The sequence below is a fragment of the Notothenia rossii genome (genome assembly GCF_949606895.1).
Source record: "Notothenia rossii genome assembly, chromosome: 8".
Classification (NCBI taxonomy): Eukaryota; Metazoa; Chordata; class Actinopteri; order Perciformes; family Nototheniidae; genus Notothenia; species Notothenia rossii.
The window spans coordinates 44,081,734-44,153,822 of NC_136906.1; positions in this window are offsets into that span (position 1 = coordinate 44,081,734).

A 72,089-nucleotide genomic window follows, 5' to 3' on the forward strand; every position below is an offset into this window, starting at 1 on the left:
AGAGAACCTGGTGTGATACAAGATGCACTTATCCCCCTTTGTGTTTACATCATTTGGGTTGATCCTCGTAATAGCAGGGCACTTACACCCTAAAAAATAGGGGAAATGATTTACGCTCATAGTGACCCATTAAAGCACATGATAAGACGGGATTCCATTACACACACTCACAGCATATATGAGCTCAGTTCCCTGGCTTTCCAGTGCTGTCTGAAAGCAGAGGCAGTAGTAAATGTGACACACTGCTCAAAGTTGTTAAAGAAATTAGTTAATCTCAATGCAGGGGTCACTCAGTCACCTGTAAAGAAGTGAGATGACGCTGAAAACAAAGAGGCCGCCAACAGCTCGGATTAGTGTGTTGGAGGCTTTCATGGTATGGGAGAGAGAGAGAGGGAGCCAGCAATTGATTTTAGAAATCTAAGAAAACCAATCCTAACGTAGACGTGTCAGTTAGAGAATGTGGGTTGGACAGGTGTTTCACTTGGGAAGGGAGTTATGGGTGAGCCGATGTTATTTAGCTTTGGTTATTTTGCTACTACTGTTTATCCCATTCTTGGATCAATTCCGGACTGGAAACAGCCTTCATATTGTATTGTGCTTCAGTTCTACATACTCCGGCCTCTGCAACACACCAACATTTCAGAGACAGATGGTGTCTGTGTATTCAGCAGGATCTCTACGAGAGGGATTTAAGATTAAAGTTGTTATATATATAATATATATAATGGCACTGTTCATTGTTTTACGGAATGTGGTCGACTCCTTTGTCTTTTTCAGTTACTCACTCAGATGTTGATTTTGTTTAATGTGTTTTTTTCTAAGACAATGTTTATTTTGGGTTGTAGGTAGGCTTGGGCGGTATGACGGTATTATGGTATACCAGGGTATTTCGAAATCCCGTCGGTATGATTTTCAATACCGTGACGTCACAGACTGTGCGCCAAATCACAGATGCGTTTCATTCTATTTCACTGACACAGAGTTTTGACAGGGACGACATTGGTTGTAATGCACAGCACGCGCCAACAGAGGGCAGGGGAGGGCAGTCCGCCTTTCCCGCTCTCAGAGCTCAGCACAGAGCTGAGCTGAGCAAGATGGCGGCAGCATTTGCCGGCCCCGAACTCGGACAACTAGTAAAAAAGAAAAATGCCTCTGCGCCTGTTTGGGACTATTTTGGGTTTACTCGTCGCCAGTGACTTCATCCAGCACAACGAGAGACAGAGGCACTTATTTGGGAATGTTTAAGACGGGGTGAGTGAGTGTTGACATTTTTTAATCCTATGCAACTGGTTGATGGTTTTGGAGTCGAGGTCGGACGGTTTTAAAAACGAAAGCATTTACGTGCTAAACATTCACGCGAGTAATCCAATGAATCAAATGGAAATAAGGTTTTTAACACATGCACGGAATAATATTGCCAAACTAGTTAGTGAATATAGCAAACTGTATTCAATAAGTCAAGTATTTACTCCCGGAAAATGTTTATGTATGATGATATATTGTTAACTTAGCTCACAATAGAAACAACGTCGGACATCTACAGACGCGTCCTGTATCCGATCTCAAAATGTGCCATTTGCACAATGTGTCATGTATGCAGCCCTTGTTTCGCACTTCCGCGCACGTCGCGGCACTTTGCGAGCGTCAACCGGCTCGGGCTGCATTTTACACCAAACATATAATATACCGTTCGAAACATCTATTTGCCGCCGAACGCCACCTCGCTCAAGCCGACCCAAGTCATACCGTCATATACCGTATACAGAGGCGCGGGAAGGTATTTTGAGTGGGGGTGCTGAGGTGCTGGACTCCAGTGAACACTATTACGGGCACCATAGAGCATGCACAAAAAAACTCCCCACACGCAAACACACAGTAAACCCGCGACTGTTAAAATGAAGGCTCGATAATCAGCTCACGGCATATAGGCAGGGGTAAAGTGCTATTTTTTACGAGTGGGGAGCGGACCTCACCTAACACAACACATGCACGTAGCCTACCATTCTCTGCGGGTTTTTTGTAGTGACGAATGAAGTTGGATGTTGTGGTGGTCCTGTCACCGATCTTTATGCTGCAGACCCTGCATACCGCTGTTATTTTCTTATTAGCATCATCGACAACATAATTGTTCAAATTCAGGTAAATGTGTTACCAGTTTGTGTTATTTGTTGTGCATGACCGGAAGCCAATAGTGTAACAGGTTAAAGATCAATGATGGGTATACATAAAGCCACGCCTCCAATGGGAGTGTCCGTTGAATGAAATGCCACTGTCTCTGATGTTTCGTTATTCCTCCGCTTATTTGGATGCTAAACAGCAATGAAGTTATGCTTACTCTGCTAACAATAATCCTTGAATCCAAACTTGACTATTTTTGGAGTAAAGCTAGCCGCTGCCATGTTAACTGCCACTCCTGCCTACTAGCGGGTTGTCAGGTTTGCGCGCATGGCGCTATAATCACCCAATCACATTTCGAAAAAACTAAACGTAATATCTCAATAGTCGGACTCGAGTCAAGTCATGTGACTCGAGTCCCCACCTCTGGTCAATTGTACTGTCATTTGACATTACTCTCTCGTTGAGTTACTGTAGCTGGCCCTGAATTTACAGCAGGACCACCAATCAGCTCCTGACTTCACAGTAACTCGCAGAGACAACCAAAGGAGCTTCTTTCATTTAACCCTTCACATTCCAACAGAAACTGAACAGGCAGATTCAAAGGATTTATTTCTTTGGAAATGTTATTTTGAATACAATTAAATCAAGTTATTTTGGTAAAACTAAGGAAAAATATAACTAAACAATTTATTTTTTAAAATGTTTTAAATATGTTTTCAAATATTATTTTTTGGAATATCTTGGGGCCTATGCCCTGACGGCTTGCCACTGGCTGTATGAGACTTAGAAACATCACACAAGCCGAGCATGCACACATACTGCCTTATGCCAGAGCCTCTGGGATCCTCCTTCAGGAAGACTACAGACACACTACAGCGATAACAGGCACAGCCGACTAAAATGCTGCTATCACATGAGACATTGTCATGCTACCTTAAAAAATACCACCACCCAACAAAGCTGAAACCGATGTGGAGCTACCTTTTAAAATGCAATGCCAAGAACAGATGCTAGATGCTGGCTCAATTGGACATGTGTAACCTTCTCTCTTCATATACTGAGTATACTGTCAGTATTGTCCTAAATTGAAGCCATGTTTCTTCTTTATTAAAAAAAAAAAGTGGGGAGTTTTAATCAGGGCTGAATACAACATTTTAATTGTTTTATTATTATGTTTATGGTTGTTATTTGTAGGGCTCTGTCCTAATATTTATTTTTGTTTTAAACTATGTTGAAAGATTAGTTTAATATCATTTTTTTTATTTTGCTATGAAATTCTGAATGAAAGGCTGCGCGCGAGACTGGTTTTTCGCTGGGTTGAGTCGTGTGGGTTTTTGAGTGAGATGTGGCACAGCAGCCTGTCAGTTTACTCTTGCAAGGTTAGTTTGGCTATTATCATTTATATTTATCTGCAACAATGGATATCAAGAAGTGGTTCATGAAAGGAATATGGCAACTCAGCGCCAGATGCAGGCAGGCACATTAGAATAAATCAGTTACGTTACCAACGTAACTGATTTGCCAGGGACAAGGGAGGCTGGCAATCAGTTATATTTTGAAGAGAAATTGACTCAAGCCGGCTCTCTCACAAACTCCGGCTCTGTGCGCAAGCAGACCGCTGCACACAGTAGGCCTATCTGCCTCGCTCAATCTCTCTCTCTCCCTTTCTCTCAATCGCTCAACCTCACTCCACCCTGTGTGCGCTCCTCAAGTTTGCCTGCATGCTTGCCCAAGTTGGCACAGCGTTACAAATGTGCCACATAACCAACCAATGGATGCAGCCTATAATAAGACCGTCAACAGCCTTATGGCAACCTAAAACCCCTCTGTTTCCGTAAAAACAATTCACGAGCGCCTCCCTCACCCCCCCCCCCGTTGACAAATCTCGAGCGTCTAACAGCCCCCTCCTCGTTGACAATTCAGATTTCCCGGGAGATGTAAGTTTCGGGGTGGGCCCGCCCTGGTAAATCAAATGCCCGCCCAGAGACTTATGTCTGCCGCCGGGTTGTTTGTACCATTTTTAGGCGATTTGTAATTTGTTCTAGAAAAACGATGTGTTTTTTAGGATTTCAAGAAGCATAGAACAAACAATGGATGCATTTTATGAACATTTATCCATGCTGAAAGTAGATTTAGATGTGTTAGGAGTGAGATAGAGATTATTATCTAATATATGCATCTGATGAAGCATTGCATGAAGTCTGTTGATGATCAGAGGCTGTTGTTGGGGCTGCATAAAAGTTTTTTTATTTGTGTTTTGTTGACAGACCATGCAGGCCTCAGAGAGTTAAACTTGGGCCTGCGACCATAGTTTTATTGTATTTTGTTTTGAAAATCCACAGCGGAGGTTTGTGTCGTACTACATGCGGTGTATTTTGCATATCTCTCAGGAGCCAACAATCTGTGAGTCTGTTGGCTCGGACATAAACTCGTGTTTAAAATAATACTACATAATAAATGTAGTCTACATTTCATAATAAGAGGTGTAAAACCTGAGAGGATTTTAAATCGCATTTGAACTAAATGCTTATACAATCTGTATTTGTATTGTTGATTTAATGTGTGAACGAGGCGATATAGAGAAGGTTAAGCTGTCATTATTAGGCTGTAATTTGTTATATACTGCTGGATAAGCAGGCCTATTGTTTTTGGATATTTGTGGAGTTAGGTGGTCCATGAGTGTTTTTTATTAGTTAAGTGGTCCTTGGTATGAAAAAGTTTGAGAAACACTGCGCTAGTGGATTGTCAAAAGGGGAGCCTCGTTGCGGGGAAATTATACAGATGGCTAGTCCGCCCCTGAAAATGTCTATGCAAACGTTATTATTAATAATAATAAAAATAAAAAATAATAATAATTTTTTATTTTCCATTTTTATTTTGTAATCATCTCGCGACCCCCACTCGGGGTCTCGCGACCCCCACTTTGGGAACCCCTGCACTAGGAGGAGATTCAGGTGATAAGGTGTGGGGGGGGGGGGGGGGGGGGGGTAGTTACCTTGGTTGCTGATTGGCTAATGGTTACACAAACCAACAAATCGTTATGACATCATGAAGTCGCCAAAATCTGATCAGCTCATTTTCAGACAGGTTTTTATATAAATGGATCAGGAGAAAAAGAGAGAGAATGTTTTTTCCTGGAACTTTCAGAATCTCTTTACACAGAGGAGACACATTTATTTATAATACACATTAAAAAGTGGATTTTGCATAATAGGTGACCTTTAATGTTTATATGGAGACATATAAAAAGCTAATTTTAAATGTTTGATATGCAAGGTTGGTTCCAAGGAGGGACAAGAGAAACAATTACATTTTTGAGAGCAATATATTATTTTAAATTATATTTTGAAACCACTTTTTCTACAACTGTATTTACATGTTGTCTAAGGACAAGTATATTTAACACAACAAGTGTATGTTTTAGCATTGGCATGGATTATTTGAAATTTCATGGGTGGGATAGAAAATGTCCTCCAGTTCTGAAATGACTCATACACTATATGGGTTTCACTTAATATACTTTGATACATGCTTTTATGGTTATTTATTACTTAAACATTTGGTTCATTAAGAATAGCCACAGTACATATCGATAGGAGAGTTAGAAGCAAATCTTCTCTGAGGGTTAACAATCATGCATCCAACAACAACAACCTTTCCTGACAGTCATGTTGGCACATTTAATCACATCACTATATAGATGATTCCTGCTATGTAGCCAAACTATAATAAAGGAGATAAAGATATGATTCATGGAATGGACAAAGTCACTTCAGTCTGTCAGCTTCAACACTCTTCCCCAAGGTAACTGAGGGCGCCTCGTCTCAGGCTTTCTCTCAGGTCTCAAGCCAAAGGAGGCTCTCCCAGACCAGCCACTCTTAGAATACATTTTCATCTTTTTCCTCTTGCTTTCACTTCAGTCTGAAACTGCACCCTTGGCTTTTGTCAAGTCACCTCTTCAAACATTTCTAACATCCTCTTACTGCTTTTTTTTTGTTGATCAAGGTATTTTTATTGGTTTTAAGGACACATTAAAATACAATGATCAGTACAATACAGTATTACATTCCAAATTACACAACCCCCCACCCGGTCCAACAGAGCAAAACGCCTATTATGGTAAGACCTTACCGATTAGTAATGACATCACACTGTAAATGTTTATAGTAATTATCATGTTTTTTTAAATAACTTGCAAAATCCTATGGAAGCCTGTTTGCGCTACAGGAAAAAAAAAAATCCTGTTAGTCAATATATATATATATTTTAATGTATTCACTTTAAGAGAAGGGGATCTCAGAAACGAGTCTCGCAAGTTTGGCTCGAGGTAACATTAACAAAAGCTAACTGTTGTTAGACTATGTTCCCACATTACATTTGTGCCAACGCCTATAGTTGTAGTTTCTAAGATATTAGAAAGTTGGTGTTCTGGAAGGGGTTTAGCATAGGATCAATTCCCTTGGGATGCTCTCAAGAACTGTAATTGTGTGTGTGTGTGTGTGTGTGTGTGTGTGTGTGTGTGTGTGTGTGTGTGTGTGTGTGTGTGTGTGTGTGTGTGTGTGTGTGTGTGTGTGTGTGTGTGTGTGTGTGTGTGTGTGTGTGTGTGTGTGTGTGTGTGTGTGTGTGTGTAACCCTGCTTCAAAGGTCCATCATACAAGATTTAGGGGATCTATTGGCAGCGGCTGATAATAACATCCATCATTATGGTTTACTAATTGTTATCTTTTTGTCCTCTAGGTTACACAGACCACTATTGCGGTAAGCATGTTGTAACTTCCGGTTGTTGTTGTTGTCATCTCTGGGTATCCCGTGTGCCTGTTCTGTTGCTGATAGCTTATTATCTTAAACTTAATCGATCGTTTTAAAACTCTTGATCACGGCAACTGCCTGATGTTGTAATCACACATTACTACAGCTTAAGCACTCACAACTCTCCTTCTCTTAGCGACTGTAACTCCACAGTTGCCTACACTCTTTTCGGGTTTGCTAACGGTAGCTACTCTAGCTTGATAGCGAGCCATGGCTCTTTCCCCACCCTCAGGTGCTATTTCCTGCTCTAACTGTCTCATGTTTGGTTACTTCCCTACCTCCTTTACTGGTACCGATACATGTGTTAAATGTAGTATAGTTGTTAGGTTGGAGGCGGGAATCATAGCCATAGAAGCCCGGCTCCGCATCTTAGAAAGTAACTCAGCTACATTAAAGCCCATGTTAGCCGGTGCGTACCGGCAAAAGGTAGCTCCTCTTAGCCGTCCCCCGGCCACTCCCGAGCAGCAGGGAGATTGTGTGACTGTTCAGAAGGGGCATAACGCGAAACCCGCAGGTCCCCACCAACCCGTTCACGTATCTAACAGATATTCCCCACTCAGCGAGACATCCGCTGAAAAGCCAACTCTGGTTATTGGTAGCTCTATTATGAGACACGTGAATTTAGAGACCGAAGCCTCCACAGTCACATGCATTCCGGGGGCCAGAGCGGGCGACGTTGAGGCGCATCTTAAACTGCTGGCTAAAAATAAACCTAAATACAGTAGGATTGTTATTCACGTCGGTGGTAATGATGTTTGTTTACGCCAATCAGAATGCACCAAACTTAATGTGGCGTCGGTGTGTAGTTATGCTAAAACAATGTCGGACACCGTAATCTTCTCTGGTCCCTCCCCAATCTGATCAATGATGACATGTATAGCCGCATGTCATCATTTCAGCGCTGGTTGTGTTGGTGGTGCCCACTAAACAATGTGGGCTTCGTAAATAATTGGACAGCCTTCTGGGGAAAACCTGGTCTGATTAAGAGAGACGGCATTCAACCTACTTTGGAAGGTGCAAATCTCATTTCGGCAAACATTTCAGGGCTTTGTGGACTTAATCCATGACAAACGGGAGTTGAGACCAGGAGGCGGAGTCGCAGTCTTACACGCTTCTCTGCGCTCTCTCCTAGGCAGTCACCCATAGGAATCCCGAACCCAATAAAATACCCAATATTAACGGTGTGTGTGTCTGCCCAAGGACAATTTAAGGTAAAACCTAATAGAGGTGTCATACATAATAACCTAATAAAAGTACATGTAACAACTACTACAGTGCAACAAAACAGGAAGATTACATGTGGTCTCTTAAACTTAAGATCTCTAGCATCTAAAGCAATATTGGTAAATTATTTAATATCAGATTATAATATTGATATATGCTGTCTCACTGAAACTTGGTTGAGACATGAAGAATATGTCAGCAAAAATGAGGCCACTCCACCCAGCCATATCAATACTCACATTGCCTGAGGCACGGGCCGAGGAGGTGGAGTTGCAGCAATCTTTGACTCAAGTTTACTTATCAATACTAAACAAAAATTAAATTATACCTCCTTTGAAAGCCTCGTTTTTAGTCTTATGCATCCGAACTAAAAAACTTTGCAGCCAATCGTATTTGTTACAGTGTACCGAGCACCAGGTCCTTATTCAGAATTCTTATCAGAATTCTCTGAGTTTTTATCAGCTTTGGTACTTAAAACAGATAAAGTAATTATCGTAGGTGACTTTAATATTCATGTTGACGATGATAAAAATAGCCTTACTGTTTCATTTAACTCTATATTAGATTCTGTTTGTTTCTGTCAGATTGTAAATAAACCAACCCACTGCTATAATCACACTCTCGACCTTGTTCTGACTTATGGTATTGAAATTGAGCAACTATTAGTCGAACCGCATAATCCTGCTTTATCCGACCATTTCTTAGTAACTTTTGAAGTACTGTAACTAGACTATAAAGCATTAGTCAAAAGCTCCTGCAGCAGAAACCTATCTGTTAGTGCTATAGCCACATTTAAGAAAGAGATTCCACCAATACTTAACTTGATAGCATGTCTGCATGTAAGAAAGGAAACTTATACAAAATGTACACCACCCCAAATTGATCATGTTGTTGATAGTGCTACAGAAGCGCTGCGAATACAATTAGACTCTGTTGCTCCTTTGAAAAAGAAGAAAATAAAACAACATAGATTAGCTCCATGGCATAATGCCGAAACCCGCAAAATAAAGCAAAAGTCGAGACAACTTGAAACGATATGGCGTTCCACTAAACTTGAAGAATCTCGTTTAATTTGACATATTACTCTCAATGAATATAAGAAAGCACTGTGTAAAGCGAGAGCAGCCTACTACTCTTCATTAGTAGATGAGAATAAGAATAATGCAAGATTTCTTTTTGGCACTGTAGCCAGGCTGACAGAGAGCCACAGCTCGATTGAGCCTTCTATTCCCATAGCACTCAGTAGTAATGATTTTATGTGCTTTTTTAACGATAAAATTGATGCTCTTAGAAACAAAATTAATGACCTCTTGCCTTTGAGCAGTATAGTGTTATCAACAGCTCCCGGAATCCTAAGCTCTAATATTACACTAGATAGTAAACTAGAATGCTTTTCAGCCATAAACCTTGAACAATTAAATTCAATGATTCTCTCTTCTAAACCATCAACGTGTATCTTAGACCCAATTCCAACTAAGCTGTTAAAATAAGTTTTTCCATTAATTAGCACTTCTTTATTAAATATTATGAATATTTATTTATTATCAGGCTATGTTCCACAATCATTCAAAGTGGCTCAAAACGTTGCAGAGAAACTAGTCCATGCATTTGTTTCTTCGAGGCTGGATTATTGTAACTCCTTATTATCAGGTTGTACCAAGAAGTCAGTCAAGTCGCTTCAGCTGATTCAAAATGCTGCAGCTTGTGTTCTAACCAGAGTTAGGAAAAGGGACCACATTACTCCTATTCTGGCTGCCTTACACTGGCTCCCTATAGAACACAGGATAGAATTTAAATTTCTTCTTCTCGCCTACAAAGCCCTTCATGGGCAGGCGCCATCTTACCTTAAATAACTCATTATACCCTACTGTCCTACTAGGGCATTGCGTTCCAAGAAAGCAGGGTTGTTGGTTGTTCCTAGAGTCTCTAAAAGTACAATGGGAGCCAGAGCCTTTTCTTATCAAGCTCCACTTTTGTGGAATCAGCTTCCAGTTTGTGTTCGGGCGGCAGACACCCTTTCATTTTAAGAGTGCGCTTAAGACCTTCCTTTTTGATAAAGCTTATAGTTAGGGCTGATTAGATTCAGCCCCTAGTTTTGCTGATATAGGCTTAGTTTGTTGTGGGACATCTTACTTCTTCCTTCTCTCTGTCTATACCTGTGAACTCTCATGTTCCGGATAACCCAGCTTCCCCAAATTTCTTTCTTTTTGGTGTCTATATACGCCGGGATCCGGAGTCATGGATGATCCTGCGGTCCTGTGTCATGGATCACGAGTCCTGGATCTTGAGTCGTGGCTGTGGTCCTGGATCATAAGTCCTGGATGGATATCCTCTTGGATTCATCTTCCTATTATATAGGAATATTATATATTATGTTATGCATTTCCAAACATTTGGACTTCCTATGTTGCAAATGTATTATCTTTTCAATTTACACACGGCATCTATTGCACGTCTGTCCGTCCTGCGAGAGGGATCCCTCCTCTGTTGCTCTCCCAGAGGTTTCTCCCATTTTTCCCTTTAAACTGTGGGGTTTTCGCCGGAAGTTTTTCATTGTACGATGTGAGGGTCTAAGGAGGGTGTCGTATTGTCATCCTGATATTCTGTACAAACTGTGAAGTCCACTGAGACAAATGTAAAATGTGTGATATTGGGCTATATAAATAAACATTGATTGATTGATTGATTGACTGCCACGTCTACAGTAGCGCAGAATGGACAGAGAAAACCTACATCCCCATTGTTAGACGTACTAAATCCTGCACACTGCTCCTTCAAACTGACAATGTGAACATATGTCGCCATTTTGTAATTTCTGTTATTTTCAGTTGAGAATGATTCAAAGTAATCTTAAAAAAATAAACGTACTTTTAGTTTTTACTATTTATAAGTATGATGTTTAAATATGAAATGCTATATTCATTAGTTGTACTGTAATTCTACAAATATTTGTATATTTTAAGTTCAGAACTTTATTTAAGGTATTTGAATGTAACATTTTAAGACAATGGATTTTGAAAAGAGAGTAAAATCTTTATTAGAGCCAATAGAATCGAGGGGAAGTTCCTAAAAATCCATCTAAACATTACACATTGGTGAATGAGTGACGAGCAGCAAGAATGCCCAAAGCCGGAAGCTTAGTTGGAGCTCAATAGTAGCTTGATATGAAATCTCCGTTTTTGAAATAAATGTTATGATGGACTATCAGTAATCATTTCAAAGTGACACAGACATATGGATTAACCTTCAGCAGCGTTTTCATCGTTTTGATGCAATTTAACACAACCTTTGATGACAAAACAGCAAAGGTAAGACGTTTTTGCCCTTTTTGCTCAGTAAAGCTAAGTTGTGTGTTGTCTGGATTTGCTTTAGCTGCGGTGAGTTTTGTTCTGTGGAATCTCAGCTTTCATATGATATCTTGTCTCTGCAGATCCGATAAGTAATACAATATTTCTACCGTGAGTTCTGTGCTAAGTGCGTTAGCATTTTTTCGCTCAGGGCTAATTCAGAGGCTTGATATTACCCTTGTGTTTCGTTTAGCTAAAAAGTGTTAATATTGTCTGGTAGCTGTGTTTCTTCCCGTTAAGTGGGTATGACACATTCATAGTTTGTTAAATGATAAGAAGCCCTCAGACGCTGTTTCTTGCAAGATGTTGCATTTTACCCCGGTACTGGGGGCATGGGGCTTAACTGGTGTGTGCCACTGTTATCTTACACTGTTGGAACCATTTATGACCTTGCAGCTGCCTCCTGTTGAGACTGGAGGAGCCAAGACTTCATACATTTCTTTACCCACAGAAAATAAGATATTAACACTTTTATTTTTTTGTTACAAAGAGTAACATCCGACTATCGCAAAGAGAAAACCTGCATGCTCAGGTCCGACTGCTGTCTAATCCCATCTGGTGCTAAACCGATGTACGACTATTTTATGGGACTACATAAGCATGATGTGATTTTCTTATCCATTGAGCAGCATTCTAACTCTGCTCCTTCTTGCAAGAATAAATTGAAACTTGATTATTGATTCCCAAGCCGCTGTCGAGTGATATTTTTCTAACATTTGGACACGACTGTTTGGATCAAAAATATGCCCCTTTACTAAACAGTCCTTATTCCCTTAAAATCCTAATACAGACATCAACACTAACGTTATATCATACAAGAAGAATGCTAAAGAGGATTGCCACCTAATTTCAGACATACATCTTCTTTTGAATGTGCCTCCGATAACACAACAGACAGCTTGTGTGTGAGCTAAAGGGCCGCTCCTCTGCTGAGTGATCATCATACATGTAAATATATATATTTTTAAAGACCATACATTACTTATCTGTCAGAGTGATGTCCACTGTGATGATGGATTTTCTGTATGTTTTTAGCTCCACCTGTACAATAGAATGTAGTCCAACCCTACACCTGTTAGTGTGTGAGACCAGAACTTTCCATAAGCCTCAAAATCAGCCAACTACTCAGTGAAGTCCTGGGAGGAAGATAGAGAACATGTCTGTATCAGTCCTGCCCAAACATGCTCGCACAATAACAAATATTAGCAAAATGATTGATGACTTAACCTTTCATAATGCAGGACAAGGGACATCCTTACTAGACTTCTTCAGACAAATGTGAGTGGCATAATGAAGGATCAGATAAATTAATTATCTTAATTTGACATTGAACACTCACTAAAACAGGCAATGATGTCAAATACCAGGCAAATATCAATAACATAAGGCTATAGGTAATATAGGGTAAAATGCACTTTCATTATGTGACAGGTCCTACAGCGCCTTTGCCTTATTTGAGCTGCTGAACAAGTTAAAATGCAGTAGCACTTCATAAAAGATTTGTTTTGGTTTCATGTGGCTGGACCTTTTGTCCACAGCTATGAAAGAATGTGATTTGTGATTTGTCTGTGCCATCCAAGGCTAACACAAGTCCTTCAGCTGTGCAGGCTCATGAAAACACACAGGGTAGTCCTGCTGAAGTTGTGAAACCATCAGCAACAAAAGCACCGTGGGACTTTTATTTTGGATGTGCCTGGAAAAACGTGAAAAGCACACTGAGAAGCCCAACCTCCACACTGCCTCTTTTAAGCCCCATTTTAATAGAGACTGTGCCAAAGTTGGAATGAAAAGCTCAATTTGCTTCTTCCTCTGAACAGCAAAGTACCTAGAAACCCCTCCAGGGTCTCCTCTCAATCCCAGCACTCTGTTTTATGAAAAGGCAATATGTTCTGAATGCTGTGTAGATCTGTTTGACTCAGCATATAACATTTGTATTATTTAGACAGCAAGCGTATTATCTATGTATCTATGCACTATAGAATATAGACAGCTACACAGGGGTTCTGGAAACGGCCTGCTTCTCCAGGTAAACTCAGCCTTGATAATAAAACCATTATCCTTGGATGATAAGTAAAGCATGGGGCAGTAGCTTGTATTCAAGTAGTTTGCCTACTCCTAGCATAAATGAATGAAAAAATCATGAAATGTGACTTTCTTTTCTTGTCAGATCAAAACTACACTGGAAAGTGAAATGATTCTGGAATGAGCTGATTCCAATCATATTTTGTACAGATACGTCTCTGTCGGTCTCTCGCACCATAGAGGTACATTTGTCTCAATATTATTTGTTTGAACAGATAGACAATCCATGTGTAAATGTGTATTCTGTTAATACAAAACCAGTCCAGAAATGCAAAAATATTTTGTAAACATGAAACAAATCTTCAAATATACACACAAACTCTACAAATAAAATAAATATGTGAATACATGAAATGGATTAATAAGGAAGCGAAAGAAAAGCATTTGGCTTTAAACTTTGGAATTCTTTACAAAAAGATTTAGGCATTTATCTAGGGAACTGTGCACATTTGTTGTCATGTTACCATACATTCAGGAGAAACCCATCCTTTCTATTTGGCTGTGATGGAGAGAAGCACATGGTAAATTGGTAAATGTGTTTTTTCGCAATTAACCATGTTTGGCTTGTCAAAGTTAATGTTCAACATGTCAGGTCCAATTACTGATCTCTAAATATTTATCATACATGTTGGTTATTTAGCAAGGTGTAACACCATGTGAATCATTTAGCTAAAGATTCCCATGAATGGCTAAGATAGATAGTTTTGTGTGGCTGGGGGGTAAAGTGAGCCAGTGTTTGAACTTAACCCCCCCATGAGGCCCTGAAGTTAAGTCTCTGTTGTATGACGTATCTATCAAACAAACACATTAGCCTACATTGTTCTAATAAATCGTGTTTCAGAAACAAATACAGCATATGTTTTCCAAGTACAAAAGCTTTTTTTCTACGAGTAAAAAAAAGAAACTTCACGTTACTTACGGCAGGAATATTCCGCCGTGGTTGTGTTAAGGATATTCTCACAGTTATTCTCCAAGTAGCAGAGAGCGCTACTGAGTCCATTTAAACGGAGGGGAGTTGAGCAGACCATGGAATTAGTTTGTACTCGTAGTACGTTTTTTACCAATGCTGTATTTGTTTCTGTGTTTGTACTCGTAGAAAATATTTTTGTGTACTTGTAAAACCTATGCTGAATTTCTCTAATGATTTATTAGAAAAATGTAATGTTTCTTTGATAGATTTAATTTTGTATTTACAAAACTTAATGCATTCGTTTGTAGATGGTGTTTTGTATTTGCAAACCTCACTGTTTTTAGTGAATCATAAGGAATTTGTAAAACTTGTTTAGTTTGTTTGTGGAGCTATGGCAGGAAATTAGCTTCCATAGATTTTGACTTTATTACCACACAAACACAAGCCACAGCTTTGTTATCATTGCAGTTTACAGGGTTCCTGCAGGTTTCTCCAACTCAAATGTAAGACTTTTTAAGGACCTTTTTAAGACCACTTTGAATATAATTTAAGACCTATTTCACGGCAAGAAAGTATGAAGGAAAATTGCTATGAAAGAAGAAATACGTCCCATAGTTACTTGCAAAGTAAATGTATTCATGTTCAACATAAGAACAATGACTGAAAATAACATAACAGTATAGAACTGTGTTAGCGTGTTAGACAAAAAGTGTGTGTGTGTGTGTGTGTGTGTGTGTGTGTGTGTGTGTGTGTGTGTGTGTGTGTGTGTGTGTGTGTGTGTGTGTGTGTGTGTGTGTGTGTGTGTGTGTGTGTTAGGGCTGTGCAATTAATCATATTTTAATCATAATTATATGTTTTGTAGCTTGTGGAAGTTCGCTCCTAAATATTTGTTGATCTTGTTTATTGGTATTTATTATTTTGATATTATTTATTTAAATGTATCATTTATTTAATTTATTTTTGGATTGCTTTTTCAGTTGAATTATACTTTCAGGGTAATCAACAGTTAAAAAGATTAATAGATGGATGTTTTCAAAGTCAATGAATAATCGTATTTAATAATCGTGATATCAATTATTGACCAAAATAATCGTGATTATGATTTTTGCCATAATCGAGCAGTACTAGTGTATGTGTGCATGTGTGTGTGTGAGAGAGAGTGACAAGAGCGGCTACATTCTTTCATCGTTGCTGTTGTATGATTGGTGTTTAACTACAGTATTTAGTGTCTACAGCACCTCCGCTTTTAGGGTTGACGTAGACCCAAACGTCGCCCCGTAGGTCCCCCGGTGTTGTTGCGGGAGCTGCTGCACTAGCTAACGCTGCACTAGCTAACGCTACATTAGCAAAACAGATGCTAATTTATTTTTCAAAAGGTGCAGCGGGCTTCAAACACGTTCCCCTCCACTGGTTTCAACCAAGCACTAAATTAGATGTTTTCCAACCAAATACGGTTGAACTTACACTTCCCCATAGGCAGGGTTGGGTTGTAACGGAATACATGTAACGGCGTTACGTAATCAGAATATGAAAATCAAGTAACTGTATTCAGCTCGTGTTATATTTAAAAACGAGTAATCTGATTACAGTTACTTTCGTAAACCTGAAGTGAATACATTTTGGATTACTTATTGGAATTATTGGTGGAAAGATTTCCTCACAACATTTAATATTCAATATTAAAGGTATAGCTGAATCATCACAGCGCACAAACACTTTTACTGCCACAGATGGACCTAAAAAAGGGAGCGTTTGAAAAAAAAAGGGGCTGTTCCGCTCAGTGAAACAATAACAACAAAACATGGTGGAACAAAAGTCTGCGTTTAAGTCGTGTGTGAGCGGTTAAAACACATCAGCCTGCGGTCGCTCTTAGCCTTTCTAATGATTCTGAAGGTAAACACAGCGAAGGCGGTGCGTGAAAGGCACTGCGCGCTCCTCTTCTCAGAGGCTGAGTTAACCCACCCGCTGCCTCCTGGTGCTGCAGAGATTTCATGAAGTGAAGGAGGTTTTCCTTCTATAAAACAGCTGTGGGCAGCAGATAGGGTACTGTCAGTGTCACGGACATGAATTCATAGATCAAGGTAGACTGGTGCACAGAGTCTCCTGTTTTGCCGATCCGGTGCTTAAACAAATATAGCTCTACACCCCTGGCCGACGTGTCCTTAAAATGAAGTCCGAGTTCGACATTTTAATTCATTTCCTGCCAACACTGGCAGGACAGAAGGCAACACGCCCGTTCTAAGCCGTGTCCCTCACTCCTAACATCCCAAGTTGCATCCCCAAAAAGTTTATTATGTTGTTGCATCGTTTCAGATGTTATGTTTCAGTTGTGCTCTTGATAAGCCATTAAAACAGTAAAAACACGTTCAGTTTCCTTTTGCTTTTTGTGTCTCCGGTACACCAAAACATACCCATCTGTGATGGAAAAATAAAGTAATCCAAAAGTAATCTAAAAGTAATCTGATAACGTTAGTTTTTTAAGACGCGTAACTGTAACTGTATTCGGATTACTGTATTCAGTAATCAGTAACTGATTACATTTACAAAGTAGCCCTCCCAACCTTCCCCCAGGCCATATTTATTTGTAAGTAGATTCGAAGAGACATTTCTGACTGCCGCTAGCTGAAGCTTGGTTGGTTGCTAGGTTACTAGCTGGGTGTTCTCCAATAAGGGGCCGGGGGAAACAAAGTTAGTGATTACTGGTTCCATGTTGATTTATTTCAATACAAATTGTTGGAGGGAACTGAAAGGCTCTTACCATACTGGTTACTTTGCAGCCCGGATATTTCTCCTGAAACACATTTAGACGCGATCGCTACAAAGAAGTACCTTTCAAATCCAATCATTTTTAAGACCTTCTAAATCATATTTAATACCTTTCAATTTTTTTGGGTCATATTTAAGACCTTTTTAAGGCCTTAAATTCAGATTATCAAATGTAAGACTTTTTAAGACCCTGCGGGAACCCTGAGTTTAGTTGTGTTTATATCTTATAAAATATATATATTTATATATATACATGTATATGTGCAGGTCTCCCTTGAAAAAGAGATCTATGATCTCAATGGGACCAATCTGGTTAAATAAAGGTTTGAAATGAAAATGAAATGATATCCTACATTCGATTTTTAAGCATATAATGCTTCACCGAGCAAAGAAGGATAAATCGTTATCCACTGGTGATATCCGTAATGAGCTACCTCCGTGCATTACCACAGCATCTGGCTTTATATCGGACAGGGCTACTATGCTAAATTGCTTTAATGAGCATTTTGTGTCCTGTGGTTCTCTATTTGATTCTGTCACTAACTCTGCTTCTGTGAACACTACAGTCTGTGACTCTGAAAAACGTGTGTTGGAAAACCCTTTTAGTTTTACTCCTTTTACTGTTGATGTTGTTCGTGAAGCTCTAACCAAGTTAGATCCTAAGAAACCGGCTGGCCCGGACAACGTAGAACCTTTCTTTTTAAAGATAGCTGCAGATTTTATTGCTCCAGAGCAGAAACACAATTCCAAAATTGTGGAAGTCAGCGTATGTCCTGCCTTTGCTAAAAGGAGGGGAGGCCACCTTATTAAATAACTATTAGGCCAATCTCTAAGTTGTCAGTTCTGGCTAAGGTTCTTGAACGCTTAGTGAGTGAACAGGTAAAGGTGTTTTTATGTACAAATGACATCCTCTCTAAACATCAGTCAGGCTTCAGAAAGCAACACAGCACCATCACTGCCACAATGAAAGTGGTGAATGATGTGGCAAGTATTTTAGATAATAAGCAGAGTTGTGCAGCTCTATTTATTGACCTTTCCAAAGTGTTTGACACCGTCAATCCTCGCATTTTAAAGCAGAGGCCAGTATAGGCATGTCCAGCCATGCAGTAGGGTGGTTTGTGAACTACCTCTCTGAAAGGTCCCAATGTGTTCATTTTGATGGGCTGTCTTCTGAGTGGTTGAACATTGCAAATGGTGTTCCCCAAGGTTCGGTTTTAGGTCCACTTTTATTCTCCATCTACATCAACAGTTTAGGTGAAAATGTCGATGAAGCTACTTTACATTTTTATGCGGATGGTACCGTGATGTACTGTGCAGGTCTCTCCATTAAGGAGGCTGGTGTTAAATTATAGGCTTTTTTTTTAACATTATTCAGACTCAGCTCTCTGAACTAAAGCTTCTTTTAAATGTTGAGAAAACCAAGGTAATGCTCTTTTCTAAAGCTAAAAAGACACCAGAGCCTGTTTTAGATATTGTAACTACGCAAGGAATAAAACTTGAAGTGGTTACCTCTTACAAATACCTTGGTATTTGGCTTAATGATTGTCTCACTTTTAAACTTCATGTCAATAACCTGCTTAAAAAGCTGAGGGTTAGGCTAGGTTTCTTCTACAGGAACAAGTCCTGTTTCTCGCTTAAGGCCAGGAAAAGGCTAGCTGTGACCTTTTTACCTGTGCTGGACTATGGTGATTTGATGTATATGAATGCACCTGCCAATTGCCTGGTCAAGTTAGATGCTGCGTATCACAGTGCACTAAGATTTGTGACAAACTGTAAAGCATTAACACATCACTACCCTGTATGCAAGGGCTGGTTTGCTTTCACTAACTGTACGGAGGCTCAGTCACTGGTACATTTTTATATACAAAGCCATGTAAGGGAAACCTCCATCTTATATGCTCCCTGATCTCACGGAAGATTGTAAGTGGCTACTGCCTGAGATCGAATGCTGTGGTTTTATTAAATGTGCCAACTGCTAGGAATGTCTTAGGGAAGACAGCTTTTAGATGCGCAGCTCCACTGTCATGGAATAGTCTGCAAATTAAATGGAAACTGAACAATCTGGTGCCACTAAATGTTTTTAAAGCTCGGTTGGATGCTACTCAATCGGAAGCTATTGGTACCTGTTTATGTGGATAATTATGTAAATGATGCTGTAAGATGTCCTTTTGTTGTTCTATTTATGTTTTTATGTTTCATGTGGAACTACTTGAGCAGGTCTCCCTTGAAAAAGAGATCAATGATCTCAATGGGATTCATCTGTATAAATAAAGGTTTGAAATGAAGGGGGCTTGGTGTTTACAAATAAATACAGCTAATTGTAATTCTCCCCAGATATATTGAGGCTGAACCTTAACTTTCAGCTTGGGGGCCCCCTAGTGGCCGTGGGATCCCTATGCATCCACATAGTCCGCCTATAGGAATAAACGGTCCTGGGTCGATGTCTCTTATTTGCTCCTCGATCCTCGCTCTCACCGGAAGTTGTTTTTTGTGCGCCATCTTAAAGAGCGTTCAATGGCGCTAATTTGTATCGGAGGATCGAGGAGCGATAACCAAGACCAGATCATCCTTCAGGGAAATTGTCAGCCCCTCGCCCCGCCCCCTTACTGTGTATCGCTTACTGATTGGACGATCCAGCGCATCCACTGATCACTTCTTAACATGAGAGCAGTTTAACAGCAGAGTGAAGACACATTCAATTCAAGGGAATCACTCTTCAGTTTATGGAGTTTTTGTTTAATTAATTTATTTAATTAAATTGTCTCCATGGAGAAAGGCCAGAACTGTGAGAACAGAAAAAAGAGGGTGTCGAAAAGCTGAACGCAGGTAGCGAAAAACCAATCGCCAGGTTCATTTTGAAATCTATAAAGAGAGACTTGACTTATGTCATTTGGAATTGAAAAATGCACGACAGTCTTTCTTCTCTGATATCATTGCCAAAAACAAAAACAACGCACATGCCTTGTTTGCTACCGTCCACAGACTAAACCACCCAGTGTCAGTAGCCTCTGAGCTTCTATCCACCAGGGCCTCCAATGAATTTGCCTTCTTCATTGACATAATTCAGAAAATTAGACAAGCAACAGAGGCACTGACACAGCACAACAGTTAAGTCAGGCAACTGCCTTACTTCTATACAAATCTAATCATTAACAGACCTACATTTAAAAAGGGAAAAAAAAATTGAAATTGGCTTGAATAATGAATACTGGTTGGTTTTATATACATAATTCATAACGTAATAGATACGATTATAATAGCATTCAAATGGTACATTAATTTACTGTACTTGCCTGTCTTTGTATCTTGGATCCACAAGAGTGGCGATGCTGTACAGTGGCTTCTCCTCTACCTCAGCAAAGCGGGTCTCCACTGCCTCTAGGAGCGTGCTCTTCATTGTTCTGACCCCCTGGTCAGTGGTATTCTCCCGAGAGAGTACACGTTTGAGGGCTGTTATTGCAGGGATGACATCAGCTGCAGATGCAGTGGGATTGCTCACATCCCTGGTGAGTTCCTCAAATGGAGCTAACACCTCAGCTGTCTTCTCCATCAGGGTCTACTGGTTGGCTGTCAGTGTGGCTGGCAGGCTGTAGTCAGCTGCATACACAGAGAGAGCCCGCTTTTGCTCCAGGATGCTCTGCAGCATTTAGAGGCTGCTGTTCCATCTCACTTGCACGTCCTGCTGTAGACGCTTGACGTCCATCTTCAGATCCTTCTGGATATCTTCCAGCCGGGAATAGGCCAATGGGGAATGTTTGAAATGGCCAACAATTTTCCTCGCAGTGGCCAGTGCGTATATGACGCTGCGCTGAGACAGCAGACCCTCATGCACAGCAAGTTGGAGCCTGTGTGCAACACATCCCACACTCGTTATTCATCCATGGCTTTCACCATATTTCGCGCGTTGTTCTGCAAAATGACATGGACCCGAGGCTTATCTATTCCCCAACTGTTAAGCATCCCCTCGATGGCCTCTCTCACACGATCTGCTGTGTGAGATCCGCGAAAGTTCTGAGCGTGCAAGGTCGCATGTCGTAAATTAAACTGCGAGTCGATCCACTGTGCAGTGAAGCTAAGGAGTGACATTGGACACACAGAAGAACTCCATATGTCTGTGGTAAACCCGAAAGCAGGCACGTCTGTTAACAGGGCTTGCAGGTGGCCACGAAGCTTGTTATGAAGGGCAGGCAGAGCTTTCTCTGTAAAGAAATGACAAGAAAGCAACTCGTAACGTGGCTCCAAGTGCTCCATGAGACGGCGAAACCCCACATTCTCCACCACAGATAACGGCCGGTCATCCAACGCGATGAATTCAGCTATGTTGGCTGTTATTTGTTTGGCCTTGTCACTGTTTTGGGACAGTTTTTCTTTCCTTTTCAAAGTCTCAGAAAGTGTCGGTTGTTTTAGTGCCTTTGCCCGAGTGGTCGATGTGTACTCCTCGTGTTCCTCTTGGTGTTTGTTTCTCAGGTGGCGTATAAGATTCGTCGTGTTGAACGAGGCTCAGTTCTTTCCACCACGCGGAACCTCCGCCTCGCAAACATTGCATCTGGCTGTTACACTGCCTTCGCTTTCAATTTTAAAATAGTTCCAAACTCCTGACATTTTCTGTGTCCCGAGTCACCAGCTGAACGTAGCCTTTCGTTAGCTTACTGCTACTATTAGACACTGCGCCCTGCCCACTCGGTTGCCAGATTTGAGAGAAATAAGCAACCAGGTATATGAAAACAAGCCCAAAAGAAGCAACACATACATGATGTTGTGTAATTTTAAACCAAAACTAAGGCCTCAGGATGACTTTAAGATGTGAACATGGTCATTTTTGTTTTGTAACATTAAATAAAATTATAAAAATATTTTATAAAAAAACATTATTTTTTCCCGATCCCCGATCTCCTCGCTCCCGATTCCGATCGATTCCGATCTTTGGAAAATCACGTGATCGGCCCCGTTCCCCGATCACGTGATCGGATCGGGACATCCCTATCTTTAAGTTAACAAAAATTACCCTATTCACCTGAGGTGTCTCGCCTGAAATTAAAATAATATTTTTCAATATGTATGATGAAGTTGAATTTTTATCTTACAGTTTGTATGTGGGTCTTTTTATGATGATGTGGATCTTTCGGATCAAATTGACTATGGTGTCTTACACTTTTTACTGAAAGGGTATTATGTAGTGCTGGATTCACAGCAGTCTGGATCCGGTTTGGATTCGGTCTCACCCCGCCTTGGTCTTGGTCTTGACTCGTCCTCGACCTCTTAGAGTCTTGGTACACTCCGGTCTTGGTCATGACTTGGTCTCGGTTAAGGTGGTCTTTACTACAACACTAATCTTTATGTCATCAAAGGTACGAAGTTTAATATGATGTACAATAGAACACCTGCCTGGCAGAGGTGTATGAAAGTGGGTGAATTGTACTTGAACAAAAGGTGTCAGGTTTGCCCTGCTGTGGAGGATGATGAAGGCTGTAAACCGGAGTGTGTTGCTGGAGGGCAGGAGTGTTTACAGAGTGTCGTCAGAGGGACTTTCACTGTGTGCTGTTAGTTTTGGATGCACTGTGCTGTCCACATCACTGCTGAGGGAGTGCCAGCATGTGTGACAGGGTCCTGAACTTCAAACTAAGCACATACCCAGTTCCAGGAGTCGCTCAGTCATTCATTTATGAACCCAAGAGCTGCTGGAGGACAGGCACTTGATAAATAAACTGCAATATAATCACTCAGTTATAGCGTATTGTAACTTAGTTGTAACTTAGTTGTTGTTACAATGATTAGTGGTGCTGCTCACTGTGTTTTGAGCATGATACTATGTTGTACCACAAACAAAGTCAAGGGATGTAGACCTTTAGCTTTATGTTCTATCTCACACAGGCTCCGCCCTCTGCTGGACTCTATGGATATGAGTCTCATCAATGATACGCAAGCGTTCACACACTGAAGTTGTATAAACGTAGCCGGCCGATCAGGGCGAGCCTACCTGAATGCGCGCGCAGGCTAACAGTATATAAGGCGTATACGCCTCCTGACTGTCATCATTTTCTTTTCAGCGAGCGAGACAACACCTGACCAGAAAAGCATTCGAAAAAACAAATACAAAGTATCACACCTCCAGGCAAGCAAATGGAGTCGCCCCTGCAGGAAAGCCGTGCCTGTCCCTCATGCCCGGCTTAATAGTGGGCGTCGATCCCCAACAGCCCTGTTTCGAGTGCCTGGGACCAGACCACACCAAAAACGAGCTTGAGGTGGTGGACGTGGGAGACCAGGATATGGCCGAGGCGATGCCACAAACGTTCGCCATCCCAGCTGTGCGAGTTATGGCTCCATTTGCTGAGGAGGACGAAGATGACTTCGTCCCCCCACCACTGCCGCCGAAGCCGGCCGCCTCCGCCAGGGGTTTTACGGTCTGGCCCGCCCGGCGCAACCGGCTTTATTGCTGGTCCTACAGCACTTCAAACCCTTACTACAGGGAAAACATGTGCTGGGAAGGAGTGACAACCGCACCACAGTGGCTTACATCAACAGGCAGGGCGGAGTCAGCTCCGCCGCCTTGCAGCGGAGAACCTGTGTTGTGCGCCTCAGAGAATGTTTGTATCTCTAAAGGCCCCCCACCGCTTTATTGGTGCACCAAGTTGCTTGTTGATCTGGGGTGACCGGAGCGGGCGACACTCATACCGAACCCCTCCTTTGTGCCCAAGAACCTAAGGAGTGCGTTCAGGTCGAGGGCTATTCAGTTAGACGGCTTTAGTCTTCCACCGCATAGTGGGGCCAGGGAGGCTAAATTGCACCTCCACTGCCCATGCGTGTGTTAGCATGTTATGTAGGGCGCACGGCTGCCCTTAGATGCACTGAACAGCTGTTTGTGTGCTTAGGGGATGGTGTGGCTGGTAAAGCTCTGTCCAAAAAATGGCGGCATCTTGGTCTACGCCAGGCCCCCTTCATGAGGTTTTATCTCTTGGACATGTCTGGCTCCTTTTCATCGTCTGTGCTTGCTGGGGCAACACAGGACTGGTGAAGGGAGGGAGGCTGTGGGTCAATAAGCTGTATCTGACACCCCTGGACATAATGCACTTATGTTTTCCCATGATCCTTAGGATCATACAGGGCTGGAGGACTTCCCCACTAGGGTCCATCCACACTCTACACGAGGTAAGCCTGTGTGAGTGTGGGGGACATACTACACTTACGTTCTCCTCAGGCTTAGGGACCTGGGAAACGTAGTATGCAGTGTATAGTCACTTGCGCTGGCACCTGCAGGGTGGAGCTAGAATATAATAGAATATAATAGTTTAATGTCATTATACATGAGATACATGGAATAAGGGATAAAGGAATAAAGAATAAAGTGCAGTAATTATATCCAGGAGTATAAAAATAAAATCTGTAATGTAATAAATAATAATAATAATAGTGTGTATTTATAATAATAATAATAGTAATGATATATATATGTATATGTACAGAGTCACATTGATTCACATGTCAGGTGTTAAGAGCAATGATGGCTCTTGGGAAAAAACTGTCTTTGAGTCTGTTTGTTTTTGGATGTCTATGGGCTTATTCAGACCAATTAAGCTCTACCCAGCCAAGCAAGCTGCGGCTCCGACTTCTCCACGGTCACAACGGGATGATAGGAAGTTGGGGTGCGGTGGCTGTTAACCAAAGGCCGGTCAGGGGCAGTGTGGTGGGTCGATGTTGTAGGACGACAGGGCGTTTATCCACTCTATGTACCCATAGAGGCCAGTAGAGGGCGGAGCCTGTGTGAGATAGAACGGTGGGTTACGTATTGTAACCCTAGTTCTATAAGCACAGGCGGGGCCCTCTACCTAGGGGCCCTGTCTTTCCTATGCCGCTCGCTGAAGAGGGTGTAGGATGAAAGTCAGGAGGCGTAGCCGCCTTATACTGTGAGCCTGCATGCACATTCAGGTAGGCTCGCCCTGATTGGCCATCTTCGTTTATACAACTTCAGTGTGTGAACGCTCGCGTACCATTGATGAGAGTAGTACCTATAGAGTCCAGTAGAGGGCTCCGCCTGTGCTTACAATACGTAACCCACCGTTATCCAGTAATGTGAAAGAAGTCTTGGGATAAACAAGATAAATAGTTCTTCTGTAGCAGCTGTGGGCAGCCGCCTGTTAAATGAAACAGCAGCATTTCAGTGGTTTTGGTGACCAGGAAATGCGACACAGCTGCTCCAACATTCCTCTGACTCATTGCCAACACATGCAGTCAGCAGACCGGAAAAAAGGGGATGTTTTCAATATACCCAAAACAAGCATATGGTAAATGGACTGTACTTATATAGCGCTTTATCCAGTCTTTAAGACCCCTCAAAGCGCTTTACATACTACATGTCATTCACCCATTCGAACCCATTCATACAGAGCAGTGTACCTTACTCTAGGACCTAACATTCACACACCGTTGGCCATGCCATCGGGAGCAACTCAGGGTTAAGTATCTTGCCCAAGGATACATCGACATGTTGACTGCATGGGCTGGGATCGAACCCACAACCTTCTGGTTGAAAGACGACCACACTACCTCACAGCCACAGTCGCATATTTAATAAGTTATGGACATACTTTTCAACGCCAACAAATCCACCATCAACAACAACTAATTAACAATTAAAATATGGCCACCATGTCTAAAAGCTGTTAAATTCATTCACCAATAATTTGGTTCCGAAAAAGACTTTCTGCCACAGGAAAACAACACCAGAAAAACAGAGTGGGGATTTGTTTATTCCTTTCAGCTGAGGTTGAACTAAACAGCACATTAGCTTCAGTCCCCTGAGGCTTCTGGTTTGACCCCCTTTTCTCAAGGTAAGAATCTTTTAGCTTTTCACGTAGTTCAGGTGTGTCTGAAATCACCTCATGGAACAGTATCAGCATTTGACATAGTTCAGGTGTGTCTGAAATCACCTCATGGAACAGTATCAGCATTAAATGCAAACACTCTCTGTCCCAGCATGCTGACCGAGATGTTGCCAACAGGAAATGAGTGTGCACAGAGGAAACAGTGACGCTGTCAAAGTGCTCCTCTGGGAACAGAAGCTGTGGAAAGCAGCAACTCTCACAGTGTATACACACACTTCGAACAGAACAGCGGCACGTTCAACTTTGGCTTTCCCTTCAGTGACTCATTGATGGATTTTATTTATAGATATAGAAGGCAAAATACAATCTGCACTTGTTTCCAACATCATACAATAATAAAACATACTAACTGTGTATGTGTGTGTGTGTGTGTGTGTGTGTGTGTGTGTGTGTGTGTGTGTGTGTGTGTGTGTGTGTGTGTGTGTGTGTGTTGACCATTCTCCAATCCTCAATCTACTGCTTGTGAGAGCTACAACCCAGCTTCCGGTTAAGGGCGTGCTGGCATGCATTTGTAACTGGCCTCGCTATGCAGGGCGCGATGACAGATAATATTCCTGCAAAACAGTTGATGAACAACCAAATTCTTAGCTGCTCGTTTGGTGGGTCTTGCCAGAATGTATTATTCATTTGGCACACAGACAATTGTTTATGCCCTTTTCTGTCTTCGATATAAAACACATGTGTATATATATTTATGTCTTCAATATATTTGAAATAAACACCATGACTTAAAATAAGAATTTCTCTATTCAGATATTGATTTTGTAATCAAACCCTTTTAAATACCTTCCCAGGCAAAGCATCAGAATCTATCTAATCTGTGCTAGCATTAGCATCCAACAAGCATTTATGTATTAACTCTGACCATAGAACACATACATATAATACAAAACACACACAAAATACTTAGGATATAAACCCAGAAAATATGTAAGTACAAAATGTACAGGAGCTGTAAACAATTACATTTAGGGGCCGGCCCCACGAGGACGCATACGGTAAAACGCATACGAAAACGCAATCGCAAAAAAGTCTTCTGTTCACACACCTGTGATGCAAATTAGTCGCTTTTCGGCGCCTCCTGCTTTTTTAACGCTGATTTGGGTGACTTGTGTAATTCGTGGAGAACCAAAGACTGTTCGTTTGGGGGTGGGGGGGGGGGGGGGGGGGTGGGGTGGCGGTCCGACTGACGGACAACTTCTCACTTCAAAAGAGAAGAAGAAATCTAGACCGCAAAATAATTGAACAAGCGAGTGCCGGTTTTTCCTGGCCAAGGACAGGTTCCTTGAACACAACACGAGCGTAACGTGTCTTCACGTGGTATATGTCTCGTCTGAAAGGAGTGTAGACTAGAGCGGTGGTTTTCAAACGTTTTTCAATAAGGCACCCCCTTCGGAAAAAATTCAACCAAGTACCCCCTGATCAGTGCAGAAACTATTTGTTAGGGGGAAAATGCCTATATAAAGAGGTACAGTACAGCGCTGCACCATCAGTGTCCAGAGGCGGTGCTTTAGCACTGAATATATCCATCGCGCGCATGCACCGTACGAGTACCAATAACAACAAAGTCACCTGTGACCCACGTGATACCGGCTATATCAGCTGGTGTCATTAGAGGATCTGTTCCTTTCATCTTCTCGCGCGAGAGTACAGTGGCTACATTCTTGTAGCCTACAGTGTTCAGTTGAAACGTTTGATTTAAGGTTTTCTCTGCATCCACCTGGCTGCGCGCAGCTTCGCGACTGATCCAGTCGGAGCCGCGGGGTTACCCGTCCTCCAGGAGCTGTGGCCGGCTGCGCAGAAAACTTCAACGGACAGGTTGGTGTCGGCTTGGTCGGGGACGGCAGTGTTTCCACTCGCTCTCCCAGCCAAGTTGTCTTGATTCTGTCTTGATTGCTACCTGGCTTGAACTTTCTGGTGACGGCAGTCTTTCCGCTCCCTCTCCCAGGAGTTGCCTTTGTTGCACTCTCTGCACTTTTCTGATAGCGTCGTGTCCTCTTGTTTAGCTAGTTAGCAGTAGCGCGGCTCAGCCTAACTGACCTCTGCTAGTAGCTTTGCGCTTTCGTTTACTCAGCTAGGTGAAGGCAGTGCTCTCGCTCCCCGCTCCCTCTGCTGGTAGCTCCGTGCTTCGTTTACTCAGCTAGGTGAAGGCCGTGTTCTCGCACCCCACTCCCGGATACGCTGAATCCGGCTACCTACATGATGGCTCATCCATGTAGCGCCTGTATGGCTTCTCTCGAGCCCGAGGATGGCCACGACCGCTGCCCCTCTTGCCTTGGCTCAGAGCGGCCAGAGTCGCAGAGGTGGAGCGTCTGGCTGCTGCTGCCCCTCCTTCGGTTGCCCTGCAGGGCTCTCTGCAGGGCGTGGAGGACGCCTCCATGGCGGCCATTATTCGTGCAGCCCTGGCACACTTGCAGCTTCCGGTTCCGCAGGCCGACGCGGCTCAGGCTAGCACCTTCTTCGGGCATAGCCCTGCCCCTGTCCCCCTCACCGTTCTTCCTTCAGAGGAGTACCTGAGGAAGCTCCATGCATGCTGGAGGGACACCAAGGCCCTCTCCCGCTTTAGCTCTGATGCCCGGACCCTGGCTGCCATGCAGAAACCGGCGAGGGTTGGGCTGCGTCGCATGCCACCCTTCGAGCCTGCCATCGCCTCCCTGATTCTGGCTCCTGATGAGGCTCTAAGGCCTGGCCTCAGTGCAGGGTCACTGACGAACTGCTCTGTAATTCCTACGACGCAGCGGCACGCATGGGTCGTATCGGGAACTCTCTCTCCCATCTAATGCTGGCCGCCTCCACCTCTCTGCAGCAGGCTCCGGCTGAGCCTTCTTTGCTGGGCCTCAGTGATGCATCACTGCAGGCCTTTGCGCTAATGACTAGGGAATTGGGACGAGTTATGTCCCTCCTGGTGCAGACTCAACGCCAGGTTTGGCTTGCTCAGTCACCACTAACGGAGACATGTAGGAGTGTCCTCTGCGGCGTGCCAGTCGAACCAGGGGAGCTGTTTGGAGCAGCTGCCCTGGCGGCACTAGAGCGTGCTGCCCAAGCTAAGCAGACCTCGGGCCTACTCCCAGCAGGCCCAGGGGCCCCTCTAGAAGCCACACTCTGCCACTGGCTTACAGTGGTGGTCTTTGGAGGTCCCAGCGGTCCACTCAACCGCCTCCCAATAACTTTCCTGCCGGCCCTCCAGGCAGCCCCGTGCCCCAGAGCCTTACCGCCGCCCCCCACCAAGAGTCAAAATGTGTGAGTAATTTTTTGGAGAACCGGAGAAAAGCGGTGAAAATTTGAAAATGTATCCCAAAATAGTGCCTCACAACGCGGGTAGAGTCTCCTGTTAACTCCCCTTGCATTCCTCCAGAGTCACATTTGGAGTGAGAACAAGGAGAAAGGGGGGGAAATGAACAAAAAGTATCTGAAAATAGTGCATCATAGATGTTGCAGAGCGGAAGACTCAGGCTGTGGAGCTTGACTCTGGCCAATCACATGTGTTGATGCATCTTATGATGGCCAATTTGGCTGCTCCAAGAGCCCCAAAAGACGGAGTAATGATGCAGCATGTCTCCATAACTTGGGCACTTAGGTTATGTCACACCTCCAGGAGAGAGACCGCGAAAACCACCTCAGACAGACTACAGACCTCCAGCATGTGTCCCTGAAATAGAGACTCTGTTTATTTCACGCTTCCAGAAAATACGACGGGTAAATCCCCTCTCTTTCCCGGCTCACAGAGCCCCGAAGGACGGACTAGAGACCTCCAGCATGTGTCCCTGAAATGGGGACTCAGGTTATTTCACACCTCCAGGACAGAGACCGGGGAAATCACCTCTCTGTGGCCCCTCCAAGACCCCCAAAGGACGGACTTATGACCTCCAGCATGTGTCCCTGACATTGGCACCTCCATAACCTTGCACACCGTGAGTCCCTGGGCCCCGGGACTTAAGCACTCCCCCACGGACGAAACCCAGATGATTACACCCTACAGAACCTCATGCCCCTGGTAACCCTGAAAGGGGGGTGGATTTTGCGGTGCTTTACCGTCCGCCCATTGGCATCCATATACGGCCTTATTCACGGCACCACCACCCCTTCTGTGGAGGATATTCTCATGCTCCTGGTAACCCTTTAAATAGTCTGATACTACCAGGGCTCATCACTGCACTTTACAAGCCAGAAATATGTCGGGAAAAGTGTTTTACACGTCTGGAAGAGAGTTTTAGCCTGTCATTTTGCACGATATAATTTAACATTGAACCTCTCCTGGAAATGCACAGAATATAACCCAGGAACAAGTGTTTGAAAGGCGGGGAAAAGTTGTGTAAATAGTCTGATACTGCCAGGGCGCATCACCGCATTTTACAAGCCAGGGAAGGTGTCTGAATCGTGGGTAAATGAGTGTTAAAAGTGCATTAAACTGTTTTAATTCAACAGCAGGCGCTTCACAGCACTTTACAAGTCAGGAAAAGTGATTGAATCATGGGTATACATGTTTTCAATAGTCTGATACTACCAGGGCTCATCACTGCACTTTACAAGCCAGAAATAATGTTTAAATGGTCGGGAAAAGTGTTTTTAAACGTCTGGAAGAGAGTTTTAGCCTGTCATTTTGCACGATATCATTTAACATTGAACCTCTCCTGGAAATGCACAGAATATGTGCATTTTCAGGAGAGGGTCAATGTTAAATGATATTGTGCAAAATGACAGGCTATAACCCAGGAACAAGTGTTTGAAAGGCGGGGAAAAGTTGTGTAAGTAGTCTGATACTGCCAGGGCGCATCACCGTATTTTACAAGCCAGGGAAGGTGTCTGAATCCTGGGTAAATGAGTGTTAAAAGTGCATTAAACTGTTTTAATTCAACAGCCGGTGCTTCACAGCACTTTACAAGTCAGGAAAAGTGATTGGATCATGGGTATACATGTTTTAAATAGTCTGATACCTCCAGGGTACATCACCGCATTTTACAAGCCAGGGAAGGTGTCTGAATCATGGGTAAACATTGTTTAAATAGTCTGAAACCTGGCACTGTATCTGCCCCTGGGAACCTTCAAGGTTATGCTAATGTTTTATTATTTATTAATTATCACACAATTTTTACCAAAACAGTATACACAATACACATAATAAATATAATAAAAACATGATTAGTGGGGGCCATTTTAGCCGTCTAACTTGTAAGGTGCACCGGGGAAAAAAGGTTGAGTCCACGGCCCCTGTCCCCTCATCAGGAGTGAAAACCGGCCCTGAAGAAGAGGTATCGCTGCTGTCCGCCCCTGAGCCGTCTTCGGAGGTATCTGACAGCGGTAGACCTCCTTCTGATGATGCTGCTGCAGCTTCTGCCGCCCTGAACATGGAGCGGATCTTCAATCCTTCCTTTATTCGAGGCGTATTAACGTAGAACCGGTCTGCAGTGCTTACGTCGTGACACATAAACCTGGCGAGAATCAACCTGCTTTCTGGATCTTGGTGATTCTTGATATTGTCAGCCAGGTCAGTGCGCAGGATTGTGAATTGTCAGCCCAACCCCTCTTCAAGTGAGCGTTCAGGTTCTTGGAGGCGTGCTTCCCCGTTGTGAAAAGGAAGAATTCATTCTGAGGACCCGACAAGCCCTCTTTTATCCCCATCCACCGCAGGACCCAGCTAAACTCCTTTACTGTAAATACCAGCTGTGCTTCGCCACATGTCTTGGCAGTCTTGTGATCCTGCACGTGGATAATGTAGCCCTCAGCAGTGCCCCTTCTGTCCGCCTCAAAGACCTCAGTGTTGGTCATGTTTGCGTACACACCCGGACGGTGGCCATACAGGAGGCTCCAATGGAGGGTTAGATAGCCATATAGCAGGTACTGGGTGATTGAGGTCGGATTGCCAGCCATCAGGTCAAGGAGATCAGGGATGCGCTTCTCAGCAGCCGCCATGGCGGCGAGAAGCTCCGCCTGGCTCGGCAGACGATCCAGCTTGTTCCTCTTTACCTTAAACTGGTGGACAGTGACAGACTTTTTGAAGTCGTTCATGTTGGCTGTCACCTCTCTGATGATGTGGGTCATATCAGACTGGGTGAGCCTGCACCCCCGGAGCTTTGACTCAGACAAGTACATCAGGAAATGGTTCACATTCTTCAGGAACAACAGCAATGTTGTGACTGCTGTTAGAAATTAAAATCAATGTTTTAATGGGGAAATGTAGTTTAAACATGCCGTCAGTTTTAGTGCTCTTTTATACTGAAAAACCAGAAATTCTTGTGCACAAGCAGTTAAGCTTTTATTCTGAAAATCCTTCATCTACGGTTAGCATTTAGCATGTGGCTAATATACGATTTCCTAAAGAGGTGAATTTAGTAGCGAAATGATATGGAGTGGTGCAAACCGAAGCCTACTGATTTAACACTACAACTATAGATGTCGAGATACTACCATGCTGAATATTAAATGAAGGTACAGTTTATTTGAATACATTATTGTTTACAGACGAAGGTAGCATGTGACAACATCCGGAATGACCGGAAACCAAACGAGCCGAGAAGTATTTTTTAGAGTATTGATTACAGCGTTTAGAATGTGTTAAATGAAAAGTGATGAAATACAATATGAGGAGAAACGGCGTGTTAAGCATATGAATGTGAAAAGTACCAATCCTCTGTTTAAATGCAATAACGGACATTGGAGACGAGGCGAGCCGGCTGGCGGGGAGGAGCCAGCAGAGGATATATAACAGCACCGGAGGAGAGATCCAGTCTCTTCTCTTCCCTATCGAGGAGCGGATCACAGCTGTTTGTCTGACTGAACAATATCATGCTTGTGACCAACCCGCGCCTTTTTTAATTAAAGTACCCAATTGAACTTTCACAGAGACTCCATTTAGTCTCCTTTTAAAGCTTCTCTCCTGGACGGGAGAATAACGAACACAGTTAACAATCTGGTGAATTCCCTGACGTGATCCCGCTGACCGAGGAGAGAAAACCAACCGGCTGTTTCCTGGAGACGCTTGCAGCCATTCGACACACAAGAGCTCAAATCAATCGGTACGGAGATGCCTGTTATGACAAAGATTCTTCACTAGTTAAACTAGGCAAAGTTAGATTTGTGTGTTTGACGGCAGCCGGCTGATCCTGAAAATAGCTGTGCATTTTAATGTTAAAACAACCCAAATTGATAAAATAATCACTCTAAAACCACGAGGCGTTGTTTTGTCACAAGCAGGGTGAGTTCACACTTTCTTTTGTTCCATTAACCCTGCATGCTATTAACCACGTGTGGGTGTTGAATTTTAAATATATAGTGTCTGGACATTGTACTTCGGATAGGTGCCTTGCTGCTTTCACATAGGTGTCTCTTGTTACGTTAGTAGTTATTTAGCCTATGACGTAAGGGTATATAGCCCATTTGACGATTTTTGTTAAGATCTGGAGACATAGCGAATCGGTTAAGGGCCGAGTAAGTGAAAACCAGCGGGGCATAGTGAATCAACTCAGGGTTACGACCGAAGTCAGTGCTTTAAAGAAAGTCCTTTTCAAGAAAGGCTTGGTTAAGGTCTAAGCCTTTATCAGTGGTTAAAACTGTTCTGTTTTTAAACAAGATATTGCAGGTGGGTTACGGTAATCGGAATTACAACAGCAGTGCAGAAATAAGACGACGGTCTATTATCAGTGGCTGATAGGTCTCCATATTGGTCCCGGTTTGGCGTGTCCAAATAGCAACAGTTAACCATAGTCGACTATAAAGTCAAATATTACATGAACAGGTTTATAGCTAGTGCGTAAAGGTTCCTAACTTTAAGTGATGATATCAATAAGATAAAGCCCATAGTCGACTATAAAGTCAAATATTACGTGAACAGGTTTATAGCTAGTGCGTAAGGGTCCCTAACTTTAAGTGATGATATCAATAAGATAAAGCCCATTTTTTCATAGTAAACTAGATAGAAATGTTGTTATTTTAAACTAAGCATTGTTTTGGCTTGGATTTCAGGGTTTATAATACCACACCAGTGGTTTACTTTGTTACGGTTCGTTTAAAGATCACCTCGCCATTGTTTAAACTCCCACCTGAGAGCCGCATGGACAAATCTCTTTGTCTACAGGTCAGAGTGCGAAATAATCGGGTGCCATCTTGTTTACACCCCACATGTGGAAAAACAAAGACAGGGCAATCGCCATTTCGTGAAATGCAAATTCAATTTGCTCCTTTTGCTTTGAATTTGCATTTACACAGAGCATCCACCAATTAGAAGTAGCAGACTAGAACATTTAGCAGACTATTTTTGTAATTATGAGAAGGATACAGATTACAAGTGATGTTGTTCCCCCACACAGAAAACTATTGTGTCCACACAACTAGTGAGGTCAAGAAGACGGGCTTCCACCCAAAATATGCAAGGGGCGGCGATACACCTGACAGAAGCTGACAGAAACTCGATTCTGCTGTGGTGAAGTCTGGCTACAAAGGGAGGTGTCCGATAGGGTCGCTTGTCTCAAACCAGTGAAGAAGTCAACAAGAACCCAGCAGAACTAGAGAGTGACTGTTAGTGGGAGAACTGTGACGGAGCGAAAGAGACTGGCCCAACATTTTCCAGCCAGTACATAGATAGACCCCGTCAGAAGACCGGGGCTGTGTTTAAAGGGGAACTTCATTTATTCTTAGCCAGAAGTGCAGTTTTTAATCAAACAATTATGTGATTTATGGAGTCAGATTACATTTTTCTCATAAACACAATTTTATAATCGGTCTGAAGTATCTGTTTTAAGGCATGAGCCGCAGATTAAATAACATAACACTGATTGAGAGCTTGGATGAAGAAGTTGTAGGGTTTTTACAACAGTTTCAAGAATCAGTCTTTATTTATTTATTCTTGAGTAACTTTACTGATTTATAGTGTAGTGCGTAAGGCAATATCTCATTTGAGTGAGGGGCACCAGCCCTTCATGCAGGTCACCCTCTGTGTGAATAGTTCATATTTTCCCTCCAGTTTGGAGAATGATTATTTTATCATATGTTAGTTCAGCAGTGTCAACCAATCCTCTAATCCTAGAGTTATTGAGACGCATTAGCGACACCAGGGGTATTGTTTTTCGCAGCAACGATGATGCATAATACCATGACAAAAGCCATTATTGAAACAAGTAAACTATTAGAAGTCCTAATGGGAAATGTTTTGTGAATATGCATTTATGCCATCAGAAAGCCATACATCATATGATATTTTTGTACGCCTTGTGGGTACACGGAGAATTTATATTTATTTAATGCAACGTTATGGGTTTTACATGTCCTGTTCATAATAGGGTAATCATTGCAATATTAATTGAGCATTTTATGCTCAAAGGAGGGAGTGTCATGATTATACAGATATGTTGATTTCAGTGACGTAGTTAATAAATAATAACATGTAGTTGACAATAGGTCTCATAACAACAAGAGGTATGCCGAAGCTTGGGCCTTCTCCAAGGAGGGAGTGGTCCAGTTTTAGATATTAGACAAATAGAAGTGGATGAATATGTCAGAACTCTGAGTAATATTATGCAAGTTTTGTCTACACAGCAGGCTAGGAAAACTACAGAGATACCAGACGAGACACCAGAAGAGACTCCTGTTCGGCCAGGTGATTGGGTGAGGGTGAAAGTTCACAAAAGACAGTGAGCTGATCCCCGGTGGACGGAAGCGTGAAAAGTTGTAACAAACTTCACACGCGCTCCGGTTTAAAGGTAAAGAAAAAGGAGCAAATTGACACCACCTCACACATTGTCACCCTTCACTTCCAGAACATTATTGGGAGTTAGGACTGATTTGGCAGAGCTGGAACAAAACAATAAATAGAAATAAGATAAAGATAGAAACAGCTCAAAAGACAAATTGTCTATAGATTTTTATAGATTGTACATTAATGTGAAAACCTATTATTTTTTTGTTTTACATCTGAAAAAGAGTCCAATTTTTTGTATGTTATTTTTGGACTCATTATTTAAATTCTGTAACGGACACAACTAGGGATAAAATAGAGATGATGAGAACAAAGCCAAACCAATTGTGGGGTCCCCTAGGGATAAGAGTCAGAATAGCATTGTTGATTGTGCTCATTACACTTGGCACCTTGTTGGTTGGATGGGGAGTACAATATCAAGTAAAACATGGAACCATTAGTTCACTCATAGAGAATGCCCACATCACTAACAAGACTCCAGCTGAGTTTCACAGACTTTCACTTATCCTCAGAGCCAAAAGATCAGCTGAGCAACAAGAGGAGGAGTTAGAAATACTCGTTCCCAAACAAGAGGCGGTTATAATCAAGATGATTCACCCCCCTATATGCAGTTCTTGTATCAAATGATGAGATGGGTTTAAGTCATCGGGATATGTAAGTGATGGGGATTTACAGATTAGGGGAATCTCTAAATACACTGGATCCATGTTTTAGTCTGTACCAGAAACACCCCCTGTTAAGTTTATGAACAACCGACCGGTGACCTGAGTAGAATTATTGAAAATGATTACAGTTGAAACAGGCTACTAACCCAAAAGTACAGCTTTGTACGTACAAACTCTATGAACAAAATTTCCTAGCAGACAGTGGCGACATTGCAGATATGTCCAGTCACCAAAGTTACTTATGTTCTAAATAACAGTGAGATTTAAAGTGATGGAGAAAATATGGAGACGTTCCTTTATAGTGTGTGAAATATGTGGTGCTTGAAGCATCTAGGTATTTAAATGTATGGAAGAAAGTGGTTTCCTGAAAGAGTTAATTGGAGTAAACATGTTACAGTGGGTGAAAACACTGTTTAGGGATATGGTACAATTATTAGAAAACATTAACTGGGCTTAGATGACATTTAACATCAAAGAAAGATAGTATGGTTCGGAAAATAGAGTGGGAAAGATTGGATTTATTTTACCTCAGTGTGTTAACTATAGATAATGCGTCCCGAGATCTCTCTCTCTCTATCTCCGCCTGTCAGAACGCTACGACCCCAACTTCCAAGCAGACAAAAGACCTCACCACGGAAGACTCCTCCTCCTCCATCGAACAGACAGAGAAGCAGAGCTGAACCAACAATGACAAGACTTTATCCAGAACCATCTCCACCTGAGGAATCCAGAACTACAGGTGACATAAAAGGCACACTCTCATCGGTCCCCCACAGGACATGAAGTTCCAAGCTGAGCCACAAGATTTGGACACAAGAGCAGAGTGTGGGACATGAGAGCAGAATATGCCCTCCATGCAACAAAGTAGAGACTGTAAAGGAGGAGATGAAAAGCAAAGCAGATGGGACACTGAAAAGAGTTACAGCGGAAGGATCCAAGCGCAGATGGACTGAGGAGAAGGTGAACGGAGGAGAAGACAGGCCGGAGGAGTTGGCATGGTCCGGCAGAACGTGAGGGGGTCGTGGCTTGACAACCAGAGGGGGAGAGAAGGAAAACGGGAGTGAGTGAGTTTACACATAAACACACTTATTCACCAACGAGAAATACGTAAAGAAAAAGGTTTATTAGCCATGAATTAATCAATTGGTGAATTTATAAAGAAAGAAAGAGGAAACTATTAAATAACCCTAAAAACACACTGAGGGTAGAACATATTATTCAATCTTTTCATCATATGAACAAATTATTCTTTAAGAGTTTTTTTATTCATGTGTGAATTTGGGTAAGATTTAATTTGTTACAGTATAGACCTACAGTTTAAAGGGATGGTTTTAGTAACCACTCTATAAAAGTAGACAAATCTTTATTTGTATGGAAAATGTTAAAGGTAGAGCTAGTACCAAGCCAAAGATAGTATTCCAATCTAGAGTATTGATATCTCCATTGTAGCATGGTTATTACCTCAGGAGGGAAGATTAAGGTGGAAATAACAGTTGTTTTTTGTCCAAGATGTAGAGTTTTAAAAAGACAAAAGAGAGATTGCACATTTTAATTTAAAAAAAACTAATATAATTGGGAGTAATACATGGGGGGCCTTGGATCACTCATTGTGATGGTGCATATTTTACAACAAATATCGTTCAGGGAGTAGGGGTCGCTCGATCCACCCTGCAGATGTTTTAAATCTTACTTGCAGCTTCAGAGGGAGCGCACGGCACCAGAGTATGAGTTTTAAAAGACAAGCGCCACCAGCTCCTAAAGGTCATCCATTCAATCAGTGATGACCTGACTTTTAGAGATGTTATTTAAAGGAGAAAAGTATCTGCCATAGGTGTAAATTCCTGAATTGAACTCCAAACCATTAATGAAATGACTTCTGTTTTAAAGTTCTTGTTAAAGGAGGGAGTAATTATGACATGCTCTAGCACCCAAGGTTCCACACACTGTTAAAGGGGTTAGCATAGCTATTTAAGTAGACAATAATTGAAAATAAATTAGTATAATGAGTTATTGATATTCCACTGGTTCTCACATCATTTCAGGGACTTTATCACTGCATTAGAACAGACCACCCAAAGGTAATGAGAAGGAACTTTTAAGTGATGAAACTCTACAACTGTTGTAACTGACCAAAATCTTCTCCCAGAAATGACTGTCTAGAATGCCACACCCCAGAGTAGAACGTACCGATTGATCACGACGGCCCCTTCTAGGGAACATATTACTTTCATACCTTAAATGGTATGAAAGGAGGGAGGGTAAATTTCTCATGAGGAGATAATTACAAATGCTAGCAGAACAAGACGACCAACCCCCGTATACAGATGTTGATGACAATGATGAGTTAGTTTAAATGATATGGATGTTCGGAGATGAGATTGATCAATGAATGTCCAGCTGATGTGATTCTTTACATTATGAAATCATGTGAAGAAGTGAGCAAAATAAAATGTTAAAATGGAGTGAATCCATTTCAATTTACTTTACACTATTCCAAGATAGTTTATTGTTATTTTTCAATTTACTTTGCCAATCCAAGATATTTTATTTTATTCTTTATTACTTTATACTATTCTAATATGGTGGATCTCATGTTGTAAAAATCATTGCTATTCTAAAATGGTTTGTTTCTTTTCACTTTGTAAAAACAAGTGCCTTAACACTGAGCGTGGTATGAGAATGGTTTCTGTGAAAGGAGGGACGAAGAAATGTTCTGATACCAAGCCATTGCTGCTATTTTGAAGAATGATATTGAATGTAAACACTAGAAGTTATGCACAAGGGAAAACTTTTATGTTTGAACACAGACAAGAATTTATTTTGTATTTTTGTAAAGCCGGCTGTAAAACCATTCCATTTGATTGTATGTTTGTGAATATGAGATATGTAATATGCAAAGTTCAGATGAAGAACTCATTGATTTCAGTATTATACACACCTTTTAGGTGTGTAAGGAGGGACTGTTAGAAATTAAAATCAATGTTTTAATGGGGAAATGTAGTTTAAACATGCCGTCAGTTTTAATGCTCTTTTATACTGAAAAACCAGAAATTCTTGTGCACAAGCAGTTAAGCTTTTATTCTGAAAATCCTTCATCTACGGTTAGCATTTAGCATGTGGCTAATATACGATTTCCTAAAGAGGTGAATTTAGTAGCGAAGTGATATGGAGTGGTGCAAACCGAAGCCTACTGATTTAACACTACAACTATAGATGTCGAGATACTACCATGCTGAATATTAAATGAAGGTACAGTTTATTTGAATACATTTTTGTTTACAGGCGAGAGTAGCATGTGACAACATCCGGAATGACCGGAAATCAAACGAGCCGAGAAGTATTTTTTAGAGTATTGATTACAGCGTTTAGAATGTGTTAAATGAAAAGTGATGAAAGAGAATATGAGGAGAAAAGGCGTGTTAAGCATATATTGAATGTGAAAAGAACCTATCCTCTGTTTAAATGCAATAACGGACATTGGAGACGAGGTGAGCCGGCTGGCGGGGAGGAGCCAGCAGAGGATATATAACAGCACCGGAGGAGAGATCCATTCTCTTCTCTTCCCTATCGAGGAGCGGATCACAGCTGTTTGTCTGACTGAACAATATCATGCTTGTGACCAACCCGCGCCTTTTTTAATTAAAGTACCCAATTGAACTTTCACAGAGACTCCATTTAGTCTCCTTTTAAAGCTTCTCTCCTGGTCGGGAGAATAACGAACACAGTTAACACTGCCCGGCCCGACTTTGAAATATACTCGCTCCAGCCACGGACCCTCTTTGTGTCTTTTAGAAACAGCCAGTCTGACAGCCGGTTAACACCATGGGCCATGAATACGAGGAAGTTCTTTATCCGATTGACCTTGGACAGACAATTTTCTCTCCGTTTTACTCTCGGTGCGACACCCTCACAATGACCTCTGTATGTCTGAATGTACGTCTCCATGCTTTTAGGCAACGTGATTTCACGCATGGTATTCCCCCGTCCCTTCCCAGTGGACCAGTGATTTGGGGGAGAGGGCCAGTCCTTAACCAGATTAGCTTTCAGCTTATTGTAGACAGACGCACGGGTCTTCTGGCATACAGGGGTCCCACTACCGGAGGCTTCTGCGGACCGCATGACAGTCTTGGCCAGGGTCTTGAGAGGGGTCTCATTACCGGAGGCTTCTGGGGACCGCATCACAGTCTTCACCAGGGTCTTGAGAGGGGTATTGCTGCCGGAGGCTGCTGTGTTCATGCCGGGGGTACTTGAGCTTGCCAGGCCCTTAAATCGTATACATTCTTCCTATTCCTCAAGCACAGCAGCAGTGGCACTCTGCTTCCTGGGTTTTAGCCCCTTTTTCAGCCTGGAGCGCAGGGTCTTCCCTTCATCAATGAGGGCATCCTTCTGAGCCCTCAATGCCACATTTTCCAGCCTCACCTGCCTGCAGTCCTCTTCGTCACACTCGGTATGTGGGGAGAAGGGTGGAGGGTGCACCGGGTATTCCTCCTCATTGTCTATATCCAGTGATGTAGCGATTCCAATGATGGGATTAGTCTCTCGGAGGTCATAGAGCAACTGCAGGGCCACAATATGCTTCAGCCTTGCCATGACCCGATGTGCCTCATCTCGGGAGAACTCAGGGTGGTCATGAGTTACATGAGTTACATTAAGAATGATGCCTCTTTCCTCCAGGTTCCGCACTGCATGTTTGTGCTTAAGGTGCTTGTTCAAAGACAGATAGCAGAGTATGCACACCGGGCATTCGGACAACATCCTTACTAAAACAGACACAATGAATTGTATTTAAATTATTTTCTGTTTCTCCGTTTATATGCGTTAGCGTAACCAGTGATTTCAACGATGGGTCCGATGCTTCAATTCATGGTGCCCCGACCATGAGAGGGTTTGGGGTGCCCCGGACCAGGCAGTACCCCAGCAGGAAACACGTTTTATGGTCAAAGGAGGAAAGAGTGATATAACCGGGGTAAAGCAGAGAAAGTGTCCGACAATAGTGACTTGTGAGGCGGCCAGAGAGTCTGTCCTCTCTCGGTCCTATCCTCCAGGTAATGTATTTCAATTCATCCATAGAAAAGGGGTGAAAGTGAGAAAATGTATCCGAAAATAGTGTCTCATAATGCGGGTAGAGTCCCCTCAAACTCCCCTTGCATTCCTCCACACTCAGAAAAAGTCTGAGTTCACTTTTTGGAGATCCATAGAAAAGGGGTGAAAGTGAGAAAATGTATCCGAAAATAGTGTCTCATAATGCAGGTAGAGTCCCCTCAAACTCCCCTTACATTCATCCAGAGACCAGTTTGCAAACTTAAAATTTGGTAAGAACCAGGCTGGGGGGTCTCCAGGCAACAAATGCATCTGAGCCAGAGTGCACATGGAGCGGATACATTCCTCCATGAAGGAGTCCTCCCCCCCCAGTAGTCTGAAAATGATGAATGATTTTTTTTGACGGAGTAGGGGAGGCTTGGATTACCCTCTCCGTTGTAAGTTGCAACGGGGGAGTGGAAAAGTGTCCGGGGCTTCGGCCCAAAGCGCCGAAGGGTTGAGCTTTGTTGAGCCCCTCCTCCGTTGGCACTAAGAAAAAAATTCAATTTTTAAAAAAAAACTTCATTTTTGATTATTTTAAGATATAATTGACCGTTTTCTTTCATTTTTTCTTCTTTCCATGGGTGGGGGCGCATGGCAGGCCGCCTATGAGCTCCCAAATTCGGCCTGGAACTTCCAGGATTTGTGGGATAAGCCACCCAAAAAGGTCACTTTTATAGCCCAAACATATATAATACAAATGCATTTAAATAGTAAAAGGTACAATTGTGCTCTGAATTACCTGGGATTTGATTTATATAGCCCCATGAGAGTGAATACAAATCATTTTCATGGAAAAAAGTGTTAAAACGCCTGATTAAAGCATATGCAGGACCCCAGTGAGCTCCAGACTATGTGCATTGTGTTAGGGAACCATATTAATGATAAAATAAATCATTTAAATGCAAAAATAATGATTACAAATCATTTTTAGGGGGACACATGTGGAGAGGAGCCTGAACATGACTCTGCAGCACCCCGGAGAAGCGGGCTGTGGGACCCCAAAGAGCGCACCCAGAGGACAGGCTGCATCACCTCACTTTATAACCCAGGAAAGGAGCTGGAATCCTGGGTACATGAGTGTTAAAAGTGCATGAAACTGTTTTAATCCAACAGCGGAAGTCTGTCCATTTCGTTAACATTTGACTGACGAAATGGACGGAAATCTGTCCGTTTCATTAACATTTGACTCACGAAATTGACAAGGAGGTAAAAACAGCAGAGTCGCTGCTGTTAGGGTCTCAGACTCACAGGCACACACACGTGCAGAGATCCAGGGTGATGCACATGGCTTTTCTACCCAGCAATAAGTCTCTGAAACCTGGGGAAAGTGCTGTGAATAAAGGCGTGGAGCACAGCCAGAGAGGAGCGGGCTGCGAGACCCCGCAGAGCGCACCCAGAGAGCTCCTCGCAGCACATGACTCTTGCACCCAGACTGCACCCAGAGAACAGGCTGCTTCACAGCACTTTACAAGCCAAGAAAAGTGATTGAATCCCGGGTATACATGTTTTAAATAGTATGATACCTCCAGGGCGCATCACCGCATTTTACAAGCCACGGAAGGTGCCTGAATCCTGGGTAAACATTGTTTAATTGTTTAAGTATTTTTAAATGTGTGGAACATGTGTTTTGTCACTTTCTAAACTCTCCCGTCATTGACCGGAGAAATTGGGTTGATGTTGTATTCAATCTGACCGTTAATATTCCAGTGAGACGAAGTACGTACAATGACCGGAGTGATCCCATGTTAATTTTGTCCCAAAACCGGAGCATTCCCTCACCCTATTTAGGGGCAATGGATGTCCACTCTCGGGAGACGACCGACAGTGGTGCGGTTAGCCAAAGGGACAGAACAAATTTTACCCAGGGAAAAGTGGTGAAAATGAGAAAATGTATCCAAAAATAGTGCCTCATAATGCGGGCATGTGGACAGTAGCCAGAGACTCACAGGCACACACACATGCAGAGATCCAGGGGGCGGAGCAAATGGCTTTTTTTACCAAGCAATAAGTCTCTGAGAGGCGGGGAGACTCCACGGATGGCGCACACCCAGAGCAGTTTGAAACCATTTGAAATTACTCTCAGACATTACCTGGAAGAATGCTTGCATGTGGAGAGTAGCCAGAGAGGAGCAGGCTGCCCCAGAGGAAAGGCTGCGTCACCTCACGTTGTAACCCAGGAAAGGAGCAGGAATCCTGGCTAAGTGAGTGTTAAAAGCGCATTAAACTGTTTTAATCCAACAGCCGCTGATGCGCACGGAAGTCTGTCCATTTCGTTAACATTCTGATAGCCAAATGGACGGAAATCCGTCCGTTTCGTTAACATTTGAATAGCCAAATGGACAAGCAGGTAAAAACGGCAGAGTTGCTGCTCTCAGGGCCCCAGGCTCACAGGCAAACACACATGCAGAGGTCCAGGAGCAGGAATCCTGGGTACGTGAGTGTTAAACGTGCATTAAACTGTTTTAATCCGATAGCCGCAGGTGCTGACGGAAAGCAGGCAGAACAAATTGATTATTTAACCCAGGAATAAATGTTTGCAAGGCGGGGAAAGTGTTCCTGCAGCCCCTCCATAACGGTGATAATGATTAGAAATGATTTCCAGGGCAGAAAGGGGTTTTTAAATGTGGAAACAAATATTTTAAACTGTTTAAAAAGCACAAAGTGATTTGAGTGCAGTTCTCATGTGAACCCACAGGAGGGCGCATCATCCCAGGGAGCACAGTGCAGTAACAGAAAAAAATACAACAAAAACAGGGCAAATCAATGGATTTAAAGTGCAGGGAAGCTCCGCACCACACACAGGTACATTCCTAAATCCCCACCATGGTGACCACGGTGATTTAAACTAGTTTCTGCGGGGAAAAGAGTGCTAAAAATCTGATTAAAGCCTGCTAACAGTGTGGTAAAAGTCTGATTGTTTCAGAGACCCATAGTAATGCAGGGTCGGGCCGGGTCAGTACTTGGATGGGAGACCGCCTGGGAATACCCGGTGCTGTAAGCTTTTTTTAAATACAGGTACATCCATGGTGATAAGATAAGATTTATACCCTAAAATAGCATGCTAAGCGTGGATGTATTAGTTTCAAAGCATGCACACTCTGCTCATGTCAGACTTCCATGAAATAGACCGGGAAAAGCACCTCTCTGTGGCTGCTCACAGACCCCCGAAGTAGCTCCAGCTCGGCTTCCTAATACGGGCAAACAGGTTTTTTCACACATCCAGGAGAGGGACCGGGAAAAGCACCTCTCTTTGGCACCTCACAGAGCCCCAAAGGACGGCCTAATGACCTCCAGCCTCTCTCCCTCACAAGGAGCTCAGGTTATTTCATACCTCCAGGAGAGGGACCGGGAAAAGCAACTCTCTTTGGCACATCACAGAGCCCCAAAGGACGGCCTAATGACCTCCAGCCTCTCTCCCTCAAATGGAGCTCAGGTTATTTTATACCTCCAGGACAGGGGCCGGGAAAACCACCTCTCTGTAGCCCCTCACAGAGCCCCAAAGGACGGACTAAGGACCTCCGGCAACAGTGGCACTTCCATAACCTCGTGCACCGTGAGTCCCCGGGCCCCCGGACTTAAGCACTCCCCCACGGACTAAACCCAGATGATCACACCCTACAGAACCTCATGCCCGTGGTAACCCTAAAGGGGGTGGATTTTGCGGTGCTTTACCGTCCGCACATCGGCATCCATATTCTGCCATATTCACGGCACCACTACCGCCCCCCCCCCCCCTGTGGAGGATATTGTCAGGCTCCTGGTAACCCTTTAAATAGTCTGATACCTCAAGGGCTCATCACCGCACTTTACAAGCCAGAAATAATGTTTAAATGGTCGGGGAAAGTGTTTTTAAACGTCTGGAAGAGAGTTGTAGCCTGTCATTTTGCACGATATAATTTAACATGTAAACCTCTCCTGGAAATGCACAGAATATGTGTTATTATTATTATTATTATTATTATTATATTGTTTAAATAGTCTGATACCTGGCAATGTATTTGCCCCTGGGAACCTTCAAGGTTATACTAATGTTTTATTATTTATTTAATTATCACACGATTTTTACAAAAACAGTATACAAAATATACATAATAAACATAATAAACATAATAAAAACATGATTAGCAGGGGCCTGGGGGCCATATTAGCCATCTAACTTGTACGGTGCACCGGGGAAAAAAGGTTGAGTCCACGGCCCCTGTCCCCTCATCAGGATAATCAACCGGCCCTGAAGAAGAGGTATCGTTGCTCTCCGCCCCTGAGCCCTCTTCGGAGGTAGCTGACGGTGGTAGACCTCCTTCTGATGATGCTGCTGCAGCTGCTGCCGCCCTGAACATGGAGCGGATCTTCAATCCCTACTTTATTCCAGGCGTATTCACGTAGAACCGGTCTGCAGTGCTTACGTCGTGACACATAAACCTAACGAGAATCGACCTGCTTTCTGGATCTTGGTGATGCTTGATATTGTCAGCCAGGGCAAGATGGTGAAGGTGACGGCTGTTTCTAGCCCAGCATCAGCCCAAGCCCTCTTCAAGTGAGCGTTCAGGTTCTTGGAGGCGTGCTTCCCCGTTGTGAAAAGGAAGAATTCACTCTGAGGACCCGACAAGCCCTCTTTTATCCCCATCCACCGCATGACCCAGCTAAACTCCTTTACTGTAAGCACTAGCTGTGCTTCGCCAAATGTCTTGGCAGTCTTGTGATCCTGCACGTGGATGATGTAGCCCTCAGCAGTGCCCCTTCTGTCCGCCACAAAGACCTCCATGTTGGTCATGTTTGCGTACACACCCGGACGGTGGCCATACAGGAGGCTCCAATGGAGGGTTAGATAGCCATATAGCAGGTACTGGGTGATTGAGGTCGGATTGCTAGCCATCAGGTCAAGGAGATCAGGGATGCGCTTCTCAGCGGCCGCCATGGCGGCGAGAAGCTCCGCCTGGCTCGGCAGACGATCCAGCTTGTTTCTCTTCACCTTAAACTGGTGGACAGTGACAGACTTTTTAAAATCGTTCATGTTGGCTGTCAACTCTCTGATGATGTGGGTCATATCAGACTGGGTGAGCCTGCACCCCCGGAGCTTTGACGCAGACAAATACCTCAGGAAATGGTTCACAGTCTTCAGGAACAACAGCGATGTTGTGACTGCCCGGCCCGACTTTGAAATATACTCGCTCCAGCCACGAACGCTCTGTGTGTCTTTTAGAAACAGCCAGTCTGACAGCCGGTCAACACCATGGGCCATGAATACTAGGAAGTTCTTTATCCGGCTGACATTGGACATACAATTCTCTTTCCGTTTTACTGTCGGTGCGACACCCTCACAATGACCTCTGTATGTCTGAATGTACGTCTCCATGCTTTTAGGCAACGTGATTTCACGCATGGTATTCCCCCGTCCCTTCCCAGTGGACCAGTGATTTCGGGGAGAGGGCCAGTCCTTAGCCAGATTAGCTTTCAGCTTATTGGAGACAGACGCACAGGTCTTCTGGCATACAGGGGTCTCACTACCAGAGGCTTCTGCGGACCGCATGACAGTCTTCACCGGGGTCTCACTACCGGAGGCTTCTGGGGACCGCATCACAGACTTGAGAGGGGTCTCACTACCGGAGGCTTCTACGGACCGCATGACAGTCTTCAACGGGGTCTTGCTTCCGGAGGCTTCTGGGGACCGCATCTCAGACTTGAGAAGGGTGTCAATACCGGAGACTTCTACGGACCGCATGACAGTCTTCACCGGGGTCTTGCTTCCGGAGGCTTCTGGGGACCGCATCACAGACTTGAGAGGGGTCTCACTCGCGGAGGCTTCTATGGACCGCATGACAGTCTTCACCTGGGTCTCACTACCGGAAGCTTCTGGGGACCGCATCACAGACTTGAGAGGGGTCTCACTACCGGAGGCTTCTACGGACCGCATGACAGTCTTCACCGGGGTCTTGCTTCCGGAGGCTTCTGGGGACCGCATCACAGACTTGAGAGGGGTCTCACTACCGGAGGCTTCTACGGACCGCATGACAGTCTTCACTGGGGTCTCACTACCGGAGGCTTCTCGGGACCGCATCACAGTCTTCACCGGGGTCTTGAGAGGGGTATTGCTGCCGGAGGCTACTGTGTTCATGCCGGGGGTACTTGAGATTGCAAGGCCCTTAAATCGTATACATTATTCGTCTTCCTCAAGCAGAGCAGCAGTGGCACTCTGCTTCCTGGGTTTTAGACCCTGTTTCAGCCTGGAGCGCAAGGTCATCACCTCATCAATGAGGGCATCCTTCTGAGCCCTCAATGCCACATTTTCCAGCCTCACCTGCCTGCAGTCCTCTCCGTCACACTCGGTATTTGGGGAGAAGGGTGGAGGGTGCACCGGGTATTCCTCCTCATTGTCTATATCCAATGATGTAGCCATTCCAATGATGGGATTAGTCTCTCGGAGGTCATGGAGCAACTGCATGGCCACACTATGCTTCAGCCTTGCCATGACCTGATTTGCCTCATCTCGAGAGAACTCAGGGTGGTCACGAGTTACATGACGGTGTAGTCTCTTCCCAGCATACGAACACTCTGTGATGGGACAGGGTTTGGTCCGAACATTTATTCTGCCACTGGCTATTTTAAGAATAATGCCTCTTTCCTCCAGGTTCCGCACTGCATGTTTGTGCTTAAGGTGCTTATTCAAAGCCAGATAGCAGAGTCTGCACACCGGGCATTTGGACAACATCCTTCCTAAAACACACAGAATGCATTTTATTTTAATGGTTTTCGGTTTCTCCATTTATATGCGTTAGCTAACCGGTTATTGCAACCATGGGTCCGATGCTTCAATGCAGGGAACACGGACCAAGGGGAGGACTTGGGTTACCACCTAGTTAAAATGGTCCCACCTCTGCACCAACGCGGGGATGGTGATGGGTCCGATACATTGATTGTTTTTTGTTTCTTGGTTCTGCCACGAGCTCACAAGACAGTTTTGGGTACGAAAACGTGGGGATAACAGTACCTCCGGGCGCTCCATCCCGCTCCGGCCTTCACCAAAGCGGGGGGAGGAGGCATTGAACCCCTCCCCGGAGGAGGCAGGGGAGTCAGGTACCCGGAGGCGCACGGTGGAAGGCCAGGTCGAGGCCGCCACACCGAACTGGAGTCAGGGTTCTGAGTTTTTCGAGCCAAGTGCCGGTGAAACGCAATACGGAGCACCCGGCAGGAGCCTCCAACAGACCCCCCCGCGCGGTTCCCTCGTCCCTCGGAAGAGGCGGAGAGGTGGGTGTTTTTCATCTGCTGGCGGACTGCCGGGGAGAACGTGCTGCTCTGGAGCCAGGCTCAGAGTTAGTGGCAGTGAGAGCCCGTGCACCTGCCTTTTACAGCAGGCACGCGCTGGTATCGGGGTGGGGAGAGAAGGTAGAAGCAGAGGCTGCAGAAATAGCCAGAGCCTTCCCCTCTAACACACCCCTCATTCGGTCCATAAGCACTGGGCAGAGTCCCCTGTCAACTCTCCTTATATTCCTCAGGAGACCAGTTGGGACATGGCAGCATCCCACTTCTCCTGGTACACCATATCGTTAAATGAGCTCAGTAACGTACTGCACAACATCACATGGGTAAATGAGCTACGTAATGCCCTGCAAAATCACATTTGGTTTATTTCCAAAAAGCCTGGAAAAAACACATATATCCGTCATGTCCTGTAAAATATCATTCTTTGTTTATTTCCATCCTTCAGGCAAAAACACATATCTTTGTCCGCTCCAGGAGCACAGTCGAACCTGCAGTTTGGAGGAACCGACCGCCAAGCACCGGAACCTGGACCCAGGGAGGAGGCCCTCCGATGGCGGGTCAAATTTGCTGATACCGCAGCTGGCTGGACACTAGCCGTAGATGAACACCCGGGCGGGACCAGGCATGTCCCTCTTTGCAGACAAGCATATATGCGCTCCGGCATTCGCCGCATATCTTTGTCCGGTCCAGGAGCAGAGTCGAACCCGCAGTTTGGATGAACCGACCGCCAAGCACCGGAACCTGGACTCGGGGAGGAGGCCCTCCGATGGCGGTTCAAATTTGCTGATACCGCAGCTGGCTGGACACTAGCTGTAGAGGAACACCCTGTCGGGACCAGGCATTTCCCTCTTTGCAGACAAGTATATATGTGGTTGTTACGCAGGATCAAACAGGTAGCCTGTGATGAAGTAGGGTCGACCCTATATTAATTGAAGCCACCGAGCCGTGGTCCCCGAGGGAGCCGGTGCCCGGAGCAAGGCCAATTGCTGAATGCCGCAGCCGACTAAGGCCACTATGCAACAGTGGAGGATTAGAGAAACAGGTGTTTAGCTTGCACTCCGCGGCGCAGTGGGGAGGTGGAACTTCCACCCCGCTGCGGAACCCGTGGTGGGACCCCTGAGTCAGATGGTTCGTCTTGGAAACGCTTCATATCGGTCGGCCCGGGAGGTAAGAGACACGCAGGGTAACGGACACGCAGCACACGCAGCACACGGAGGAGGCAGGGGAGTCAGGTACCCAGAGGCGCACGGCCGCCACAGCGCACTGGAGTCAGGGATCGAATTTTTCGAGCCAGGTCCCGGTGAAATGCAGGACTCCAGCAGGAGCCTCCAGCAGACCCCCCCGACGGTTCCCTCGTCCCTCTCGGCCATCAGAGTCGAACCTGCAGTTCGGAGGAACCGACCGCCAGAGCACCGGCACGAGGCCGGGCCGGCGGAGGCCCTCCGATGGCGGGTCGCGTTTGCCATTCGATCAGTGAAATCCATAAAAAAGGGGTGAAAATGAAAAACTGTATCCGAAAATAGTGCCTCATAATGCTAGTAGATTCCCCTGCCAACTCCCCTTGCATTCCTCCAGGCTCAGAAAAAGTCTAAGTGAACTTTTTGGAGAACCATAAAAAATGGCTAAAAGTGTTCAAATGTATCCGAAAAATAGTGCCTCATAAGGCAGGTAGAGTTCCATCAAACTCCCCTTGCCTTCCTCCTGAGGTCATTTAAAAAACTTAAAGTTTGTTAAGAACCATGCTGGGGGGTCTCCGAGGCAACAAATGTATCCGAGCCAAAGTGCACAGAGAGCGGATGAATTCCTCCATGATGTTACACAGCCGTTTTTTTTCTGAGTCCTCTCAAAAACTGGGTTTCCGATTTCGTGAGGACAGTAGTCTGAAAATGATGAATGAATTTTTTTGACAGAGAAGGGGAGGCTCAGATTCTCCTCTCCGTTGTAAGTTGCAACGGGGGGGTGGAAAAGTCTCCGGGGCTTCGGCCCGAAGCGCCGAAGGGTTGAATTTTTTGGAGCCCCTTCTCCGTTGGCACTCTGAAAAAATTCAACATTTTCAAAAAACTTCATTTTTGATTATTTTAAGATATAATTGACCGTTTTCCTCATTTGTTTTTCTTTCCACGGGTGGGGGCGTATGGCAGGCCGCCTATGAGCTCCCAAATTCGGATTGGAACCTCCAGGATTTGTGGGATAAGGTCCATAAACTGACAAAGTCATCCAAAAATTTCACTTTTATAGCCCAAAGATATATAGTACAAATAAATTAAAATAGTTAAAGGTACAATTGTGCTCTGCATTACCCGGAATTTGATTTATATAGCCCCATAAAAGTGTTTAAAAATCATTTTCTTGGGGAAAAAGTGTTAAAACATCTGATTAAAGCATATGCAGGACCCCAATGAGGTCCAGACTATGTGCATTGGACGGAAAATCCGCCCGTTTCGTTAACAAACTGATAGGCAAATAGCCAAGCAGGTAAAAACAGCCGAGTTGCTGCTCCAGACTATGTGCATTGTGTTAAGGAACCATGTGGATGATAGCATCCATCATTTAAATGCAAAGACAACGATTACAAATCATTTTTAGGGGGAAAACGGTGGATCTGTCCGTTTCGTTAACAAACTGATAGGCAAATGGACAAGCCTGATTAAAGCTTGTGCAGGACCCCAGTGAGCTCCAGACTATGTGCATTGTGTTAATGAACCATGTGGATGATAGCATCCATCATTTAAATGCAAAGATACTGATTAAAAATCATTTTCAGGGGGAAAACTGTGGATCTGTCCATTTTGTTAACAATCTGATAGCGAAATGGACAAGCATGATTAAAGCATATGCAGGACCCCAGTGAGAGCTCCAGACTATGTGCATTGTGTTAGGGAACCCTATGAATGGTGTACATGAGTGTATACATGTGTTAAATAGTAGGATACCTCCAGGGCGCATCACCACATTTTTCAAGCCAGGGAAGGTGCATGGATCCTGGGTAAACATTGATTAAGTGTTTTTAAATGTGTGGAACAGTGTTTTGTCACTTTCAAAACTCTCCTGTCATTGACCGGAGAAATTGGGTCGATGTTGTATTCAATCTGGCCATTACTATTCCAGTGAGACGAAGTACGTACATTGACCGGAGTGATCCCATGTTAATTTTGTCCAAAAACCGGAGCATTCCGTAGCCCAGGGATACGAATTGCAGTTCCGACGCCGGCCCCTAGCCTTCGGCCGGATCAAGATAACGGTTGTCAGCGACCCGGCGAAGGCCTTAGCTCTGGCCCAAGAGCTGTCCGTCCTCTTGGCCAAGGGCGCAATCGAGCCAGTAGACCCCCTGCTTCAGTCCGGGGGGTTCTACTCGGCGTACTTTCTGGTGAGCAAGAAAGTCGGCGGATTTCGTCCAGTACTGGACCTCAGAGGAATCAACAGATTCCTGAAGGTGCTGCCCTTCCACATGCTGACCACAGCAGACACCCTCCGTGTTGTCACACAGGGGGAGTGGTTCACAGACGTCAACTTGAGGGACGCCTACTTCCACGTGCCGATTGCGTCCCACCACCAGAAGTTCCTGAGGTTTGCCTTTCAGGACAAGCATTATCAGTTCCGGGTACTTCCCTTCGGTCTCTCCCTCTCTCCAAGGGTGTTTACCAGGGTCGTGGCGGCAGCTCTCGCACCCCTGCAGGCACAGGGCATGAAGGTCCTGCCGTACCTAGACGACTGGCTGGTCTGTCACTTTAGATGCATGTCTCTCAGGGTTGGGTGCGGTGTGGCAGGGCAGGACTGTTCAGGGTCTGTGGTCCGCCCCGGAAGGTGCATATCACATCAACGTGCTAGAGCTTGCGCTCAGGCACTTTTTACCCCAACTCACGGACAGGCATGTGCTTGTTCATACGGACAACATGTCCGCGGTTTCCCAGATCAACCAACAGGGGGGCACCAGGTCTGCACAGCTGCTCCGGGTTTCACAGAGCCTCTTGTCTTGGGCGTCTCCCGGCTTGGCCAGCCTGCGAGCAGTCTTTCGACCAGGAGACCGAAATCAGGTGGCAGATTTCCTCTCTCGGTTTTTCTTTTCTCTCGGAAGATTTTCCTTCCGCTTCAGAGGGTCCTTACTCAGGGGCACAGGCTCCTCCTGGTCGCCCACCGCTGGCCGGGGAGAGTTTGGTTCCCGCTACTGCGCAGTCTCTACTGTGGCCCACCATGGCGCCTCCCCGACAGGAAGGACCTTCTGTCACAGCTCAAGGGTCAGATCTGGCATCCCGACCCTCACCGCCTTCAGCTCTGGGCTTGGCCTCTGCGGGGCCCAACCCACTGTTGAGCTTTTTTATGGCTGTCAGGGAAACTATCCTGAATGCCAGAGCACCATCCACTCGAGCACAGTACGAGTGCAAATGGAAGCTCTTCTCCCTCGGGGAAGCAAGTTGGGGAGTTGCATGCCCTCTCCGTGAGTGATACATGCCTGAGGTGGAACTCCTATGGCTCGGGTGTTGCCCTCCGGACAAATGTGGCGTTCCTGCCCAAGGTGCTTCCACTTGCCCACTCCAATCGGCCCATCCAGCTGGCACGCTTTAACGTTCCACAGGAGAGCCGCACGCCCGAGTTGCTGTGCCCTGTGCGTGCCCTAAGAGCGTATGTCGATGCTACGGCCTGTATACGGCAATCAGAGCAGCTCTTTGTTTGCCATGGCGGCACTAGGAAGCTATATTGATTGTAAGATAGCACAACTAAACATAGTGCAGACAGACCACTGAAGCCTCCTTTCCACATGAACTTCAACCTCTCTGTGAAGGTCAGGTTTAATGCAGTATGCTGCTTTGTTGCTTCTGTACTTTGTGCTCTTTCATTCCAGTAAAACTCCTCAAAAACCATTAGAAACCAGTATTTGACCAATAAACAAAACAATTGACAAAACTTTGAACTATGAAATATATTAAACTCTGGTGAGCTTCAGCGGGGTAATGCCATAGGAGCTCCCTCACAAATACCCAGGGGTTAAATTGGGTTAGGGAATGTTCCGGTATTTGGACAAAATTAACATGGGATCACTCCGGTCAATGTACGTACTTCGTCTCACTGGAATATTAATGGCCAGATTGAATACAACATCGACCCAAATTCTCCGGTCAATGACAGGAGAGTTTTGAAAGTGACAAAACACTGTTCCACACATTTAAAAACACTTAATCAATGTTTACCCAGGATCCATGCACCTTTCCTGGCTTGTAAAATGTGGTGATGCGCCCTGGAGGTAGCGGGCAGGCTCTGTGCGTGGTGCTGAACCCCAGCCTGTCTATGTGGAATACAAAAACAAACAAAGACAAACACCTTTAAGGTCACCAGGGTCGTGAGGTTCTGGTTCTGGCGGTGTGCATGGAGGGGTTTGACCTGGCTCCCTGACACAATGCACATAGTCTGGAGCAGCGGAGCAGCGGCTGGGCCGTGTTCCCCCTTCTGTCCATTTGCCTATCAGTTTGTTAACGAAGTGGACAGAGGCTGTTTTTTGCCCCTAAAAGTGACTTTTAATGGTGGGTTTTGCATTTAAATGATGGGTCTTATCATTCTCCAGGGTCCCCGACACAATGCACATGGTCTGGAGCTCGCTGGGGTCCCGCAAATGCTTTAATCACACTTTTGTCCATTTGCCTATCAGTTTGTTAACGAAGTGGACAGAGGCTGTTTTTTGCCCCTAAAAGTGACTTTTAATGGTGGGTTTTGCATTTAAATGATGGGTCTTATCATTCTCCAGGGTCCCCGACACAATGCACATGGTCTGGAGCTCGCTGGGGTCCCGCAAATGCTTTAATCACACTTTTGTCCATTTGCCTATCAGTTTGTTAACGAAGTGGACAGAGGCTGTTTTTTACCCCTAAAAGTGACTTTTAATGGTGTTTTTTGCATTTAAATGATGGGTCTTATCATTGTGGAGGGTCCCCGACACAATGCACATGGTCTGGAGCTTGCTGGGGTCCCGCAAATGCTTTAACCACACTTTTGTTCATTTGCCTATCAGTTTGTTAACGAAGTGGACAGAGGCTGTTTTTTGCCCCTAAAAGTGACTTTTAATGGTGTTTTTTGCATTTAAATGATGGGTCTTATCATTCTCCAGGGTCCCCGACACAATGCACATAGTCTGGAGCTCGCTGGGGTCCCGCAAATGCTGTAATCACACTTTTGTCCATTTGCCTATCAGTTTGTTAACGAAGTGGACAGAGGCAGTTTTTTGCCCCTAAAAGTGACTTTTAATGGTGGTTTTTGCATTTAAATGATGGGTCTTATCATTGTGGAGGGTTCCCGACACAATGCACATAGTCTGGAGCTCGCTGGGGTCCCGCATATGCTTTAATCACACTTTTGTCCATTTGCCTATCAGTTTGTTAACGAAGTGGACAGAGGCTGTTTCTCGCCCCTAAAAGTGACTTTTAATGGTGGCTTTTGCATTTAAATGATGGGTCTTATCATTGTGGAGGGTCCCCGACACAATGCAACTAGTCTGGAGCTCGCTGGGGTCCCGCAAATGCTTTAATCACACTTTTGTCCATTCGCCTATCAGTTTGTTAACGAAGTGGACAGAGGCTGTTTTTTGCCCCTAAAAGTGACTTTTAATGGTGGGTTTTTGCATTTAAATGATGGGTCTTATCATTGTGGAGGGTCCCCGACACAATGCACATAGTCTGGAGCAGCGGCTGGGCCGTGTTCCCCCTTCTGTCCATTTGCCTATCAGTTTGTTAACGAAGTGGACAGAGGCTGTTTTTTGCCCCTAAAAGTGACTTTTAATGGTGGGTTTTGCATTTAAATGATGGGTCTTATCATTCTCCAGGGTCCCCGACACAATGCACATGGTCTGGAGCTCGCTGGGGTCCCGCAAATGCTTTAATCACACTTTTGTCCATTTGCCTATCAGTTTGTTAACAAAGTGGACAGAGGCTGTTTTTTTACCCCTAAAAGTGACTTTTAATGGTGGTTTTTGCATTTAAATGATGGGTCTTATCATTGTCCAGGGTCCCCGACACAATGCAACTAGTCTGGAGCTCGCTGGGGTCCCGCATATGCTTTAATCACACTTTTGTCCATTTGCCTATCAGTTTGTTAACGAAGTGGACAGAGGCTGTTTTTTGCCCCTAAAAGTGACTTTTAATGGTGGTTTTTGCATTTAAAGGATGGGTCTTATCATTGTGGAGGGTCCCCGACACAATGCACATAGTCTGGAGCTCGCGGGGGTCCCGCATATGCTTTAATCACACTTTTGTCCATTTGCCTATCAGTTTGTTAACGAAGTGGACAGAGGCTGTTTCTCGCCCCTAAAAGTGACTTTTAATGGTGGCTTTTGCATTTAAATGATGGGTCTTATCATTGTGGAGGGTCCCCGACACAATGCAACTAGTCTGGAGCTCGCTGGGGTCCCGCAAATGCTTTAATCACACTTTTGTCCATTTGCCTATCAGTTTGTTAACGAAGTGGACAGAGGCTGTTTTTTGCTCCTAAAAGTGACTTTTAATGGTGGGTTTTTGCATTTAAATGATGGGTCTTATCATTGTGGAGGGTCCCCGACACAATGCACATAGTCTGGAGCAGCGGAGCAGCGGCTGGGCCGTGTTCCCCCTTCTGTCCATTTGCCTATCAGTTTGTTAACGAAGTGGACAGAGGCTGTTTTTTGCCCCTAAAAGTGACTTTTAATGGTGGTTTTTGCATTTAAATGATGGGTCTTATCATTCTCCAGGGTCCCCGACACAATGCACATGGTCTGGAGCTCGCTGGGGTCCCGCAAATGCTTTAATCACACTTTTGTCCATTTGCCTATCAGTTTGTTAACGAAGTGGACAGAGGCTGTTTTTTGCCCCTAAAAGTGACTTTTAATGGTGGTTTTTGCATTTAAATGATGGGTCTTATCATTCTCCAGGGTCCCCGACACAATGCACATGGTCTGGAGCTCGCTGGGGTCCCGCAAATGCTTTAATCACACTTTTGTCCATTTGCCTATCAGTTTGTTAACGAAGTGGACAGAGGCTGTTTTTTGCCCCTAAAAGTGACTTTTAATGGTGGGTTTTGCATTTAAATGATGGGTCTTATCATTGTGGAGGGTCCCCGACACAATGCAACTAGTCTGGAGCTCGCTGGGGTCCCGCAAATGCTTTAATCACACTTTTGTCCATTTGCCTATCAGTTTGTTAACGAAGTGGACAGAGGCTGTTTTTTGCCCCTAAAAGTGACTTTTAATGGTGGGTTTTGCATTTAAATGATGGGTCTTATCATTCTCCAGGGTCCCCGACACAATGCACATGGTCTGGAGCTCGCTGGGGTCCCGCAAATGCTTTAATCACACTTTTGTCCATTTGCCTATCAGTTTGTTAACAAAATGGACAGAGGCTGTTTTTTTACCCCTAAAAGTGACTTTTAATGGTGGTTTTTGCATTTAAATGATGGGTCTTATCATTGTCCAGGGTCCCCGACACAATGCAAGTAGTCTGGAGCTCGCTGGGGTCCCGCATATGCTTTAATCACACTTTTGTCCATTTGCCTATCAGTTTGTTAACGAAGTGGACAGAGGCTGTTTTTTGCCCCTAAAAGTGACTTTTAATGGTGGTTTTTGCATTTAAAGGATGTGTCTTATCATTGTGGAGGGTCCCCGACACAATGCACATAGTCTGGAGCTCGCGGGGGTCCCGCATATGCTTTAATCACACTTTTGTCCATTTGCCTATCAGTTTGTTAACGAAGTGGACAGAGGCTGTTTCTCGCCCCTAAAAGTGACTTTTAATGGTGGCTTTTGCATTTAAATGATGGGTCTTATCATTGTGGAGGGTCCCCGACACAATGCAACTAGTCTGGAGCTCGCTGGGGTCCCGCAAATGCTTTAATCACACTTTTGTCCATTTGCCTATCAGTTTGTTAACGAAGTGGACAGAGGCTGTTTTTTGCTCCTAAAAGTGACTTTTAATGGTGGGTTTTGCATTTAAATGATGGGTCTTATCATTGTGGAGGGTCCCCGACACAATGCAACTAGTCTGGAGCTCGCTGGGGTCCCGCAAATGCTTTAATCACACTTTTGTCCATTTGCCTATCAGTTTGTTAACGAAGTGGACAGAGGCTGTTTTTTGCCCCTAAAAGTGACTTTTAATGGTGTGTTTTGCATTTAAATGATGGGTCTTATCATTGTGGAGGGTCCCCGACACAATGCACATGGTCTGGAGCTCGCTGGGGTCCCACAAATGCTTTAATCAGGCGTTTTAACACTTTTCCCCACGAAAATGATTTTTAATCATTTTTTGGGGGCTATATAAATCAAATTCCGGTTAATGCAGAGCACAATCGTACCTTTTACTATTTTAATGTATTTGCATGATATATCTTTGGGCTATAAAAGCGACATATTTGGATGACTTTGTCAGTTTATGGAGCTTATCCTACAAATCCCGGATGATCCGGGCCAAATTTGGGAGCTCATAGGCAGCCTGCCATAGACCCCCACCCGTGGAAAGAAAAAAAAATGAAAGAAAACGGTCAATTATATGTTAAAATAATCAAAGAATTAACTTTTAAAATTACAACAGAGAAGGGGCTCAGAGAAGGGGAGAAGGGGCTCAAGTGTTCGGCGCTTCGGGACGAAGCCCCGAACACTTTTCCCCTCCCCCGTTGCAAGGTACAATGGAGAGGGGAATCCAGACTTCCCCTCCTCCGTTGTAAAAAAACGTTCATGTTTTACAAGCTACCTTCTGCACGAAATCGGAAACCCGGTTTTTGAGAGGACTCAGAAAAAAAACGGCTGTGTAACTTCATGGAGGAATTCATCCGCTGTATGTGCACTTTGGCTCGGATACATTTTGTTGCCTGGAGACCCCCAGCATGGTTCTTACCAAACTTTAAGTGTTTGAACTGGGCTCTGGAGGAAGGTAAGGGGAGTTGACAGGGGACTCAATCCGCCTCATGAGGCACTATTCTCGGATACATTTCAACACTTTTAGCCCTTTTTGATGGTTCTCCAAAAAATAACTCTGACTTTTTCAGAGTGTGGAGGAATGCGAGGGGAGTTGACAGGGGACTTTACCCGCCTTATGGGGCACTATTCTCGGATACATTTCAACACTTTTAGCCATTTTTGATGGTTCTCCAAAAAATAACTCTGACTTTTTCAGAGTGTGGAGGAATGCAAGGGGAGTTGACAGGGGACTTTACCCGCCTTATGAGGCACTATTCTCGGATACATTTCAACACTTTTAGCCATTTTTGATGGTTCTCCAAAAAATAACTCTGACTTTTTCAGAGTGTGGAGGAATGCAAGGGGAGTTCACAGGGGACTCAATCCGCCTCATGAGGCACTATTCTCGGATACATTTCAACACTTTTAGCCCTTTTTGATGGTTCTCCAAAAAATAACTGACTTTTTCAGAGTGTGGAGGAATGCGAGGGGAGTTGACAGGGGACTTTACCCGCCTTATGGGGCACTATTCTCGGATACATTTCAACACTTTTAGCCATTTTTGATGGTTCTCCAAAAAATAACTGACTTTTTCAGAGTGTGGAGGAATGCAAGGGCAGTTGACAGGGGACTTTACCCGCCTTATGAGGCACTATTCTCGGATACATTTCAACACTTTTAGCCCTTTTTGATGGTTCTCCAAAAAATAACTCTGACTTTTTCAGAGTGTGGAGGAATGCGAGGGGAGTTGACAGGGGACTTTACCCGCCTTATGGGGCACTATTCTCGGATACATTTCAACACTTTTAGCCCTTTTTGATGGTTGTCCAAAAAGACAAGTTAGTCTTTTTTTTCCCTTCCTCTTCTGATTTCTCACTGATTGAATGGCAAACGCGACCCGCCATCGGAGGGCCTCCGCCGGCCCGGCCTCGTGCCGGTGCTCTGGCGGTCGGTTCCTCCGAACTGCGGGTTCGACTCTGATGGCCGGGAGGGACGACGGAAACGTCGTGGGGGTCTGCTGGAGGCTCCTGCTGGAGTCTTGCGTTCACTGGGACCTGGCTCGAAAAACTCGAAACCCTGACTCCAGTGCGGTGTTGCGGCCATGCGCCTCCGGGTACCAGACTCCCCTGCCTCCTCCGTGTTGCGTAGGCTGCGTGGGGGTAACCCTGCGTGTCCGTTACCCTGCGTGTCTCTTACCTCCCAGGCCGACCGATATGAAGCGTTTCCAAGACGAACCGTCTGACTCAGGGGTCCCACCACAGGTTCCGTAGCGGGGTGGAATTTCCACCTCCCCACTTTGCCGCGGAATGCCAGACAAACACCTGTTTCTCTCATCCTCCACTGTGGCATAGCGGCCTTAGTCGGCTGCGGCATTCAGCAATTGGCCTTGCTCCGGGCACAGGACCCTACTTCATCAAACTACCTGTTTGATCCTGCGTAACAACCACATATATGTTTGTCTGCAAAGACATTGATCGAATGGCAAACGTGACCCGCCATCGGAAGGCCTCCGCCGGCCCGGCTTCGTGCCGGTGCTCTGGCGGTCGGTTCATCCAAACTGTGGGTTTGACTCTGCTCCTGGGAGCGCATATATGCTTGTCTGCAAAGAGGGACATGCCTGGTCCCGCCCAGGTGTTCTTCTACGGCTAGTGTCCAGCCAGCTGCGGTATCATCAAATTTGACCCGCCATCGGAGGGCCTCCTCCCCGGGTCCAGCTTCCGGTGCTTGGCGGTCGGTTCATCCAAACTGCGGGTTTGACTCTGCTCCTGGGAGCGCATATATGCTTGTCTGCAAAGAGGGACATGCCTGGTCCCGCCCAGGTGTTCTTCTACGGCTAGTGTCCAGCCAGCTGCGGTATCATCAAATTTGACCCGCCATCGGAGGGCCTCCTCCCCGGGTCCAGCTTCCGGTGCTTGGCGGTCGGTTCATCCAAACTACGGGTAATCCTGGAGCGGACAAAGATATGTGTATTTGCCTGAAGGATGGAAATAAACAAAGAATGATATTTTACAGGACATGATGGATATGTGTTTTTTCCAGGCTTTTTGGAAATAAACCAAATCTGATTTTGCAGTGCATTATATAGCTCATTTTACCCATGTGATGTTGTGCAGTACATTACTGAGCTCATTTAACGATATGGTCTACCAGGCAAAGTGGGATGCTGCCATGTCCCAACTGGTCTCCGGAGGAATATAAGGAGAGTTGACAGGGGACTCTGCCCAGTGCTCATGAACCAAATGAGGGGTGTGTTAGAGGGGAAGGCTCTGGCTGTTTCTGCAGCCTCTGCATCTACCTTCTCTCCCCACCCCGATACCAGCGCGTGCCTGCTGTAAAAGGCAGGTGCACGGGCTCTCACTGCCACTAACTCTGAGCCTGGCTCCCGAGCAGCACGTTCTCCCCGGCAGTCCGCCAGCAGATGAAAAACACCCGCCTCTCCGCCTCTTCCGAGGGACGAGGGAACCGCGCGGGGGGGTCTGCTGGAGGTTCCTGCCGGGTGCTCCGTACTGCGTTTCACCGGGACCTGGCTCGAAAAACTCGGAACTCTGACTCCAGTGCGGTGTGGCGGTCTCGCCCTGGCCGTCCACTGTGTGCCTCCGGGTACCTGACTCCTCCGGGGGCAGGTGCGAGGGGTTCAATGCACCAAATGAGGGGTGTGTTAGAGGGGAAAGGCTCTGGCTGTTTCTGCAGCCTCTGCTTCTACCTTCTCTCCCCACCCCACTCTGAGCCTGGCTCCCGAGCAGCACGTTCTCCCCGGCAGTCCGCCAGCAGATGAAAAACACCCACCTCTCCGCCTCTTCCGAGGGACGAGGGAACCGCGCGGGGGGGTCTGCTGGAGGTTCCTGCCGGGTGGTCCGTACTGCGTTTCACCGGGACCTGGCTCGAAAAACTCGGAACTCTGACTCCAGTGCGGTGTGGCGGTCTCGCCCTGGCCGTCCACCGTACGCCTCCGGGTACCTGACTCCTCCGGGGGCAGGTGCGAGGGGTTCAATGCACCAAATGAGGGGTGTGTTAGAGGGGAAAGGCTCTGGCTGTTTCTGAAGCCTTTGCTTCTACCTTCTCTCCCCACCCCACTCTGAGCCTGGCTCCCGAGCAGCACGTTCTCCCCGGCAGTCCGCCAGCAGATGAAAAACACCCACCTCTCCGCCTCTTCCGAGGGACAAGGGAACCGCGCGGTGGGGTCTGCTGGAGGTTCCTGCCGGGTGCTCCGTACTGCGTTTCACCGGGACCTGGCTCGAAAAACTCGGAACTCTGACTCCAGTGCGGTGTGGCGGTCTCGCCCTGGCCGTCCACCGTGCGCCTCCAGGTACCTGACTCCCCTACCTCCTCCGGGGGCAGGTGCGAGGGGTTCAATGCCTCCTCCCCCCGCTGCGGCGAAAGCCGGAGCGGGACGGAGCGCCCGGAGGTACTGTTATCCCCACGTTTTTGTACCCAAAACTGTCTTGTGAGCTCGTGGCAGAACCATGAAACAAAAAACTATCAATGTATCAGGCCCATCACCAGCCCCGCGTTGGTGCGGAGGTGGGACCATTTTAACCAGGTGGTAACCCAAGTCCTCCCCTTGGTCCGTGTTCCCTGCATTGAAGCATCGGACCCATGGTTGCAATCACCAGTTGGCTAACGCATATAAACGGAGAAACAGAAAACCATTTAAATAGAATTCATTGTGTGTGTTTTTGGAAGGATGTTGACAGCATGCCCGGTGTGCAGTCTCCGCTATCTGGCTTTGAATAAGCACCTTAAGCACAAACATGCAGTGCGGAACCTGGAGGAAAGAGGCATCATTCTTAAAATGGCCAGTGGTAGAATAAATGTTCGGACCAAACCCTGTCCCATCACAGGGTGTTCGTATGCTGGGAAGAAACTACACCGTCATGTAACTCGTGACCACCCTGAGTTCTCCCGAGATGAGGCACATCAGTTCATGGCAAGGCTGAAGCATAGTGTGGCCATGCAGTTGCTCCATGACCTCCGAGAGACTAATCCCATCATTGGAATGGCTACATTATTGGATATAGACAATGAGGAGGAATACCCGGTGCACCCTCCACCCTTCTCCCCACATACCGAGTGTGACGAAGAGGACTGCATGCAGGTGAGGCTGGACAATGTGGCATTGAGGGCTCAGAAGGATGCCCTCATTGATGAGGTGAAGACCCTGCGCTCCAGGCTAAAACAGGGTCTAAAACCCAGGAAGCAGAATGCCACTGCTGCTCTGCTTGAGGAAGACGAAGAATGTATACGATTTAAGGGCGTAGCAATCCCAAGTACCCCCGACATGAACTCAGTAGCCTCCGGCAGCAATACCCCTCTCAAGACCCCGGTGAAGACTGTCATGCGGTCCATAGAAGCCTCTGCGAGTGAGACCCCCCTCAAGTCTGTGATGCGGTCCCCAGAAGCCTCCGGAAGCAAGACCCCGGTGAAGACTGTCATGCGGTCCGACAAAGCCTCCGGTAGTGAGACCCCGGTGAAGACTGTCATGCGGTCCCCAGAAGCCTCCGGAAGCAAGACCCCGGTGAAGACTGTCATGCGGTCCCCAGAAGCTTCCGGAAGCAAGACCCCGGTGAAGACTGTCATGCGGTCCGACAAAGCCTCCGGTAGTGAGACCCCGGTGAAGACTGTCATGCGGTCCCCAGAAGCCTCCGGAAGCAAGACCCCGGTGAAGACTGTCATGCGGTCCCCAGAAGCCTCCGGAAGCAAGACCCCGGTGAAGACTGTCATGCGGTCCGACAAAGCCTCCGGTAGTGAGACCCCGGTGAAGACTGTCATGCGGTCCCCAGAAGCCTCCGGAAGCAAGACCCCGGTGAAGACTGTCATGCGGTCCCCAGAAGCCTCCGGAAGCAAGACCCCGGTGAAGACTGTCATGCGGTCCGACAAAGCCTCCGGTAGTGAGACCCCTCTCAAGTCTGTGATGCGGTCCCCAGAAGCCTCCGGAAGCAAGACCCCGGTGAAGACTGTCATGCGGTCCATAGAAGCCTCTGCGAGTGAGACCCCTCTCAAGTCTGTGATGCGGTCCCCAGAAGCCTCCGGAAGCAAGACCTCGATGAAGACTGTCATGCGGTCCGTAGAAGCCTCCTGTAGTGAGACCCCTGTATGCCAGAAGACCCGTGCGTCTGTCTCCAATAAGCTGAAAGCTAATCTGGCTAAGGACTGGCCCTCTTCCCAAAATCAATGGTGCACTGGGAAGGGACTGCGGAATACCATGCGTGAAATCACGTTGCCTAAAAGCATGGAGACGTACATTCAGACATACAGAGGTCATTGTGAGGGTCTCGCACCGACAGTAAAACGGAAAGAGAATTGTATGTCCAATGTCAGCCGGATAAAGAACTTCATAGTATTCATGGCCCATGGTGTTGACAGGCTGTCAGACTGGCTGTTTCTAAAAGACACAAAGAGGGTCCGTGGCTGGAGGAAGTATATTTCAGAGTCGGGCCAGACAGTCACAACATCGCTGTTGTTCCTGAAGACTGTGAACCATTTCCTGAGGTACTTGTCTGCATCAAAGCTCCGGGGGTGCAGGCTCACCCAGTCTGATATGACCAACATCATCAGAGAGGTGAAAGCCAACATTAACGATTTGAAAAAGTCTGTCACTCTCCACCAGTTTAAGGTGAAGAGGGACAAGCTGGATCGTCTGCCGAGCCAGGCGGAGCTTCTCGCCGCCATGGCGGCCGCTGAGAAGCGCATCCCTGATCTCCTTGACCTGATGGCTAGCAATCCGACCTCAATCACCCAGTACCTGCTATATGGCTATCTAACCCTCCATTGGAGCCTCCTGTATGGCCACCGTCCGGGTGTGTACGCAAACATGACCAACACGGAGGTCTTTGAGGCGGACAGAAGGGACACTGCTGAGGGCTACATCATCCACGTGCAGGATCACAAGACTGCCAAGACATTTGGTGAAGCACAGCTGGTGCTTACAATAAAGGAGTTTAGCTGGGTCATGCGGTGGATGGGGATAAAAGAGGGCTTGTCGGGTCCTCAGAGTGAATTCTTCCTTTTCACATCGGGGAAGCAGGCTTCCAAGAACCTGAACGCTCACTTGAAGAGGGCTTGGGCTGATGCTGGGCTAGAAACAGCCGTCACCTTCACCATCTTGCGCACTGCCCTGGCTGACAATATCAAGCATCACCAAGATCCAGAAAGCAGGTCGATTCTGGCTAGGTTTATGTGCCACGACGTAAGCACTGCAGACCGGTTATACGCGAATACGCCTGGAATAAAGAAGGCATTGAAGATCCGCTCCATGTTCAGGGCGGCGGCAGCAGCTGCAGCAGCATCATCATCAGAAGGAGATCTACCACCGTCAGCTACCTCCGAAGAGGATTCAGGGGCGGAGAGCAGCGATACCTCTTCTTCAGGACCGATTGATACTCCTGATGAGGGGAAAGGGGCCGTGGACTCAACCTTTTTTCCCCGGTGCACTGTACAAGTTAGACGGCTAATATGGCCCCCAGGCCCCTGTTAATCATGTTGTAATCATGTTGTTATTACGTTTATTTTGTATACTGTTTTTGTAAAAATGGTGTGATAATTAAATAAAAAATAAAAAAAAACATTCGTATAACCTTGAAGGTTCCCAGGGGCAAATACAGTGCCAGGTATCAGACTATTTAAACAATGTGTACCAATGATTAAGACACCTTCCCCGGCTTGTAACATGCGGTGATGCGCCCTGGAGGTATCAGACTATTTTAAAAAACTTTTCCCTGCCTTTCAAACACGTATCCCTGGGTGTTTTAGCCTGTCATTTTGCAGGATATAATTTAACATGTAACCTCTCCTGGAAATGGACATATTCTGTGCATTTCCAGGAGAGGTTCCATGTTAAATTATATCCTGCAAAATGACAGGCTACAACTCTCTTCCAGACGTTTAAAAACACTTTTCCGACTATTTTAAACAACTTTTCCCCGCCTTTCAAACACTTGTTCCTGGGTTATAGCCTGTCATTTTGCAGGATATAATTTAACATGGAATCTCTCCTGGAAATGAACATATTCTGTGCATTTCCAGGAGAGGTTACATGTTAAATTATATCCTGCAAAATGACAGGCTACAACTCTCTTCCATGTGTTTAAAAACACTTTTCCCGACCATTTAAACATTATTTCTGGCTTGTAAAGTGCGGTGATGAGCCCTGACAGTATCAGACTATTTAAAGGGTTACCAGGAGCATGAGAATATCCTCCAAAGAAGGGGTGGTAGTGTCATGAATAAGGCCGAATATGTATGCCGATGTGCGGACGGTAAAGCACCGCAAAATCCACCCCTTTAGGGTAACCAGGGGCATGAAGTTCTGTAGGGTGTGAACATCTGGGTTTAGTCCGTGGGGGAGTGCTTAAGTCCGGGGGCCCGGGGTCTCACGGTGCACGAGGTTATGGAAGTTCCACTGTTGCCGGAGGTCCTTAGTCCGTCCTTTGGGGCTCTGTCAGGGGCTACAGAGAGGTGGTTTTCCCGGTCCCTCTCCTGGAGGTATGAAATAACCTGAGCTCCATGTGAGGGAGCCGTGCTGGAGCTGCTTAGTCCATCCTTTGGTGGTCTGTGAGGGGCTAATGAGAGGTGTTTTCCCCGGTCTATTTGATGGAAGTCTGACACGAGCAGAGTGTGCATGCTTTGAAACTAATCCACCCACGCTTAGCATGCTATTTTAGGGTATAAATCGTACCTTGTCACCATGCACTGTGCTCCCTGGGACGACGCGCCCTCCTGTGGGGACACATGAGAACTGCACTCAAATCACTTTGTGCTTTTTAAACAGTTTAACATATTTTTTTCCACATTTAAAAAACGCTTTCTGCCCTGGAAATCATTTTTAATCATTATTACCGTTATGGAGGGGCTGCAGGAACACTTTCCCCGCCTTGCAAACATTTATTCCTGGTTAAAATAATCAATTTGTTCCGCCTGCTTTACGTCAGCACCTCTGCGGCTGTCGGATTAACACAGATGAATGCACTTTTAACACTCACGCAGCCAGAATTCCTGCTCTTTTCCTGGGTTACAAAGTGAGGTGACGCAGCCTGTCCTCTGTGTCTCCCCGCCTCTCATAGACTTATTTCTGGGTAAAAAAAGCCATGTGCTCCGCCCCCTGGATCTCTGCATGTGTGTGTGTGCCTGTGAGTCTCTGGCTACTGTCCACATGCCCGCATTATGAGGCACTATTTTCGGATACATTTTCTAATTTTCACCACTTTTCATGTTTTTATTATGTATATTGTTATATTATTATTATTATTATTATTGTATATATGTATACTGTGTATACTGTTTTTGTAAAAATCATGTGATTATTAAATAAATAATAAAACATGAATATAACCTTGAAGGTTCCCAGGGGCAAATACAGTGCCAGGATTCAGACACCTTCCCTGGCTTGTAAAATGCGGTGATGCGCCCTGGAGGTATCAGACTATTTTAAACAACTTTTCCCCGCCTTTCAAACACTTGTTCCTGGGTTATAGCCTGTCATTTTGCAGGATATAATTTAACATGGAATCTCTCCTGGAAATGAACATATTCTGTGCATTTCCAGGAGAGGTTACATGTTAAATTATATCCTGCAAAATGACAGGCTACAACTCTCTTCCAGACGTTTAAAAACACTTTTCCCGACCATTTAAACATTATTTATGGCTTGTAAAGTGCGGTGATGAGCCCTGACAGTATCAGACTATTTAAAGGGTAGCCAGGAGCATGAGAATATCCTCCACAGAAGGGGTGGTGGTGCCGTGAATAAGGCCGAATATGGATACCGATGTGCGGACGGTAAAGCACCGCAAAATCCACCCCCTTTAGGTTAACCAGGGGCATGAAGTTCTGTAGGGTGTGAACATCTGGGTTTAGTCCGTGGGGGAGTGCTTAAGTCCGGGAGTCCGGGGACTCACGGTGTGCAAGGTTATGGAGGTACCCATGTCAGGGACACATGCTGGAGGTCTGTGGTCCGTCCTTTGGGGGTCTTGGGGGGGCCACAGAGAGGAGATTTCCCCGGTCTCTGTCCTGGATGAGTGAAATAAACAGAGTCTCCATTTCAGGGACACATGCTGGAGGTCTCTCTCCCGAGAGTGGACGTCCATTGCCTGTAAATTGGTCTAACATTAGGTCTGTCACTTTGGCTAACCGCACCACTGTCTGTCGTCTCCCGCGAGTGGACATCCATTGCCCCTAAATAGGGCTGGGGCTGTCCGGGGCTAAGCCCTGGCACATAGGACGATGCTCTGACGTCATCACCCTGACACATTTGTCATATGTTTACAAAAAACGATATATTTGTTAAGACTTTTCTCGTTCTTAATATAGACTATATTTAGGGTCGATATGTGTTGACTTTACTTTAAAATAGCAGATCTCTATGACCGGATATAGTTTGGCTTAGACCCCGTCAGTAGTAAGATTCATCCCGCTTTCATCTCATTAGTATGCATAGAGGGTGACAGGTGCTGTGACAGGTCACACCTTCCCCTACTTATGCTAATGAGCTAAGCCCCGCCTCCCTTTGTTCGAGGTGTGAGATCTCAAGTAGGTGTGATATCCTAAGTAGGTGTGAGATCCGTCGATAGGAGGGGGTTGATGTGTATTCACAGGTGTGAAAAGCCCCCACTGTTGCGCCTTATGGTGTATCATAAAAAATGTTTCAATCACATTAGTATGCATCAAAAGTGACAGGTGGGCCCGCCCCCAAGTCTATTAAAACAAAATGCCGCTTCCATCACATTAGTATGCATAAAAGTGACAGAAGGGCCCGCCCCAATTATGTGATGTCAGAAGACCGAGGGGGTGGAGTGAGATAAAAAAAAAAGAACCCCGTGCAGATAAAAAGCCAGTCATTTCCAATCATCAAGTCATCTCTCCAAAAAGAAAAAATGGCCAAGAGACGCCTCGATATGGGTTTAATCAGCGAGACGCCTGTGACAACTTACCGCCATCCGTCCGGAGCGCCAGTCAAGAAACGGATGCAGTATCTGTGCCGGGTTCAAACACCTCCGGTCGAAGATCTTGAAGAGAAATGGCTTCTGGAAAATGAACATGTTTGGGGATACGTATTCAACTATATGGCGAATGAACTGCATTTCTACAACCTGAAGAATGGAGAAACGTATGGACCCCACAGTGTTAAAGCGACGTTGACCTCAACAGATTGGGCTGTGTTAACTCTGGTGTCTTCCAGAGATCTCCACGCAACCATTGTATCGGAAGAAGTAGTGCATCAAGAAAATACTGTGAAACCAGCGGTGTACAAGATATTTGCAACAAAAAGCAAAAGAAACGCAAACAAAAAGCGAGATCAGATAAGAGTTCTCACCGTTACCCCTCAATGTGGAGGAAGAAGAAGGAAATATCCCCCCGCCGCCAGAAGTGAAAAGAGTCCTGACAAGCACCGTCTGGGAAACTAAAAGCGGACCATCTGTGCGATGGTATTACCGCGCAAGCCGTTTGCTGACGCAGGGGGGAGGGGTTCTCTCTAAAACACAGTGTCCTGCCATCTCTCTCTGTTTCTGCTGATGTGTAAAATATACAAAATAACGTTTTATATACTTACTCTCTTGTTAAAAGGTGATGAAGTTTGTAGCGTAAGCCAGCCATCAGTATTCTAGTTTTAAGGATCGAAGGATCCAATGTATTTTTAAATGGAGCAGAAATAGAACTAGTCTCCCAGTGCAAGTATCTTGAACAGAGAGTGTCATATTGGACTCGCACTTGACTTTTTAAGAAACATATCCAGAAAGTAACCAATACCATTAAATTCAACTTGCAACATTTTAAACAAATTAGACCTTTTTCTTAACTGTCAATGCTGCAAAGTCATACCTCCACTGTATGATTCTATCCCACATTGAATACTGTTTTACAAACTGGTCGTTTGCTTGTGCCACACACCTGAAACCCATAGAACAGCTGTTCAAGAGAGCTATCCAGGTGTTTGACAGAAAGCCACAGTCATACCACCACTGTACCATCCTTGAATATGCTGCTCATGCTCTTTCTGCATATCGTGTATTTATTTTTGCTGTATGTATATATATATATATATATATAAATGTCATGTTCTTATATGCTGTATGTGACGGGACTATAGATGGAAATTAGCTCAGAGCTAAAATCCGGCTCATTTACACTTGTAGGCATTATTTTTGTTTTAAAGTGTTCATCAATGTGCACTACGGTAGCCCTGAAGAAAATTAAACATTAAAAGATGTTATCGATGTCCCCATTCCCAGTTTGTTTTGGGAATAATTGCGATGTTTACTATGTTTTTGGTAGCTCTTACCAAAACAGAATTTTTGTAAAAGACTGCGACTCTAAAAGGCAAGTTTGTGATTTTAACACTGTTTCGATGAAACAATACATTATACAATATTAAGACTTTTTTGCCATATTTTTAACACAATATACTTGTACCTTCTTTTTTTTGTGGTTGTAGGGCTTCAAGATATTTTGCATGTCATGCATAAACACGGTGTCATCTTTTCCTTGAAACTGACATGCTGCCCGTTTTACAAAACAAGTTATTTTTCTGCTTCTTCATCCTCTGAATTTTCCTCCCCCGTCCCTCTTCCTTCAGCCAGCACAACAAGAATCAAGGTGGATCTGTGAAATGAATCACCTCTTCCCAAAGCGTGACTTCCCTATTGCATGCGTCTAGGGCAGTAGGGTCTAAACCAATTGGCCAGATATACTAACATGCAGAACGTACGGTATGTTTGAAGACTAACCATTTATCCAGTTCAAGCTGTCTTTAAGATGTGACATTGCGCTCTGACTATCCCCCGTAAAATCGTGACAAACTATGACTTATTCTTAAATTTGACCTCTTGCTGCTTGGTTGAAAATGATAGGAGAAAAAATAACTTTAAAAGAAAAGACTCAAACAGCGAGGGACATTATACTGGTGAAAGAACTCTCAACGACGATGTTCAGTAAACGATCAATCAAAATCGAAGGATCCAATGTATTTTTAAATGGAGCAGAAATAGAACTAGTCTCCCAGTGCAAGTATCTTGAACAGGGATTGTCTTATTGGAACTCGCACTCGACTTTTTAAGAAACATATCCAGAAAGTATCCAATACCATTAAATTCAACTTGCAACATTTTAAACAAATTAGACCTTTTTCTTAACTGTCAATGCTGCAAAGTCATACCTCCACTGTATGATTCTATCCCACATTGAATACTGTTTTACAAACTGGTCGTTTGCTTGTGCCACACACCTGAAACCCATAGAACAACTGTTCAAGAGAGCTATCCAGGTGTTTGACAGAAAGCCACAGTCATACCACCACTGTACCATCCTTGGAAAATCACCATTTCTTGAGTTTTTGACATTTTTATGTCTTTTAAAAGTATGTGTTTTTAAAAAAAGTTATATTTACATGGGCTGGCCCCCCTCCCCTTGGGGGAATTCATCCACAGAAAACACACTGGACGCAGCACTAGGTCAGAAACCAGAGGAGACTGTGAGGTCCACCACAGATGGACCACCTTTGACAAAATGTCCTCTCCATTAAAGGCAGCTCATTGTGGAATAGCCCCCCAACTGTGATATGGGATTGTCCCACTCTCAATAGTTTTAAAGGTCAACTTAAAGAATGGTTGAGCAACAAACAGACGTGTAATCACTTTTAAATAAATGCACTTTAACACAGGGGTATCTCCTCTTGCACTTTATGTATTGCTTTTATCTTATCTTGCACTTTATATATCATAGCTGATACATTGTACTGCCATGTGGTAAATGCTTGTATGCTGCTCATGCTCTTTCTGCATATCATGTATTTTATTTTTGCTGTATATATATATATATAAATGTCATGTTCTTATATGCTGTATGGGACGGGACTACAGATGGATATTAGCTCATAGCTAAAATCCGGCTCATTTACACTTGTAGGCATTATTTTTTTGTTTTAAAGTGTTCATCAATCTGCACTACAGTAGCCCTGAAGAAAATTAAACATTAAAATATGTTATCGATGTCCCCATTCCCAGTTTGTTTTGGGAATAATTGCGATGTTTACTATGTTTTGGTAGCTCTTAACAAAACAGAATTTTTGTAAAAGACTGCGACTCTAAAAGGTAAGTTTGTGATTTTAACACTGTTTCGATGAAACAATACATTATACAATATTACGACTTTTTGCCATATTTTTAACACAATAAACTTGTACTTTTTTTTTTTTTGTGGTTGTAGGGCTTCAAATTTTTTTTCATGTCATGCATAAACACGGTGTCATCTTTTCCTTGAAACTGACGTGCTGCCCGTTTTACAAAACAAGTTATTTTTCTGCTTCTTCATCCTCTGAATTTTCCTCCCCCGTCCCTCTTCCTTCAGCCAGCACAACAAGAATCAAG